This window comes from Leptinotarsa decemlineata, unplaced genomic scaffold, assembly GCF_025532065.1.
Source record: "Leptinotarsa decemlineata unplaced genomic scaffold, Ldec_3_MD MMD2_tig00026328_RagTag_RagTag, whole genome shotgun sequence".
Classification (NCBI taxonomy): domain Eukaryota; kingdom Metazoa; phylum Arthropoda; class Insecta; order Coleoptera; family Chrysomelidae; genus Leptinotarsa; species Leptinotarsa decemlineata.
In genome coordinates, this window is record NW_027412688.1 from 20,040,210 (window position 1) to 20,097,172 (window position 56,963).

General features: G+C 33.1%; 4 protein-coding genes and 2 long non-coding RNA genes across 6 annotated transcripts; 4 read left to right on the forward strand and 2 right to left on the reverse strand.

The window, feature by feature from the left end:
• Nucleotides 1–1,081: 1,081 nt before the first annotated feature.
• Nucleotides 1,082–3,266, forward strand: LOC141485427 (uncharacterized). Its single transcript, XR_012467200.1, has 2 exons — nucleotides 1,082–1,500; nucleotides 2,239–3,266. It is a non-coding gene; the product is annotated as an uncharacterized lncRNA (long non-coding RNA).
• Trs31 (trafficking protein particle complex subunit 31) lies at nucleotides 3,097–10,959 on the reverse strand. The gene is made up of 5 exons (XM_023174535.2): nucleotides 10,804–10,959; nucleotides 10,567–10,748; nucleotides 4,821–4,947; nucleotides 4,581–4,763; nucleotides 3,097–3,266 (listed from the first exon to the last, which is right to left on the reverse strand). The coding sequence occupies exons 2-5, from the start codon at nucleotides 10,719–10,721 to the stop codon at nucleotides 3,168–3,170; spliced, it is 564 nt and encodes a 187-aa protein (XP_023030303.1). The 5' UTR covers nucleotides 10,722–10,748; nucleotides 10,804–10,959; the 3' UTR covers nucleotides 3,097–3,167.
• Nucleotides 10,960–14,674: 3,715 nt separating this feature from the next.
• Nucleotides 14,675–15,335, forward strand: LOC141485563 (SOSS complex subunit C homolog B). Its single transcript, XM_074182426.1, has 2 exons — nucleotides 14,675–14,834; nucleotides 14,896–15,335. The coding sequence occupies exons 1-2, from the start codon at nucleotides 14,804–14,806 to the stop codon at nucleotides 15,162–15,164; spliced, it is 300 nt and encodes a 99-aa protein (XP_074038527.1). The 5' UTR covers nucleotides 14,675–14,803; the 3' UTR covers nucleotides 15,165–15,335.
• On the forward strand, nucleotides 15,164–24,279 carry Mettl5 (Methyltransferase like 5). The gene is made up of 4 exons (XM_023174534.2): nucleotides 15,164–15,298; nucleotides 23,148–23,359; nucleotides 23,943–24,083; nucleotides 24,135–24,279. Exons 1-4 carry the CDS (start codon nucleotides 15,164–15,166, stop codon nucleotides 24,277–24,279), a joined length of 633 nt encoding a protein of 210 aa, XP_023030302.1.
• LOC111518173 (uncharacterized) lies at nucleotides 19,038–46,911 on the reverse strand. The gene is made up of 4 exons (XR_012467286.1): nucleotides 46,616–46,911; nucleotides 35,504–45,475; nucleotides 22,172–24,725; nucleotides 19,038–20,124 (listed from the first exon to the last, which is right to left on the reverse strand). It is a non-coding gene; the product is annotated as an uncharacterized lncRNA (long non-coding RNA).
• Nucleotides 24,300–42,713, forward strand: Taf3 (TBP-associated factor 3). Its single transcript, XM_074182425.1, has 4 exons — nucleotides 24,300–24,708; nucleotides 36,660–38,341; nucleotides 38,924–39,337; nucleotides 42,048–42,713. Exons 1-4 carry the CDS (start codon nucleotides 24,300–24,302, stop codon nucleotides 42,306–42,308), a joined length of 2,766 nt encoding a protein of 921 aa, XP_074038526.1. The 3' UTR covers nucleotides 42,309–42,713.
• Nucleotides 46,912–56,963: the final 10,052 nt, after the last annotated feature.

Here is a 56,963-nt window from a genome sequence, read left to right on the forward strand (position 1 = left end):
CATGGAATAAAAGACGTAGTTAATGAAAACGTGTTAAATTTATAACGCAAACTATTAGACATTGAATCAAATGCAGCTGATATTACAAAATTATAATGGAATTTACCTGCGAGGAAATGAAAATTTTTCTCCATTCCAAATGCTAATGAAATGCGAACCAAACTGTGGGCTATTCTGAGCTCTACGCAGAGCGTAGATTACTAACTCTAATAGAAGTTGTTCAGAAAATTGGAACAATTTTTTTTATGAAAGTTGAATTTTTCACTTCCCGCTATAAAAATTAAAAAATTTCAAAAAAGGGGAAGCGATCGAAAATCGACACGTTCAATGAATAGTGTAAATTTAATTGATTTCTTCAAATAATTTTTAAAATGTTGAGCTCGAAGAAGCGAGAAGTTGTAAGGATGACCTGCAGGGTAGACCTTTATCTCGGATTTTTTTTTACTTTTACTTACTTAATTTATTTCTCATCAACTCATATGTACAAATTCGCCACTGGAATCAATGAAGTCGCCCCGGAGTGCCAATTAATTTTTATTGTTGTTTTTATTTTTATACTAATTTCATGTCATAGCTGTTAGTCTTTATTTCGCCGCTATGATAATGAATTACAAATTACACATTAAAAAAAGTATTGACACTAAAATGCTCGGTCAAATCAAAAATTGACAGCAAGTTGAAACTTGCAAAGCAAACAGGGCTTTCTGATATATCGATAACAATATCATTATGTTTGAGCAGGTATTCTTAGTAAAAATGCAAAAAAAATGGGAGGAAAAACGTGAAAGTTGCAAACCCATCAAAATTTTGATATTTTTTTATCTTTATTGTGAGGGCCTCTTTTTTCAAGTTTATCCTAAACACTACGTATTGTTTTGCTGCAGATTTTGTTGTATGTATTTTAGACCTGTTCTCCACTTCGATAACTAGAAAATCATGATCCCATTATCGACATTCAACAATACTCCTCGACACCAACTCACAACAAGCATTGTTAAAATAGAAAGATTTTTCTTTCATGTTAGTTCATGAAACAGAAGACTGTGGACGTGTTAGAGGAATCACACGTTAAAAGGTAAGACTTCGTTAGTCCTTAGCTCGCACAAGTTTCGATTGTGTCATTCGTATTGGGGGCGACATCAGCTGTTCAACGGAAAAACATATTTTTTCAACAGAATTATTCTCCTCCCTTTCAAGTTTCGAACGGGGCAAGATATCAGTCGGACAAAATTTTGACAAAAAAGCCCAGTGTTTCATCACTTGCCGTCAAGAGAGTGATTTGAACTTTTTTATGGAAACGGGGATCGTGTAAATTTTTTTTGAAAGGTATAAAAATTCCCTAATCAGTGACCTTCACTTTTTTGAATTTCGATAACCAGTTGCGAAGTTTGAATTTAGGACTAGCAAGTTCGTTACTTCGCCACCCTGTCAGATTTCTTGGAATAAATGTTCATTGGAAACAAATTCTGCGAACGAGCGCTAATCAATACACATGCCTGGGTAAGTATGTCTGATCCATTAATACCAGGTATTAATTTTTAAACGTTTTTGTTAGGTTTTGTTGTTGACTAGTTTATTTTATCGTGATAAATATGTTACGCGGTTATGTTTTTCAAAGTATATGCGCGTTGAGCAAAATCGCGGTAAAGGATGGGAAGCTGTGATAAAATCAAGCAAATTTCGTTTAAAACGGATTTTGAGTAGGTAGCTCCATTCTTACCTTTTATGGTATATGTAGAGCGCTTGCACAGTTCGATCGATTCTGAATTCCCGGTCCTTTAATCACTAAACTTAATGATAATTACTTCCTCCTTACTTTCTCGTCGGGACATAACACACCTACATCTGGGATTTTCTCTCGTTTTCAAATAGTTAAGCAAATCAAGCAAAATATTTGATCAACGGCGAGTGAAGAAAGTATTTCGTAGTTGCAACAAAGAATCAAAATAGAAGAAATCCATAAAGGCAGCATTAGTTTTTGTAATAGAAAAGTATATCTCTATACACTGGAGACTAGGATGCATTCAGAAAAAAATGGGGAACAGAGTAGCATTTGCAGAAACTTCGAATGAAGCTATTCTTGGAGGACTCCATAACTTTTGTCCACTGCCAATCAGCGGAGATATTTGATAGTTCAAGAACAATTATAAGTTTGGGAGACTGTATATTTTAATGTTTTTTTTAATATTTTGTTATCTTCATTTAACAGCAGTTGACATTATTGTTTTTTATTTTCAGTGTCAACAGAATCGAATAACGTGATGATTAGCCTCATGTTCTGAATAAGAAAGCATCAGGGCTACTTGCAGACCTGTCAGCAATGTAATGTATCACAATCAATTCAACTTCAACTATATAAATTCGTGTGTCGGGCACACTCCACTGACATAAAGTTTACTATTTTTCCAATTAAAAATTTAATCCTGTCGCATTTCAATTCACCATTGATAACAAAGTGAAGCAGTATAAATGATTTCTTGAATGTGAACATATTTTTTCTTCCCTCAATTCAAACGTGAAATAATTTTACTCAGAAACTAATTATCAATTTCTTTTGTGTTAACCTATATTAGATTTCGCTTTATTAATTTTACATTTATAATTGAGTGTTTAGCCATGTTATTTGTACATAATACTTTAAATGTGCAACAAGAATTTTGATATCAAACTTTTACAGAGAATTTGCTTGTCTTAATATTTCAAAATATTCTACAGCTAGAAAGATTGTCTCTTGAATTGGAAAATGATAATTTTCAACATTCAATGATCAATTATAATATATATTTTCTGAATTGGATAAAATGATTCACTTCAGTTTACTTCATCTCCTGAAGACTCCAACTTGGTTGGTGAAAGGTGCATAGCGAATAGTGTTGCAGTTTTGGTGTTTGAGGAAGAAAGTGCTTGTTTTGTATTCATTCTATGCCAGAGGTTTCAGTTCTACCTTTCATTTCAAACTTATTGAGTTTACGTAAATTTACAAACAAGTAAAAACATAGTGACTTTTAATGATTCAATAATAGCATTGCTTGATTGTTTTTGCTTCAAGAAATATGTAATCAGATATTTAATAAGGTAATGAGAAATAAAAAAATATTTAACTAATTTCAGTTATATATTTATTATTATTTACAATATTTTATAATTTAACATTGAATTAACTATATCTACTTCTCCTCTAAGTTCTTATCTCGCGCTAACACTGTCTCATCAAATTTGACCATGTAAGTGGTTCCTTTATGCCAGTGGGCAGTTACTTTGGCTGGCTGAAAAACAATTGATGTTAAAATCAATAAGTATATATAGGACAGATGGAACTCTAATATATTTTGGTAAATGAACAGAGATAATTGCGGGTTTCCTCAGAAAAACCAATGTGGAAGCGGCCATCAGACTACATGCCAGGTTATCTGATTTCCTTTTCAATGCCAAAGATAAAGTGGACAAGTTGGAGAAATCTGGAGTTTATAAGCTTAAGTTTCCGGAGTGTAATAGTGTTTATGTGGGACAATGTGGTCGAAATTTCTCAAAACGGTATGCTGAACATAAAAGGTCCTTCAGACAAGGTTAAAATGATTTGACGTTTTCAAAACATTTCCTGGGATGCAACCACAAGTTCCCGAATATAAATGATATGGAAATTTTGCACTATGCAAGAAAAGGTTGCAAACTCAATTATTTGGAATCCTTTGAAATTCATAAGCATAAACATTGGGGTGCAACCTGTTAAATGATCAAATCGACCTAGTTTACTCACCGGATATCAAATTAGCGTATCCATATTGTCACAGGTAAACAAAATTCAGGTACTGAATTAAGTTAGGTACCTCTGTTATTACCTACAGTGATGTTATATAAGGGCTAATATAATCAATCATTTTTAGTTTAATGATAAGTTTGAAAATGTCCTTATAGGACGAAACTGCAATAAAGTTAGTTACAAATAAAAGTGGTAAAAAACATAGAAAGTTTCATTTTTCATGATGATTTCCTACCACGTAGAAACGGCTACATCCATCAATTTATTGAAATAATTTTCCTCTTTTCCTACATTATTCATATCCATTCTTATTAATGATGATAATTACTCTCAACATTCAACTCTTATCAAAACGAATAAACTCTTTTATATATGTATTGCAATTACATGAATAAAATACATACCCAAAATATAAATAGATAAAAATCACAAACCAACATTCATTCTAAAATGTCTCAGAACAATGATATATGATTCGAACTTTAGATTATCGCCTTTTGTAAACCATTGAATTTTGTTTCTGGCTTACTATTATTCAGTCAATTACCTAATTGTATCTTGTCTAATCTCTCACATGAATACTTCATGGTTAATACTCTGTATATAAATCTCGCGACGACTCCTAAAGGCAATGACACATTAATGCTACAAATATTAAGTTATCCATTTCTAAATAAGGATATTCTCAAAATCTGATTGAAATGATAATTAATACTTATTAATTATATTATAATTTTTTTAAGGAACCCATTGAGCAGAATAACGTAATATTTTGACACAAGATAGATAAGTGATATATTAACAAACAACAAAATCTTACAAATCCAGTTCCTGTCAAAACTGCCTCAACAATTCCAGCTATGAACACAGCACAATTCAGACTACTCTTATCACGTGGTACTGAGATGAATCGATTTACCAGAGGATCTTTTTCCATCAAATAGTATGTGTTTTCATCATCATTGGAATGTTCCAATTTATCGGCTTCCTTGCCAAACAGAGCCTGAAATTAAAACTGCCAATAAGTTTTATGGATTTTGATTTCACTATATTTACTCACTTTCCATAAAGTTGACTTAACAAAAAGAAGAATATTCAACAACTTGATTTCTCTTTTACCTCCTCGTTCTCGTATAAAATAGAGATCAATAAGTTTTACGCCAACAGTTCTACCAAGATCGTGTAACCTACAATTGTTAAAAAGTAGATAAAACAATTTGTTTCAGTTCTCCCAAATTATAGGCAAGCAATCAAGAGTTGATGGTTACCTAATCACTCACAAACAGAAGTTTATTGACATACTAATATACATAACTTACTATACTTGTAACTTGTGGAAGGCCTCATTAAATCATCAGTTTATTGATTTAATTTTTTTTAGTAAATGATTTTATCCTTATAACTCCGAACAAGGATAACCGTATCCGTGACTTGTCATAAATACGCTATAGTATGTAAAATGATGAAATAATAAATAATGTACTCCAACCCTACTCTACCAGAAGAAATAAAAAAAAGGCTATTACTCAATATTAATATGATTCAACAGGAAGATTTCATTTAAATTGAAAATGGAATATTTTAAGTAGAGATTATAATTTTCTTTCTTCTTTTCTTTGGAAGTTTCCACTTTTTTCATCAATAATAGAGAAGTAATTAGTAAGAAAAAAAACAAAACTAATTTTCCCTTTTCAATTCCTATGGCTGAGATTAACTAACCATAGAACATAATTGTCTTCTTTTGTAAAGTAAAGTCGTAATGGTATAAAAGAAATGTGCTGATGAAGTGATTAAACAAATATCTTGTCTTCACGAAACTTCCACTTACATCACTGAGGATGATAGTGTTCCATTCAAGTTGCATTTTATATCAATACTCTCATACATTACATTATGTAGCGTTCATTGGAATGATATCTGTTTCAGTTTCATATCGAATGTGACTTTTTTCTTTTGTGGAAGTCAACGTTTATATGAAAGTAGTTGTTTCGATAGGATTTTGTCTTTCCAGTTTGCATCTACATATATTCATGAAAAGTTTTTATTGAAGTAATTTTCTTTCTTTTCTTTGGAAGTTTTCCACATTCTTTATTTGATGATGGAGAAGTAGAAGGCCAATGAGGTTTCATATATTCAATGATTTTTCTTGAGTTGGAAAATAGACTCAATCTTCTACAATAATACTGGCAGCATTATTAGTAGCATTTTTAATGTCCTTCTCGATGCCAGTAACAAAAAAAAATGACAGTCGCGTTTTCAAAATATTTCATAAAAAGATATTTTTTTAAATGGATGTTTATATATATCTATATATATTTATGTATATTTTATCATGCATCTTGATTCGTAATAACATTTGCAACAACAAAGCTCTTATCACCTTTCTTCCTAAAGTTGAAAATGAGCGACTTATGTAGAAATATTTCTTTCTTTCAATAGTACAAAAAAAAATTTATTGTGGTGAATAAAGAACTATAAAATATCGAGTAAATATTGAAAAACACCGCCTTCTTGTTGAACACATATTTGGGTCCTTCTCTAAGTGTTGCTTTCAACACAATTCGTCCATCAATTCTATTAATTATAGTTTCAATATCATTTTTCAATTCATCTACATTATTATGTTTTATTTTGTACACCTCATTTTTTAGAAATCTCCAAAAATAAAAATCTAGAGGTGTCATGGTGCTCCATCCTGCTGAAAATAGATCATTTGACGAGCCTCCAGATCAGAATCATTGAAAAACTCTTCCAACACTCTTGTTAATAAATTAATGTAACGGGGCCCGTTCAAAGAACCATGGTAGAGAAATGGACCGATAATTCTGCCTCTAAATATATCACACCGAACATTAATACTAAATCGTCTTTGCGGATTGTGGGGATGGACTAGAAATGGATTAGGTCTTCTCTAATAATGAAAATAATTTCTTTTATACATCCCACAATTTGAAAAATTAGCCTTATCGCTCCATATAATATTTCTATAGAAATTTGGACCTTGTCTTCATTTATTCACGAACCACCGACAAAACCCCAATCGTCTCTCACGGTCATCAGGTTCTAGTGTTTGCACTGGTCTTTACTTATAAGTACTGGAGTGCTCTTACGCTATTTTTCTTACAAACCAAGTAGGATTCTAACATATCACATTTTTCTTGATGTGAAAACAGCATTTCAAAAAATATTTGAACAGTTCAAACCACACCGCAATTTTTTCTTTTTGCTGTTAGTAACAAAATATTGTCATTCGCATAAGTATCAAAATTGGGTGTTTGGACAATCATGAGGTTTTATGTGCCAAAACAAAGAAATTTTTTGTACTAGTGAAATAAATAAATATAACCAGATATGTAGCTCATTTTCAAATTTAGAAAAAAGGTGATATGGCCTTTATTGTTGAGAATGTTTTTACGAATCGAAATACATGATGAAATATAGGGTGCTCCATTTAAAAAAAAATATTTTATGAAATATTTTGAAAACGCGACTGTCATTTTTTTTTTGTTTTCGGCATTGAGAAGGCCATTAAAAATGCTACTGGTTTTCTGTCTATTAAACTCAGTAAAAAACCCCGACCCGGAGATGTTTTATAATGTACTTTGAATGCATAGATGAAAAAGATCTTTGGTTTGCACATTCTTATGCATCGGCTCAAATTTGGGGCAGTCAAAAATATTTCGTCGAATATCACCCTTTTTTACCTCAAAGTCAATCCAAGGGTGTAACAAAGATATAATTCAGAGATTTGGTAGCAGTACGAAACTTTTAGCACTCATCTCAGAGAAACCTGATATGTTGTTGATGTTAGAAGAAATCTATTTTTTATGAGTTGAAACATCAAAAGAAGATTCCCTTCAAAGCCAATTAGAATAGATGTTCCTTTACAAAAATGGAAAAAGAACTTGATGAGGGTGGTATGCCTTAAATATGAAAGCACTGGTACCTGCAATACCTACCATGTCTCATACTGAAACTGTACAGTTTTGCCATGCAAGATTTTGTCATCAAAGCATAAGTCATACGAAAAAATTGGAGAAAGCATTGTATCGAAATAAACAATGAAGATTTTTGTGACGACTGTGTATATGATAATTACCACAACGCTAATTTCGGAACGAGAAAATCCACCAACAAAGGTAGCTGAGTTATTTCATGTCGATGTTTACGCACCAATGCGAAAGCAGTCGCTGCGTTGAACAAAGTATTTTCTGTGTTTGAAAAACGATCGTTCCAAATTATGTTGAGTGTTTTGAAAGAAAAGAGTGAAGTTCCAAACTGCATGAAAACATTTATAAATGGAGGACATACCATACTGCAGGACATACCATCAGACTGATTATGGTAAGGAATTTGACAATACAGTGGTAGGAAATATTCTCCGTTTGAAAGGTATCAATTTTTGAACGATAATACCATATTCACGGGAACAAAATGATTTCAATTCGTGCTTGGTTTGAAAGGCACACAACAACACTTTTGGTTAGAGAAATAACTGATACTGAAAGAAAGTTATTGTATATTGCTAAATGACAAGTGTGTTTTTCGTTAACCCTTTCGAGTATTTTCACCTTCGACAATCTAAAAAAAAAAACAGTGGGGAACTTCATTCCGTTGTAGGAATGGAAAGCTTCTAGTTCACCCCGAAAAGTTGCAGCGTAAATTCAATATAATTTTGGAAAAAAATAATTATATTTCGCAGTTTTCTCTCGCTTAATCGTTTTCGTTTGACACCGGCTCGACAGATGTCGAAGGATATTTAAAAAATCAAATGTGTTCTTGATAGAATTATTTTCAAAATAGCCGTTATTTGGAATAAAACATATTTTCATAAGTAAAAAATGTAATGATTATTACTATTTGATATTTTATCGTCAAAGCATCAGTGATAATGTCCTGTTTTCTTCAGTATTGGAATTCAAGTGTGGCATAGTGAACAATTTCGAACGAAACTCTAAAACTTTGAACTCACCAAAATCATTAGGAAAAGTGATGCTGAAATAATTTAATTTTATTTGCACTGAAAAACTTTGCACTTAGGGTTTGACATGGAATAGTTAATAACTAACTCTCGTGTTTTGGCATGCAGAAACTTGGTAGTAAAATTTTGAATAGAAAATATCGTATTTAGTCCAGTTACTCATTAATTGAAGGTCAAATCAAATCAAAAATGTACTTTATTGTCGAAGAAAAAAAAATCTTATTGACAAAGCATAAATAAATTAAATAAATCAGTCAATTTACGGTAAATTAATTAAAGTAAAATGAAACAATACAAAATCTAACGCTCACATGAAGACAGGACATTTACATTTACATGTAAAAATAAAATAAATCAGTCGTTTTAACCTCAAAGGTTCAGGTACTCAAAAATCTGTCTTCAAGATATTCTTCCAAGCTATAATATGCTTTCGCAAGTAAAAGTTCCTTCACAGGTTTTCAAAATGTTTTTGAGTCTGTAATACTTTTCATTTCTAATGGTATATGATTAAATATCTTCCAACTCCCAAATATTACGGAATTTTTGGGTAATGCTGAAGTAGGTTTTGGCAAAGGTATTTTGGCATTTTGTCGGGTGTTATATATTGTTTCGAAGGGAAAATTGTTTTTTCTTATCTGTAATACTTTTCATTTCAACTCCCAAATTTTATGGAATTTTTGGGTAATGTTGAAGTTGGTTTTGGCAAAGATATTTTGGCATTTTGCCGGGTGTTAGAGATGAGACTCAACTAATGGAAAATATAATGTTTTTCTGCCAATACAAAGCTGCTGACAACAAAGGGTACCTACTACATAGTGTGCGAAAAAAGCCCACAAGCAGAATCATATACACGAGTTTTAGAAACGAAAACTAGTATTCACTGCTGAATAATTCAATATTCATCTAAATCAACAGTTGATTTATATGAAAACTCTTTTAATTGTGTTGTACAAAGAAGTGATTAGAACAATGTTTACATTGGACATTGCATTGGTGTCCCAGGAACAATTTTCAAATTTTTTCTTAATTTTGCCAAACAGTTCAAAATTTCGATGCAAACTGTAAAATGTATTTCTCTTGAAACCTTGAAATATTCAGTTAAAATTTCAAGAGCACCCATTTATTCGCATTGAGTGGTTATTTTTTATTATTGTTATTAATTTATACTGATGTATTTTCTATTCACTATTTTCATAGTTATCATATAAGAAGTTATAGTAAGTTATAGTAAGTGAAACACTTGATGCGATTTTGTAAACTATCCAGTGAAAATCTCACGATAAAGTGAGAGAGAGAGTATTGTCCAATTCTATCACATATTATTTTGATGTTTTTGAATCAAAATTCTTGTGTATGCATGAAAATGAAAATTTCATATGATCAGCAGATACTTCACAATGAAGTATTGAGGAGATGAAAAGAAACACTCATGTTGAGTTGCTGTCAAATAGTTGAATGAACAATTAAAGAAAACAAAATCTGGGCTGATAGGCGTGGTCGAATGAAATCTGAAGTACTAAACGTTTAGTCAGCTACTGTGGCAGACATCATTAGTAGTAGCTGAGACTTCTGAGAGTCAGTCGTTCCAAGATATAACCTTCATCCTTGCATTCAATGCACATACCGGATTCTGTTTTCTTCAATTGTGACTCCGACCGTGAGAGTCTATGTTCTATTATAGTTGAATAAATCAGTAAAAAAACAAGTACAGTTATTTAATTTTTCCTACTTTTTAATTTTCTCTAATTGAACTAAGTGTTAGTTATTAACTAAATGTATTCAGTCGTTTGGAAAATCGCGATCATTTTTATTGAAATGGACCTACCTGTTCTGGAGTTCTGGAATAGTTTGAGATTTGTTCTGGCAATACTGAACTGCTTCAGAAAATAATAAGGCAAAGCAACTCAAGGAAACTTCTCCTTTTCCTTTGCTCAGAGGCTTGTCTAATATACTCAATCGATTTCTGCTTGTTAGACTCATATTTATCCGCTAACTTACAATGATTTCCTGAAAAAAAAAAGGTACTTAGTTTCACAATCTGTTTTGTTATGGCTTCCCTAACCTAACATAACATAAACAAACCACAAAATGAAGAAGAGTAAAACATCAGAAAATGAAGGAGTGAAAGGACGAAAGGATGAATGTGGACTTTTTTCAGGATGTTTCAATCAGCTCAGTTTGTGTCCTTTATGACGTTAGGTGTTACGCTTAGCACCGTGTTTACCTCTATACGGTGGCCTAAGCTTTAAAAGTCAAATGGAGTGTATTTGATAAAATGTAAATAATCTATGAAGAATATAGTTTTTTGGCAATAGTACGGAAAGTACCCACTGCAACAAAAGGAAAAGGAATGTTAATATAACAAACTTTTGAAACGAATTGAATCCCTAAAGCATCAGCAACTGCACACATTTTCATATAAATTTCAATATAAATAAGAATCAAAAAGTTTCTGTCCGAATTTCAATATTCATTACAAATGAATTGAAATTTTCGAAATGTTGCTCTACAAAGAAATATGATAAAGAAATGAGCCTCATTGATTTGTTATTCTATACGGCTACTGATAAAATAGTGTAGGCAACACGTCCTAAAACAGTTTCTTTGGACTCGCAGACTTCCAGGGCTTGCCTATGGCTCGTCCAAAAAACAGTATTTTTCGGACTTGTTACGTGAATTACTTTTTTTGTTATGATACAAGAGTGGTTTGTGACGATTAGGTTTATATGTAATTCCGAAAAAAGATCGTAGCTGTTTGCCACCTGTGGCAAACTCGTAATCTACATTTGTATATGCGAAAGGCACTCCGTGGGGATAAAAGTAATGAGCCAATATTAGAATTACACTTTCAACCAATATGGCCAATATGGGAGTGATGTTGGAATTATTATATTTCATTCAAATGATGTGTCCAATATTTATTCAATATGTAAATAATATCGAAATTCTCATATATATTTTAAATATTACCACCAATATTTTACCAATATTAGAATTACAATATCTGTTTCCAACTTTCAATGAGTAATGTGCCAATATTAGAATTACACTTTCAACCAATATTTATATACAATTGTCTAGCCAATATGGGAGTGATGTTGGAATTATTATATTTCACGCAAATGGTGCGTCCAATATTTATTCAAAATGTAAATAATATTGAAATTGTCATATACATTTCAAATGGTACCACCAATATTTTACCAATATTGGAATTACAATATCTGTTTCCAACTTTCAATGAGTAATGAGCCAATATTAGAATTACACTTTCAATCAATATTTATATACAATTGTCTAGCCAATATGGGAATGATGTTGGAATTATTATATTTCATTCAAACGGTGTGTCCAATATTTATTCAATATGTAAATAATATTGAAATTCTCATAAACATTTCAAATATTACCACCAATATTTTACCAATATTGGAATTACAATATCTGTTTCCAACTTTCAATGAGTAATGAGCCAATATTAGAATTACACTTTCAACCAATATTTTTCTACAATTGTCTAGCCAATATGGGAGTGATGTTGGAATTATTATATTTCATTCAAATGGTACGTCCAATATTTATCCAATATTGGAAGGATATAAAAATAACCATATAGTTTTTCGGATATATATTGATATTGGCTCAATATGTTTTTCATATTTACAATATGTCTATATTAGCCCAATACTAATTTACACTCTAGCCAATATAGTGTGCCACTTGGGGTTGCGTTTACATATGAAAATTACCTTTTCATCACTGTTTCTCCGTACCGCTATATTTTCTGAGGCTGAAATTTTTTATGTAGGTTCGTTTTATGTTATAGGTGTGCAATAAGGAATTATTTTTGAATATTCCAAATAGGAAGACCCCCATGAGTTAAAAGGGGAGCGTTAACATATGAAAATTACTTTTCCATCACTGTTTCTCCATACCGCTATATTTTCAGAAGCTGAAATTGTGTATGTAGTTTCATTCTATGTTGTAGATGTGCAATGAGAAACGATTTTTAAATATTCCAACTGGAGTGCCAGCCGCGGGGGAAAAGGGGCGTTCATAAAATAAAGGTACCTATTCATCACTGTTTCCCCGTATCGTTATAATTTTGGAAGCTGAAATTTTGTAGGTAGGTTCGTTTTTATGTTGTAGATGTGCAATGGGAAAGGATTTTTGAATACTTCAACTAGAACGTCCCCACTGGGAATGAAAGGGGCGTGTTTACATATGATAATCATCATTTCGTCACTGTTTCTCCGTACCGCTATATTTTCGGAGTATAGGTTCGTTTTATGTTGTAGGTGTGCAATAAGAAAGGATTTTTTAATATTTCAACTGTGGCGCCAGCCGCGGCGAAAATTTACCTTTTCATCACTGTTTCTCCACGTCCTTAAATTTCTGTTGGGTGAATTTATATTTAGTATCAGCATTCCACCTGTGCGGAACCGGGGTGGGTCGCTAGTATATAATATGTATATCAATATTTTCAACATTAATATGATAATCCTGAAATGAATGATACATGCTCATAAAATGTTTTCTCGCGCTGGGATTTTCACAACATTTTCGTCTGTTATTTAAATACATTCATTCTGCCGTTGAAACGTATGTGAATTTATATTCATCTGCATTGCACCCAAGCGGAACCAGGCCGGATCGCTAGTAGATAATAGGTATATCAATATTTTCCACATCAAAATTCATGTGATGAACCTGAAAGGAATAACATATGCTCATAAAATATTTTCTCGCGCTCGTATTTTCACAACGTATTCGTCTGTTATTCAAATATAGATTCATTCTGACGTTGAAACGTCAGAAATTCCAACAATCCATCCATTGGGCTTAACAAGAATTCAAATTCCTCATAAGATTGAGAATAAACCTTGCAGATCGGCAGAAATTCTTACAGGTTGGGTCTCCAAAATATGGATCTTGACCAGAGTATTCATTTCCGATAGAAAAATTTCGAATCCACATCCATTATTTTGGGAGGTGAGGAATGGAGCTATTTTCGAAAATACAAGATAATGAATTATAGCCTTTCAATGTTATTTCACAGTAACTTTGTTAGGTTATATTCACCAAATAGTATTCGACTACGTGAATAGTTACATTTCGTCCTATTGGTCGGTCGGTAGCCAAGCGGTTCGGCGTGGGTGCTTTGTTCACTCACTCGAATTGACTGCCGTGTTGGTCGGTGGTTCAAGCCCTAGTCTGAACGATCGATCTTCACTTTCTATCGTCCAACCCGTGTTAGGAATCATACGTTAAAATGTGAGACCTCGTTAATCCTTAGCTCGCACAAGTTTCGACTTCTGAGGGTTGTCGTTCGTAGGGGTGCGACAGCTGGTTAACGGAAAAACAGATTTTAAACAGAATTTATATGAGCTCTATACCATGAACAACTCAAGTCATTGAGAATAGTAAATATTCCAACTCAGCATACTTCACGTTTATATCATACCACTTCTTATATAAGCGCCATTTTGGTCGACTTTTGAACTATAATGTATCATTTACCAGTGGAAACTTTTTCAAATAAATTCTCACTTGACATGATTCTCCTCACCTCTACCCTCCATAAAATTTCTGTAGCAGTAAATAATAGTACACACCAAGCCAGTTCTTAAATTCGACAGAAAATTTTGAATGGATTGCTTCAATTAATATAAACTCGCTAATATTTCGAATGGATCAATCGGTCAATCGGTATACTCATCCACAGAATACAATTGTCAGCGAATTTGAAAACTCAACTACTGGCTGGAAAAAACAAAAATACACAAATCCCATTACACACATAGGCATTGATTTAAACGATTAAACAGTAGAATCTCGGAATAGTAATGTGGTAGAATAGTAGCTCGCGAGTCGAAAATTTAGAGCGAAAACATTAGAGCCGGCAACGCTGGAGAGAATGGCAAATGACATTTATTAATGTGGTTTCTGGTTTGAGCACAGATCAATGTTGCCAATGCTGGCAACACTGCCACAGATAATGAACAAGCTAAATTCGTACATAGTGGTGGAAGAAGTAAACATTGAAAATATTTCATTTATTGATGGCTTTTCCACAACCGAATGCTCAAAGAGGTAAATACATATATTTATAAAATAATATGTAACATTTAATTGATTTAATTTTCCTCATTAGAACTTGCTAACCGCAAAATTTTGGAAGAACTTCAATTAAAAAAGCAACTGCTTCTCAAACAAGGAGTAGCATCCACTTTGAGTTCTTCTGCCTTACCAGTGCTAGGAACGACAACAGTAACTAGTTCTGATAGTCATTCTATGAATTCCATCCAGAGAACGGCACTACAAACTGCAAACGCACAATCCACTGGATATTTTATTACACAAGAGTCTTCATTTGGTAACCTCATCTTACCTGTTTTACCACGTTTCGAGACAAAATCCTAATGTATCCGTGTTTGAAATTGAGACATTTGGAAGAAAGACTGCAGTGTATATCCGAGTTTGAGAAGCCCAAGGTGTTGCTTGAACAATATGTTACACCCCCTCATTTGGGGTCGCATATGTTGTATACCATACAGGTAATTGTGAATTAAATAAATAGGAATGAAGAATTAAGATTTAATTATAACTTGGCCTTTAGGATAAGGTCTTTCACTGTCGTGACCTATTGTATTTACATCTTTCGAGATGGCTTCTAAGACATAAATATAATTTTTTCTGCTTGCACTAATCTTTGAGAACAATTCAATTAGATTTGTGTATTTTTGTTTCCCAGTCACGAATTTGAAATCATAACTTGGCGCTCCAGTCTACTCTCAAAGATTCAACCGCTAAAAATTTGAAAGTGTTAACAAATTGACTTCTGGTGATAAAATGTGTAGAATAACTTTTCACATATATTTTACTGATATAAGCCTTTCTTCGAGTTTAAATGAAATACTACACAATCTGCAAAAATGGAATAAGTTGTGGAAAACATTATAAATAACAAAAAAAATGGCTTTCCTTATTTTTCCATAGCAATATAAATTTGACTTACTTCAAAGGGGAGTTTTTTTAATAGAGAAAAATTCATATGAGGTGGTAGTTGAAGAAAGGGGGAAGATGTAAACAAAGTTGGCATCCATAATAGTAAATATAAATATAAATCTTCATAAGATTTATATCATTGGTAGCATTGTGAAATATTCTGATATGTGCTGTAATTAATCTTACTTTTTCCAATCCCTAGAAATGCAATACTCTTCTCGATGGGCATTTCACCCACCAAGTTGCCATATACAAGAGAGAATAGTATTGCATTTCTGGTGATCGGGAAATGTGCTTGTTTTGGTTGTTAGTTTGGGTCTCCAATCAAACGGATGGCCGTTTTTCATGTATGTCAGGAAATGTATAATTTAAACTTTATGAAGTTTCAAAATTTGTAGAGCCCTGTTCAACTGTCAGGTTTTAATTCTTGTTTCAAGTTTTTGAGAAGCTGTTTGTGCTTTTTCAGTAATGTAATTGCGCTGAGACACATTGCTATCCAATTCAACATTATTATTCGATAATGCGGATAGTATTGGTCCCCTTTCTTCACCATATTCTGAAAACTAGATAAGTATAATTAACTTCAATAACCGATAAATCTCTTTCTGTATAAATAATATTGAACACTTCAACTAGGGGTCAAATTCTTCTCTTATTGTTCATATTTTTTTTTCACGACGATTCAGTATCATTGGACAATGAATTCGACCAATCACATAGCAGTGTCCTCCATATGCAGCCACAATCGAAAATGATGACATTTCATACCCCCCCCCCCTCTCCCAATATAGTAACCCTGCATCACATTAATTTTTAGTTTAATTTTGTAATACTGTCAACAGAATCAACAAAAATGTCTCTTGTAGAAGTGTGTATAGTTTCATAAACAATGGTATCCACAAGAGTTTCTAATTTATTAATGGAAGTGAGTTTTTGATATAGTTGATTTTTTTATTTTTGAGTGACATCTCTGAAATTAGACTTGAGTTACAAGTCTTGACTTCTGATTAATGCTCAGTAAACAAAAATATGTACCTGAATCTAGTAATAACATTTTTCTGAAATATTTATCTATAATGATTTTGAAAACTCGTTCATTTGGAGAACAGCCTCTTTGTGGGATTCATTTCAAAATATCCTTCTTTCAAATGAATATAAGTGTTATCTATAATCATCACTTTCATTTGAATGGAGCTCAAGGATTTTCTTCAGTGCTTGTGCTTCTCCATTAAAGAAAGGTTCTCAATAATTTCATTATACAGCTATAAGGTTATAGATATTTGCCTGTACTTGTAGGCAAGTGACTTTATTCAGTAATGTCTAATGAGGAGTCAGCACTGAATTACTCATTGTTCAGTTTCAAACATATTCAATTGCTATTAGTTGACAATAGATGCACATTAAACAATACTTAATAAAGTAATTTGGCTAAATATATTTATTTTGTGAAATGAATGTCAAATTTGAAGCAAATTTCTCTCAGTTGGAAAATGGGTGAAAATAGTTTTTAGATAAGTGTTTTGTTTTTATTGAAAGGGTTATATTATTAGGAGTGACAAATTTTTGGCAAAGTTTTTGGCTTTCTACTACTCCATCTTGATACAAAAAAAAAAATGTGGAAATCTTCCAAAGAAAGGAAGGAAGCAATCAATTTTGAAAGCAGTAACTCTGTACATGGATGTGTAGATCATGCAAAGAAGTAAGTTTCAGACACAAACTGGAGGAAAAAGCCCTCCTGAAATAGCTACTTTTTCATAAACATTGAATTACATGAAAGAAAAATTCTTTTGAAAGGAATACTTTCATATGAACACTGAATTATACAAAAAACACTTTAATCTATTCAATTTGTATTACAAACATTCATTATGAAATTAAATCAGATATCATTCACAAGATTTCTACAAACATTCATTATGGAATTAATTCATATATATTAAATATATATTGTGTAGAAATCCTGTGAATGATATCTGATTTAATTCCATAAAGAATGTTGATATCAATCACATAATTTCTGCACAATAAACTAAATGTATAGTGTAGAATCCTACACAATATACATTTAGTATAGAAATCCTGTGAATGATATCTGATTGAATTCCATAAGGAATGTTTGGAATACAAACAATATGCTAAATGTATATTATCCTAATCCAAAAGTAATTTAGTTGGGAGAGTCTATTATACCTGCGCGATCGCTCGCCATCACGTTTGGCGCTTACAGCATCTGTTTACTGCACCTTTGTTCATTTTCTGTCGTGTTGGTTATTGGTTTTTAGTTGTAAAATGAAATTTGGAAATAAAACTGTGTTGTTTGTTAACATTTCAAATTTGAAAACGGGTCCAAATCAAATTTAAAATCCGTTCATATTCTCTTTTCAAATCATTTGGATTTTCAACTGCTTAATGATTTGACTGCCACATGATATTTTTGGAAATTGCAAAAATGCCATCCTGAATAGCCAGTGATCAAGCGGCTAGATCATTTTCGTGCCAACTGAGTCACTGGGTTTCAAAAAAACAGCTAACTTTTTTGATAAATGCACAAGAACTGTTAATCGTTAAAGCATTCTGAAAAAGTTTTGGGTTAGGTTAGTTTTAAATTCCTGTATGTCACATTCTTTTCGAAATTGTCTCAGGAAGTGTATTTCACAATATCATACTCAAAGTAAATAATTTTTTATATTGAGATGTGTTGAGTTACACCGCTTTCGGTAAACCAAACAAATCAAGTCATTCAAACACATGTCATCTATAAATCTACTTTCATTATATGGACCAGGGCTGAAGCCTTCAAAAATGGTAAAAGTGAAAAAAAATAATACTAGGATGAAACCAATTAGAAAAAGAGAAAAATATTATAAAAATGAAAGGAAAAATAAATTACGGGCGATCTAAGTTCGGAAAGAGGGAGGGGGTGAGTTCTTTAGAGTAAAAAACGGTTTATCTCAATTTCCGGCAAAACTACAAGTACTATGGAAAAAAGTTAAATGGTAAAGTTGTAGGTAATACAAAGATCTACAACTTTTGTATCAACAATGTTTTTACGTAACCTCAAAATTTATGTGAAAAATTCAAATAACCAATTTTTTGGTTTTTTATTTCTCTTTAAAAAAAAGTTCTACGAAATTTGCTGAAAACTTACCTTTTTATGTCCCAAATACACTCATTTATTTGATTCAAAATATTTATTTTTTCACCTTATTTTGACTTGATATCAAACAGCACCCTAATTTTCAATCGAAAATTCTCACGTCGAAATATCAGCTTTTTTCAAAAAGTCGGTATGCTTTTTGTTTGTTGAAATGTCTACTTTATGATGGTGTAAAAAAAATACATTACTATAGTTAATGTTCTCGAATTCGAAGTTTTAAGACATCTACAATATTTTGAGATTCTTCTCTGAATATTATTTGTAGATGTCTATTGAAATAATTTATATACCTGAGTGACCTACGCAACCCACCCAAATTGCCCCCGCAACCCATAGTTTGGGAACCACTTGTTTAAAAAATTGTTAAACGAATGCGTTGTTTATACGATAACTTTTTTTCTAAACATAATCTTTGATAAATTATGATTATGATAACTGAAATTCAATTTGTTTTTATTTGAATTTTTATTGTTTATTTAATAAAAAGATATGGAAACTTATTTACAATACGACCTTGCACCTTTTCCACTGTCACTTTTTACAGAAAATGTTCTCAGGAAAAATGTAAAATCTCAACTTACCGAATTATTTGAGAGTGAATAGATCAATGCATTCTGACGTCATAGTGCATGTCGTCGACGGTGGATTTTTACTGCACAATGTAATTTATCAGAAAAATGAATCGGTGGAATAGATCATGAATAAATATTTGCGCTATGTAGAAAAACATTATGCAGCAAGCAGCTATATTGTCTTTGATGGGTACCCCGAAATTAAAAAATCAGTTACTGTCACAACAGTACCAGCAGCTACTTCAACTAAAAGAGAAGAACGTAGTGGTAGAAAAACCTCAGACAATATTCCAGAGTTTGATTATCAAAACCATACAAAAATGCCATTTTTGCAAGAAACATTTTTATCTAACGAGAAAAACAAGGACAAAATAATAAAAACTTTAATGAAAAGATTACATTCACAAGGGTCTTCCTGGGAAGAAGTGGAAGAAGATGCTGATGCTGACATAATTAGGACCTCGATAGAAATTGACAGAGATACTAATAAAACTGTCATTGTTTTGGGTCAAGATATTGATCTTTTGGTCCTTTTAAATCAATTAAATTCAAATAATCATGAAATTTTTTTTCAAAAACCAGCTTCTGGAAATGTAAAGGATCTATTTTTTCCGTTGCATCTTCCCATTCCGCTGAAGCCTTCATTCTACAAAAAAAACCATAAATATTTCAACAGAAGCGGATAGGCGGGATTCGTGCCGACCTCTTTTCACAAAACTGGAAATTATGACTGTTCCATCGGTTTACATTTATAATTTCGTATTAGAAATTCATAAAAAAGCCTATGTAAGAATGATTCATAAACCAAAAATTCAGACCATCATAATTACCCAACAAGATCTGGAAATCTTAGATGTCAACGAAATAGATTGAATAAATCTAGGAAAAATTCGCTGGACCTTGACCTTCCAGATTACTTCAAAGATCTTCCCCAGAATTTTTTCAAGAGTAGAATGAAATATTTAGTCCAAAGTCACTGTTTTTACTCCACTTCAGAGTTTCGCAGTTTCAATTTTTCCCCGCAAACCTGAATTTGTTGAATAAACCAAACTGATCTTCTACAAGTAGGTACCAGTTCATGTGATTCCCGCTAACACATCTCAGATCGGTGGCTGTATATGTGTATAATTGTATTTTATTTTATATTTTTCAAGTATGTTTGTGGATATGTGTAGGTGTCTCTTGTTCGTAAGAAATTTCAACTTGCCAATTTATAAACTCATATGAAAGTATTGATGCTGTATTACATAAAGCACCCATAAATTGTTTATCTTTATCTTACTCTAAAGAAGGTTCAATCCAGGTCTAATAAGTCATTGAAAGTTGATAAGAAGTGTCATTACTAAGTTACTGGTTCGAACTATTTTTTGAGGGTATCTAAAAATTCTCTACTTTCAATCGATATTCCAAGTTGTCAAGTTGATGAATTGTGATCTCTAATCGGGTGAACGCAGAATCCAATATATTCAAGGGTAAATATTCATATAAGTGAGCAATATTCCAGAGGTCTAACAAATTATTGAAATCTGCTCGGTAGTGCTACAGCTTTTTGGTTCTAAATAGTATTCCAAGGTTTTTATTGTTATTTTAACATGAGTATATCAAGATATAGTCAGCAGAATTGTGAACCTTGAAAAAACTTGACTTCTCCGTTTTCTTGTCTTTATATTTTACTTGATTGTTGCCATCAGAAGCTAAAATTTTATCCAGGTATTCATTAAAATGTAAAACTTATTGTCTGCGAAGTTATGCAACAGTAGCTGATGTTTGGGTATCCGAATTTAAAGACGGGAAGTAACTGTCCTGCCGTTAGTGAACCAGTTTATTGGATTTTGAGTTTTCTTCAAAAGGTATTTGATATGATTATAGAAATAGAGTTCGAGTCAATATGGAATTCTGGAAAATACCGGTGTCTATTTATTTATTTGTTTATATTTATAAACTGGTTACCCCAATACAGTTAAATTACAAAAAATATCAAAATTTCAATTTTACAACATTGCCACAAATTATAAATAAATATCAATTGAACAACAATCTAGCTACTTGGTTTTTGAAAATATTGGGATTTTCGCAAATGAAATCAATAGATATTGATACAGTATAAATTTTCCGATCTGAAAATATTTGAGATGGGTGTATAAAAACCATAGTTGGTTTAATGATGTGGCATAACTAATAAGTTTACCAAAATTGTGTATCTGGAATCAAAAATATAATTTATCTTTGAATACTTTGCTAGGAATCGCACGTTAAAAGGTAATACATCGGTAATCCTTGTCTCGCACAAATTTCGACTTTTGAAGGTTGTTCGTAGAGTTGCGACAGCTAATTATCGGAAAAACAAACTTCAACAGATACCAATATCACTGTATTTGATACTAAAATAGAACTCTTGAACTATATGAGACTATCGAAGTCACATTAGTATTATGATTGTCAGTGAACTAATGTTAGAATGTGAGTGCATCTTTACAGTGCGAAGTCCGATAAGTCCCTTTACCATGAATGATGACTTGTTGAAAATACCATTAGAACACTTCATTCTAAATAATGAGTTTACATTAAATGTATTGTAATTTTCAATTATAAAACAAATGAATTTGCATAAGCATGCCACTTATTTATTATGAAAATATCAGAGTTGCAATTGATATCTGAAATATATAGATTTTTTTTATGAAGAGGCTTACGTAAAGTTGGGTGGCATTTGTTTTACTTAATTGTCATTTATTATGAAACAAATGTTGATATGATCAGTTCAAATTTACTTCTTCTTTTGTATATTATTCATTATTTGGAACGTCACTTGGATAAAAAGTCAAATTGTCTAAAAATTTGAGCATGAGAGTGTTGCGACATTTGAACAGTTTTACGGCTTTTCAAAAAAATAAATAAAAAAGTGGAGTACCTAAATTACTGTATTGACCATTAAACTTGTGCCCAAGATTTTAAACTGATTTTTTTTTCAACTGATGTCCCAAACAACACTTCTTTCTCTTACCCAGGAAAGATTAAAGTATTGTCAAAAATAGCTAAAAAATCATTTTAGTCCTAGCTTGAAGAGATTTGATGTATGGTCAATTTTATGATTATAATTTTCTACTCTGAGCATGTCTTGAGTTTCAAATAGGGACAGTAGAAGACAGAGGTGATTACCTTGAACATTCAACCGGTTGGTATTGCTATTATGATATGCAAGTATTAATATTTGTAGTTCTGAAATTTTTTTCATAAAGTGTCCTCTACAATAAATAAACAATATCCTTGACGTGCTTAAAGTGCATAAAGATTCAACATTCTCGGAAAAAGGTGCCCTAGAGATACGAAGATTGCACTATAAGAAGGAAAAAGCTGTTTGCAATGCCCTGCTAGCTAAGGCCATAAACATTGTCAGTTTTGAAAGAATAAATAAGAAGTGTCAAACGTTCTGTCAGTAGTTAGTGGTTATGTTTTTATTTTATTTGGGGTTTGGAGATTATGTGATATTGATCCTAAATACGAATATATCTGGTTTGTAACTTATTTGTAAATATATTTTCTGAATTAATTTTTTGCGAATTTGTTAAAATATTTAGAAAATATTCCAAACATAAATACTTTTAATAGTGATGTTTTTCTGAAAATGTATCTCTTAAAGTATATCATTACATGTAAAGTTATTTTCAGTCTCAATATGGTGACATTTCTGGGAAACTAGTAGCAGATTTGGGAAGTGGATGTGGAGCATTGACAATTGGTGCTGCTGTACTGAACGCCTCTCTTGTCATTGGTTTTGAAATAGATGAGGATGCTATTGACATATCTCGGGAAAACATTGGAGAACATGAAGTAACAAATGTTGATATTATTCAGTGCGATATACTCAACATTTCACCAAGGTTAGTGGAATTCTGGAGAATTACACTGGATTTATAAACTGTAGGTTGAGAGTTCATCAGGCATAAAAACCTGAAGACCACGGCCAAAAAGCCCAGAAAATAGCTTTCACACAGTTGTTACCGACCGTGAATGCTTACATTCCTCGATTACCCTCTAAAGTTTATAACACAAAAGAAAGGTATCTGATTACTCAATTCAAATTACGAGTGGGATTTCAACAAATCAATATACCTAAGCAAAATATACTTGACAATCAGAAAACTCAACTCTTAGTATTTGAATTTAAAACAACAAAGAAAAAATATTATAAGCCGATATTGTTGAAATCGTACTATGACACAATTAAAGAAAATGCTGAGTAGTCCCATAAGTTGAATGATATAATTTAAAAAATCCTGAACCAATTGATACTTCTAACCAAAACCAACATCATAAACAAAAACTCATATTGACCAAGCCAGCTAAATTTTGCAAATGCATTTATCCATATTCAGCCGACCAATGAACCTGACAACTTGAAACTGGTCCTAGAGTTTATAAATCCAGAGTTATGTTGTAAATGTTTAATATTATACTTTTAAGGTCATATAAAGGATTTGATACCGTTTTGATGAACCCACCATTTGGCACCAAGCAAAATGCAGGAATTGATATGAAATTTTTAGAAACTGCTCTGAGAATTTCCAATAATACAGTATATTCATTGCATAAAACATCTACAAGGTAAGATCAATCCATCATTATAATTTTGTGTACTGACTAGTTTTATTTTAGGCAACACGTAATAAAAGTTGCCAAATCCTTGGGTGCAAAAGCTGAAGTTTTGGCTGAACTAAAATACGATTTACCCTCTTCGTACAAATTCCACAAGAAGAAATCTGTTGACATTGAAGTTGATTTTTTTAGATTTATTGTATAGAAGTTTCAACATTTATAAAAATGGCTGCACAATACAGCCGTGATCACTGTAAAATAGCAGTGGGAAAAATTCTCCAAACTATAGGATGGCATTCCATCAACTCTACGCCTCTTGAGGTTTTAACAGACATTTTCACATCATATATTCAACAAATCACCAAGACAACAAATGATTATGCTAATGAATTCGGTCAGACAGAAGCTAATCTAGATCATCTGGGTTTGGCTCTTCAAGAAATGGGGGTAAATTTGTCTGAATTAGAGGAGTATGTTACCTATGTTAATTTTGCCCCGGCAGCACATCCTGCTCCCAAGTTTCCTGTGTCCAAAGAAGATAACCTCAATTTTTTGAAACCTGGCAGCAAAGAAGTGGTCACCAGGCCTGTCCATATTCATGAGCACATGCCACCGATGTATCCTCTTCTGGAAGGTGAGAATCACTATTTTCTGAAAAAAAGTTTTCATTAGTTGTGCATTTTTACGTTGATTAAAACTGTCATGATGAACAATGCTGAAATCTCACTTGAAGTGAGTAAAACAAACAATTTTGGATTAATTTTTCCCAAGCTTTTTAATGAGCCACAATTGGATGTAGAATATCTATCAATATTGCAGAGAAAAGTCTATCAATTTTCACCATTTGCCATTAATTCAATGAAAGTGTATGAATTCTCATGTTTTTGAGTATTTTTTGGATTTAATAACTACATAAGTGATAAGGAAAAATAGCTTCCACGGACTCACAGACACAAATTGCAAACTCTTTGAACATAATTACTATATTTGTAAGAAATTTTGAATTAATATTTGAGTTTATATAGGATACAAGTATCGATCAGTGGTTCATACTATGATTGAGTTTATATTTTAATTTGAATAAGCAAACCTTAACTGGATGTATTTTCCTAACTTAAACCTGTATATATCTCAACAATAGAGTTTCTCAATTACTCTTCATATTTTCATCTAAAGCCTACTGTTGTATCTGTTAGTGTTTTGTTTTTTTAATGTTTGTGACCTTATATTTTGATAATTACTAAAAATTCTAAGTTTTCTGGTTAATTTGTAATAGCATACAAAAGTAGCGTAAGTAAAGACAATTGTATTGATCCATATAATAAATTTAATTGAAATAAGTTGTAGATCAAAATTTACTATCGAAAGACATAATATGACGGTTGAATAAGAGAAAACATGTTTTTGAGCATAATGAGATCTAAAATGTTCTGAGAAATTATAACATCAAATTTTGTTGACATATTCCTGTTAAGATTTATTGTGCTAGTTTTCCATATTTTGTAATAAATTTTAATTTTTTTGAACTTTGGTGGGTTGTAAATCTCACAGAAGCAGATCTGACCAAAAAATGTTGACTTTTCATTTGTGATAAGTTGACAAAAATATATTGAGTTGCACATAAAGATTTTTCGAAAATTCGAATGAATATAGATTATGCATAATTACCATAAATACAGTGTGTGCCACATTGAGCTTCTATCAGAAATTTGAGATGGGAGTGAAGTTGTCAAAATTCTTCATATGAAACTTTCAGATATCAATACATTCGGGTTTTTTAAAAAGATTTACACAGTACTCAGTAGAAATGTTGTAAACTTAGGTTTTTTAATGCATCAAGATATATTGCTTCCTATATTCAGATTACAACATAAAAGATAATTTGAAAAATACAATATTATATAGGTATATAATGTGTTTTTTCATTATCGAATAATAATTTGATCATAACCCTTTTTTTCTAATACAGGAAACTCCAAAATACTTTTTTAATTAATATATTAAATTTTTTGGTAATAAGGTACTTCAATCTGATTTATAAAAAGTACAAATAATTATATAAAATAATCATAATATATTAATAATGAATAGTAATATATACTGATGTAGAAGCCTCTCATTGATGGATCTTTAGAGAATCCTATAGCATTTTTACTGCAGAATTATATGCAAGCTCTTCTCTACATTGATTTTTCGCAAATCCAACAGTTCCTCTTTTATACTGTTTTTTTGGATTTATCACCTTCCACAATCTGAAAAAATAAAAAATAAATCAATAGAAAATCTGCTGAAGTGTAGTGAAGGGCAAACTGAAAAGTTCACCCTGAAAAATTACTGCATAATAATTTTAAAAGAAATTGGATATATCAGAGTTTAAGGCGATATTTTCATAGTGAATACAGGTTTTGAAAACGGAAAAGGATTGTTTTCCGAAACGTTAACCAATATTTAATTTTTCAATAATTTTTTCAATTTGTACCAAAATTTATGAATATGACAAGTTACTAACCAATTGGACTTTCCAGTATTTTATGTTAGCAGTAACTTTTCGGAATGAACTTTTCAGTTTTTTGCCCTTTACTACACTCCAGCAGATTCTCTATTCATTTATCTTTTATTTTTTCAGATTGTGAAAGGTTATAAATCCACAAAAATAGTATAAAATATTGAGTCCCCCACAAAAAAAAATGTCATTTAAAGAATAATAACAGATCCTTATGTGCTCGTAGTCTCTGAGTGTCATTTTTCTCTAGAAAACGTATTCATATATGAATAAAGCAGATATTTGAGCCTAATAAGCACCTACTATCTTGTAGAAAGGTAGTATACTGTCGATGAAGGGGTCTTCATCCTTTCAGATGACTTGATAAAACAAAATAACACCCCTACGTGGTAGAGTGACGAGAATAATTATGAGAGTGACGAGAATAATTATGAGAGTTATTTAAGAAGTCAAACCAAATATATCAAAATGAACTTACCCGAAATATCTTTCTAGAAAAGAATAATTAATCATGTATCGCCTCCTCATCAGATATACCTATCTTACCATTCCTATCTTCTGATAGGGGGCAATAGACCAAGATGTAATGCATGTCACTAAGGACATTAAAGACTAAGGACTATAAGGAATCAGTGAGAATTGAATAATTTGAACATCCTTGAACATAATGCAAGTTACATTCCTCGCATCCTGGAATATCTAAATAGAGTCAATATAAGAAATAAAACATTGACAACTGCTATATATTAAACCAAAAGACATACCTACTAGTTAATGTGTTGCGGACTGACTACGAATCAGTGGCTATATGACTTAGTTGGTTGATTCTATACAAAAAAATTAAATTTTATAAAATTTTCTGTCTTTATTGTAGAGATCACTTGAACCTCTAAATATATACTCACGCAGCTCCATATTTTCTGAAAGAGGTTTTTGCTGGGAAATTGAATATAAAATCAAGTATGAGGTGTTCCATTTCAATAAAATCAAGAACATTTTGTTTTATTGAATTCTGATTGAACCAGTCTCAAAAAAGTTTTTGGTCATAATAATGAAAAAATGTATGTTGAAAACATACTCATAATGAAACAAATGAGATTTCATTGAAAATGGGAACGGATGAATATAATTCCTTCCCGGCGTTAATCTTGGCATAACTCTTGAACCGCTCAGTAGATACCCAAATAATCTCATTTAGAAAAACCTAAGTTGTTAGAGAATATTCTGGAAAAGCTAAATGCATTATCTGAAACCTTCATATGAAACTTTTATTGATAAGTTCACTCCTTCATCTCAAACTTGTAATGCAAAATCGATGTGGCAAACACTGTATAAGACTTAAGTCGTGATTCCTACTGAAGCACCTAAACAAGACTGATCTGGGGATTCATATTTCAAGAAATAGGTTGCATATGGAGTGAATTATTTGTTCAGTCTCATCATGTTGTCCACAAAGGAATATGGGCTCAGAGTTGAATGTTTTATTCTTGTGCAACAAAAATTGCTCGTAAATCGAGTTTGGTTAGGTATTTATTTACTGGAATTTAAGGTAATTCTCCAATCGAGCTTGACTATTATAATCTACCAAAGAAGCACACGTCTATTTTCATGAATATTTATCTCAGCCTATTTGCAAAATTAACTCCCACTGATAATATGACTGATGTTCAGTGTTGTATCTGAATTATTTTTTGGGTGTCTTCGGCATCGACTGCATTGGTCATTAGCCTCGGGTCCTGGGTAGATGATGTTAATAACTCCCCGAGCCACCTAGAGAACATCATAGCTATTTGCAGTCCGTCAGCCATGCAATATTGTAGAATCATCCCAGCTTCAACTAGATCAAGTCTCTCAAGAAAAATATCTGGTCGAACTTGGGATCGAACTCATGACTTTCCGATTATGAGTCGGGCGCGCTACCACTGCGGCAATTCACCGCTAGCTGAATGATATTGTTTGAGGATTCACCTTACCTAAATCAACCAACCAGTTATTTCATGTAGAAACTTCTTGTGGGCATTCTTTTCAAATATTCGTTCTTCAATATTTCTTGAGTTCAGACCATGCCCAGTCGATACAATTATGTATGTTGTAACTGGCAACATTAAGAATGAGCTTCAATGTCTGTTAGTGCCATAATTATTGACTGTTTGTCGAATGGTTTTATATTATTCTGCCGGACATAACATAAAAAGTTATTGGTAGGTAGTACAATCTCTCGAACAAATATAATTTTTTAACAATGTCTATTTTTTCAGTGCAGAAGCACTGTACAAACATTTTTGAAGCGCTCTGAGAGTGGAGTCTATATATATATATATATATATATATATATATATATATATATATATATATGATGATGATGATGACAGCACTGGTAGTGCTGTCATCATCAAGGCTCTACTCAAAGGCAGTTGTTTGATTCAAACAGCGAATACAGAACAAGGATCAAACTACTCTGACAAGTAAAACAACACAACGATGGACAACATTCACATACTTAGGTCATCAAACCAAAAAAACTAACAAAGATCTTCAAACCCTTGAACATCAAAATCTCATTCAAGCCAAACACGAAAATAACACAAAAAATAAACAGCTATGAAAAAGAAGAAGACAAAAACCTAAACGGGGTGTACAGTGTACAATGCTCATACTGCAACAATTTCTATATCGGCCAAACCAACAATAAACTGATCCAAAGGTACGACGAGCACAAAAAGACATACATAAACCCAATAATATATAAATCAATTGAAGGGGTTCTATTTTTAGGAGTGATTAATTTTTGGGAAAGAAAGTTTTTGGCTTTTTACTACTCCATCTTGTTACAAAAAATAGGATGAGGGAATCTTCCAAAGGAAGGAAGGAAGTAATCAATTTGAAAATAAGTAACTCTATTAAATCTATATAAATCAAACCTCGCAACAAACGCCATACAAAACAAACATAACTTTCCCCCACCAGAGAACATAAAACTCATAAAAATAAGTCAATAAAGGAACCCGTATGGACATCTGGGAAAACTTAAACATTTATAAATTTAACAGTCATAATTCACTTATCGAGGAACAAATACAAATCAAAACACAAGACCTAACATTCAACATATTACACAAAACAATACACATTCCTAGAAACAGTGAACCTAGAGAAAATCCAACACATGTAACCCAAGTACAGCCTAACCTAAAGTATATTAATAAATACATATTATTCTTCTGCTTCTAGCCTTTCGGACGGTCCAATCCTTATTGGCCGCCGTTTTTTCGATTGAATCGACAAAAACGGCGAGCTCTTGATATACAGGGCTATTCAAATTCGTTCAGTCATTCAGAGCAATGGAAATATGAAACAATATGAAAAGGTACCTAAAAATGAAAAAAAAAATTAGTAAAAATTCTACGGTCCATAGGGGAGACGTGAAAATTGCTATTATGTTTTTATTTAACTCAGTCAACCAATTTCCAGGGTCGTAATTTAAAACGAAATAATTCACCCAATTATAATCAAATATTATCGAAACATCCCGAAATATAAAAAATTTAATTTAATTTCTCAGTATGAAGTGAACGTCAACAACAAAAAATACAAGTACGTATTTAAAAATGAGAGGCGGCCCAAGTCAGATGACATCCTATATAAAAAATTCATGGACATATTCTGATAGTCCACATCAAGTGCCACTAGCAAAATGTTGACAGATCTTCAATATGTCTGCGAATAAAGAAGATACAGGCAAAAAAATAATTTGGGATTTTTTTGTTTTTTTTTGTATATCTCCGGAATCAAAAGAGCTATATTCGATTTTTTTTACATCATTGAATAGGTCTCTAAAATACGCAACTTTGCCACAATTTAAACGACACTCTATCTCTTATCGTTTACGAGATCCCCATGTACAGAAACGAATTTGAATAGCCCTGTATATGGTTTACATGTGTACAGAGCGTTTCGCCACAACTGCCTCCAAAGTTCATCAATCAACTAGCTAAGATGAGGAAGGAGATCTTACAAATGACCTCAGATGAGTAGCTTGAAAATTATCACGATCCTTACCCAAATCAACATACTCTAAGGCGTACACATATGCCAATAGTTTAATCCGGAATGGGCCTTCTAACAAAAGCATACTTTTTTTTTGTTTGTGCAAGAATAATTGTTTCCTGACGGTTATCCTTTAAAAAATAACTTTTATGAGCCAAAAATAGCTTGACATGGGCGTCATATTGAGCCCCGTCATTAGGGGATACAAACTCCGATGGGAGGACGGGATCTGCTACCCAACCACGCTGTAGTTCCTTGGGCGTGGTGCCCGTCTTTTCATGAACTAATCAAGAAATGTGACAGCTTGGATAGTTCACAGGTCCATCTGGTATGCTTTTCACTGCAGAAACCCATATTCAACCTATATTGTACAACGCAAAGCTTCACTAAGTTTGGTAGAAAAATTATGCTCAGCTTAAATGTTGATGTTATGCACCATAATTCCTTAAGCCAAACTTTTAAAAGCCCAAAATTCTTCATTTTTACCAAGCATAGTAAACATTGAAAAGAATTTTATGTCAAACTTGAATAGAACTGTTCAAAATTGTGCAATTCAGGTAAAAGCGATCACTTATACATATTTTGGATATTTATTTCTGGCACAATTCTGAACATATTTTCATCATGAAAAAATACAAAATAGAAAAACAATTACTGGATGTCAAGATGGATTTTCATTTACAGTATGAACACATATTTAACAAAGCGATGAAAATGTTAGGATTCATATGCAGATCAACTAAATATTTTACCAACTTTTTTTTTAAATTAAAATAGTATACTTTGCATTGGTAAGATCAGTGATTGAGTATTGCACTTGTATCTGGTCTCCAACTTTCTTCAACTACAGTTCTGATATTGAGAAAGTTCAGAACAAATTTCGTAGATATGTTGCCTTCAAAATGAATATGCCGTCTAGAATTCATTAGCTCTCTGAAATTCGTTCCACTATTGGCTTGCTCAATCTCGGTACAAGGCGGGCACCTGCAGATCTAATATTTGTCCAAATAGTCTGGGTCACAAGATCCTTTTTTTTGAACTTCAGTCCAAGGGCACCGAAAATTATGATCCAGGCCTCATACGATTCGGAATGACCTCTAGCAGCTTTTTGAAAAATTTCAAGAGGGCTCGAAAAAAATTGCAAAAGTTATAAACAAGCAAATATCCAGGAAAATATTAGAGATATCCGAAATTTGAAAAAAAAAATCCATAAGGAGGGGAAAATTTCCTAAAAAAAAGTCCCACCTTCCGAAACTTATATCACCAATATTTATAATTTTAATTTAGAGGCAAAAGTAGCGCTAAAAGCGAACGATGCGCGTCCGCACTGGCTGACCGATACGGTCAGCGATTTTGTTTTAAAAAATCATAGTATTCATCACTGATGAAAATCCCCCCAAAAAATTTCAAATATATTATATACAATACAATTGTTTACAACAATTTTTTGAACAAGTAGAGCTAAAAATTATGAAACATCATTTTTATGTAACTTTAAATAATAAGAATACGAATAAATTGAATATTGATAAAACTTTGATTGAACTTTTCACTTTTTAACGTTTTCGATTATTAATAACAAAGTGGAAAATAAAAATGGGAATAACTTGTATTGCTCAAAGGTCCGTATCGGTCAGCGCGTGCGGGACGCGCATTGCCCGCTTTTAGCGCTATTTTCGCCTCTAAATTAAAATTATAAATATTGGTGATAGAGTTTCGGGTGGAGGGATTTTTCTTTAGAAAATTTCTTCCTCTTTAAGGATCTTGTTTAAAATTTTGGATATCTTTAATATTTTCCGAGGTATTTGCAAAAAAGCAAACCCCCTTTTTTTAGTAAATTGTTTATAACTTTTGCAAATTTTTTTCAAAAAGTTGCTAACAATTGTCGGTGCCCTTGGACAGAAGTTCCAAAAAAGGATATTGTGACCCAAACTAAAATTGTTGAACAAGGTAATTAATTGCCCAACTCTTCTCCGTCAAGTCAATCAGCATGTTTCTCTGAGTAGAACACGTAACAACCAAACTTTCAGTCTCCATTTTCATAGGTTTCATTGTGGAAAACATTCTTCTTTTTCGAGAATTCCATCAAATGCTAATGAGATCAAAATTGATTTTTTTCACATCCCTCAGAGCACTCTTAGATATACTCTACGTGGTATAGATTTATATATTTATACTATTTTTGATCTCACTTCATTTTCATTTTCTCTATATATGTTGATTCATTAGCTATATAGATATTAGAGTTGTTAACTTTCTGAGGTAAATATATTGTATAAAAATTGGGGGCTACCCGTTGAATAAATAAATAAATAAACTTAAGACTAACTCCTGTCATAACCACAAATCCCTATAAAAACGTTGCTTAACACTTTGGGGGAGTAGAACATTTTTAATTGGCCTGAACTCGTTCTGCATCACTTCGAATTCCACTGAAAAAGAGGACATAAACAACAAATTTCGTCTTTCGTTGAAAAAATCTACATTTTTTCAAACGAACAGTAAATCCAGACTGGCCCAATCTAGACAATACTCTGTCCAAATTCTCGAAAAGGTGTAGGTAGATGCTCCTTCTGTACCTCCCCGTCTTTCTATTCGATACAGTTCCCGTTGTATTGCCGTCCGATGAGACACAAATATAGGGTAAGGCTTGACCTGGAACAGAATCCAATCTGTTTGCTGAAAATCATGATATTATCTAGCGTATATGAAAACGTTTCTCAGTGCGTTCGCGGTAATGAAAGAACTTATTCCTCTGATTTCAAGTCGCAAACACTATCGACTCTCTTTATTGAGAGGTGATTGATTGGTTCATATACAAAAGACGGAGACGGAGACTTAAAATCTTTTTTTTCTGATTGATTCGGCCGTTACTTGATGAAGATCCATAGTAATTTCAAAAACTAGCGAAACATGTTGTGATACATTTTTCGAATAAAGTTTGTGGAGATCAAGTCGTGAGGTGTAGTTTTTGAAAAAACTTATAAATCATGATACAATGTTATTTCGGGTACACTTGGGTAGACCGATGAGCCCTAGATATAGTTTTCTTTTATGGAGGTCCAATTTTGCATGAACAAACCTCAACCAATCTGAGCCTATTGTGACAGGACACATTAAGTCTGAGATAACCAGGAACTCATGCTGAAATTGATGATCCGACAAAAAGAATTCAAGAGATAATTGGTAACTAACAACCCGTTGTTTAAGAAATTCCCCCGATACTCGTATTGCGGAAACTGGAAAATAGGCAAATCCGGGTATAAGTGATGAACTTGGTTCCATACTGAACCCGATATACAACAAATATTGCTTCCCGTATCCAGTATGGAAGGGAACTGAAAATTCTGGATCTAAACGGATATCAAAGAGAATCGCTTATCGATGAAATGATTTAAATCGCAAGAGAAATCACACAACTCCTCAGTGGGAGTTAATCAGCTTTCGTCCCCATACGAACGACAACTCTCAGAAGTTGAGAAGCTTGTGCGAGCTGAGGACTAACGAGGTCTTACCTTTTAACGTGTGATAGCTGCACCTAAAACGGATTGCAGGCGTGGCGACGGGTCGCCATGTGCAAGCGACTGTGCGATTCTCTTCCCACTGGTTCGGCGATACGGTATCTCTCTCACCACACTTATCTCGGATACTCATAGTGTATACAGTTGTGTTTACTACAGTATATCTAACCTGTGTTTTACTAAAACACGGATGTTTTTCTTATTTGTTATTTTCCAATGATGGTGGTAACTTTCTAATGATGGTGGAATTTATATTGAAATATTTTTTATTGATTTTTAAGATCTTTAGTAATGTATTGCAATAACTAGCTAAGATTTTTGCGTTTACTAGTATATTAAAGCAACATTAATTTTTTTTCATTTATATTTCAATTACGTGTTTTTATAATAGTTCAGTACTCAACAATCATCACATTTGAATTTGTTTTAGAAATTGAGCCACCTTGTCTAAAAAAAGTTATGTCAACCCTGTAGTTGCTACACTCTGTATGTTTTGATCCCAAAATGAATTAATACTGGAAGATTTTGTCTTCTATGAGCTATTAGTTCCTCATATTTTTAGAAGTATCTTTTGTGTAATAGAAAAAAATTTCAAAATAATGACGTTTTCAAAAATTTAGGCAAACTGAATCATGATAGCTGTAAAGGTTTTCCCTTACTTCATTTCGAAGAGCCTGAGCAAAATTAGAAACCCGTCATTCATTAAAATACATCTTCTTTGAGTTTACTTACAACACTTATCATCTAAGTTATTCCTAAACTATATAAAATTAAGTGATGACCGAAGATTTTTATCAGACACAATGTGTGTCACATCAATTTTTTTTATAATTTTAAGTTGGAGGAGTGAAATTATCTTGAAATATCGTATATATAAATGCATTAGACTTTTTTTACGTACAATAAAAACATGTATTTTAAAAGCACTTTCACGATATATTTCGAATATGGAAAGCAATATATGACATTCCATTTGAAAAACTTTAACTTTGATAGCCTGCATGTTAGTGAATAATTTTAAAACCTATATATTGATATCCAAAACTTTTATAACATTTTGATATGGTTTCAGCAGTTACACGAGTTGATACTTCATTTACAGTGTGTATATTGAAACCAACAAGAATATTTTTCAAATGATTAAAAACGTGGCGAATAGCTATACTTGTTAAAATAGAATTCTCCACTATTTTGACAGATAGAGCATCACAAATACTTAAACGTGTCTAACAATATGCATAATAACTACTCGTCAGAGTGTAACCACTTTAATGATTGATAATGATTGAAGTGTCAATCGCTCAAGTTTCTCTACTCAACCATTTAGCACTCTCATAACCAATAGAATATACACTAACTTTCAATGACCAGTACAGCCCTGGATGTTTTGAGGTCAACTATTCTTGACAAATATCATCTGTTAAATCTGCCCAAGTCAAATTCTGATGCATTTCGAATACATGCAGCTTTGTGAATTTCCAAAGCCAGGAACTTTTTTGCCATGTAGTTTAATTGAATCATTGTTTCCAATAACAATCTTTCTCTTCTTTCATTTACAACTGTTTTTCATTTTTCTTTCCCTCATTCAATAAGAAAAGGCTACAAGTTTGGTAGGTAAGCTTATTTTGATACATGAACATCTACAGATGAAACTATAAGCTTCAAACTTCCTTCCTGAATGATAGACAGCAAACTTCAAACATCTTCTGTCGAATTACAAGAAAATAACAGACACAGTGAAAGGTCACTGACTGGTTCATCTGTAACAGATTATGATGAATGACTCGAAAACCGATTATGTAGTTTTTTTTTGAGAGGTTTTGAAATTGCAATTAATTTGGATATAAAATTTCTTGGACTAGTTCTTTATTCTATCTTAACTTGGAAATCTCATGTAGATTACCTATCACGAAAACTATGTAGAGTAACATATCTCTCAAAAAACTCGAAAAAGAATGTTAGTGTTGAGGTATTATTATAAATATCTCAAAGGAGTAAAGATGAATCCAAGCACCTATGATACGATTTCCATTAATTAATTACATAATACTCGCTATAAAGATAATCTTGTGAGATATAGTCAGTTGAATAAAAATCATAAATAAACATTTTAATGGTCCAATATTCTTCACTGTGATCCCTCCATCTGTCAAGACGCAGCCTCTCAAAGAGGTCCCTAGGGATAATGAAACAATTTCTTGTCCAAAAAGCATACTATAGTATTGAATATTTTAGATGAAACTGTCTCTTCTATACCACTGATCCATCGGATACTAACTTCAGTGCAATTTTTTTAATTCTAATTATTTTCTGGTTCAAACATTATTTATATACACTTTTCAATAATTCAAACTATATATTTGTTCAAATTCAAATTGGTTTTGTTTTCTATTCCATTTTCAAACAAATTCTGTTGTTTGAAATTGCATTTAGTATTTTGAATCAGACCTACATTTACTTTTCACTTTCAATTTGCTATCGTACAAATAAACTCATTAGAAGTTCACTTGGTAGGACCAGATTCAAAAGAAGAGGAAATCAGACCTGTTAAAGAAGAGTGCCCAGACGAAACTTCAACGCCATTCAAAAAACCCTCTGATATATTGTCTCCCGAATTTCGCAAACCAAAAAGAGAAGATGAAGGCAGCAGACCCACCCGTGAAATTAGCAGTGTTATGATGACTACTTCAGGATTTCTCTCACCTGCAAGGGAAGGTAAACTTCCTGAAGCCAAAGCTCCTATTCCTCCTCCTGTCATAGAACCTCCCGTCCCGTCACTCGTTCCCACCGTACAGAATGGTGGTGATCCAAATCCTAAAAAGAAAGCCGAGAAACGGAAAGAAAAATTCAACAAAGAGCTGTTTAAGTCTATACCTGAAGAAAGAGTATCTAAGAAGAATCCTACGATGAAGGATGTGGTGAAAATGAAGCAGAAAAATGCGGCAGCGGCTGCTGCTGCTGCCGCCGCCGCTTCTAATACGCCTCTTTCTGTTACCTCCCCCAATCAGCCGCTGCCATTACCATCTCGACTGAATGATCTGAAAATGAGTTCAATTTCTCCACAAAAAATGATGAGAGACAACTTAGATAAAGCTCTTGCGGCAGCAAAAGCTAAAACCGAAAAACTCAATACAACTATTACTCCAATCCCTGTTAAAGCTCATTCCCAAGCTCCTCAGATGACTATTCAACAAGTGCAGCAAGTGGAGAAGCTTTTCAATGAGCCAGACAGGAAAAAAATCAATATATTGAGAAAGATATCGAATGTAAAAGAAGGTAAAACAAAAAAAGATTCAAGAGCTAGTACTCCCAATTTAATAATTGACGAACCCTCCGATATTGTAAATAAAATAAGTCTTTCAAATGATATAACTATTGAACCTATACCAAGGACTAGGACTCCAGAAAACCACTACTTTGACAATGGTTCTCCTCCTGGCACTCCTCCCACTCCTAGAACACCGGAAATTTTAACACATAACACACCGGTTACAGCGTCAAAGGAAAAACGTAAGAGAAAGGATAATCGCAACAAGACGGGTCGAGTGAAGAAACTTCCTAGAAAAAATCCTCACATACCATTTTTCACGGAATCGGAATTGGTTGATATGATTATGGAACGTCCAAAAACTCCTGACGTTCATCATTTGAGTCATCTCAGGCAGCAACTTCCTGCTCATATGAACTTGCCTTCGATGCATAACCCCCATCTACCTTTTCCGTTTTTGGCAAATTTTGGTGGGCCAGGTTTGATACCTCCTCCACTAACTACACCGATGTTTCCCTTTGCACATCTAGGCAACATACCCAATTTTGGAAAAAATCCTTATTTTCCCTCAGTTGTTCCTAATTTACCACCCCAGATTGATCCCATGCCTCTTGTATCTCCAAAGGTGAAAGAACCTCCACCGCAGACCCCACCTCCTCCTGTGGAAATCAAACCTGTGGAAATACTTCCCCAGCGAGTTCAGCCACCTCCTCCACTGCAACCCATTCAAGTTCCTGAGACCAGTTCGAGTACAGCTCCGATTCCTAAAAGCACGTTGGCACAAGATTTGTGCTTGAGTCCAAGTCCTAAGAAGGTTAAGGAGCACAAGAAAGAAAAGAAGGATAAGATTAAGAAGAAAAACAAGAAAGATAAGGTCAAAGAAAAGTCTGAGAAGAAAAAAATTAAGGAATTGAAGAAGGATTCTAAGGTGAGTAAGAATATTATAACTCTGTTAGTAAATAACAATTATCACTTGAATTTCATTTCTATACAAAATGTTATTCTCAAAACCGATATGAACAAATATTTGGCTCTCATGACATGTCAACATGTGGCTTCAGATAGAATGGTTTTTAAAAACATTTGAGTATTTAGAGAAACTACAGTATTTCACTTAGTGACACATCTGATCATGATTCATATATAGGAATTTTAAAATTTCGCTAGTATTGATTCTTCTGGCTTTCTACGAGAATACAAGTCCAATAATAACAGGGAAATTGATGAATCCATCAACAATATTTTGTACTTCAGGACTATAGGAGTGATCTCACCCACAATGTCTATTTCACTGCCTCCACATTTTAGAGTCTTACATAGAGAAACTAAGACCATCTTAACTCAAAATTGCCTAGAGAGCTTTGATGAATATAGTGAACTTGCAAAATAGAGGTATTTTGAGTGACCAACAAAAAACTGCTCTGTCATTTCAGAAATACTTTGAAATTGAGTGAATTACATAAGATTGAAAAATTTCAACTATCTATTTTTTTTTAATTTAATTTCCTAGGTAAAACGAGAAAAGAAGATTAAGAAGAAGGAAAAAGATATTAAAGAACCTACCTCAGTTCCAGCAGATAATCCCACTAATCCTGTTATTCCCAAAATGCTGCTCAAGGTCAACTCGCCTTCGCCTCGTCCGGAAACTCCAGAGGCTACCCGCAAACTCAACATCAAACCAATCGTCAAAAAGGATGAAGAGCATGTAGTAGAGGACAAAAGAAGAGATCCATCTCCTGGTGGCTTGGCTAGAATTTCAGCCCTGGTTACTGGTCCTCCTAAGCCCAAATCGACTTCATCACCTTTACCTCCTCCTATAGAAAAACCTGTTCCCGAAGAAATTGCGGCTGTGGTACCTCCTAAACCCATTAGTCGGCCTCGTTCAACCCCTTCGAAGCCTAAACCTCCTCCCAAGCCTAAGAAGGTTTGTATTTCTTTCTACTGTTCAATATTCTCAATTATCTTTGGCACATAATAAAAGCCATAAAGATTTTTTTAAGTCATGTCACTAAACATAGTTGATTTATTAATTTTTGGTTCGTTTCTTGATCAGTTTTTCAAACATCCTGTGAAACATAATCTTACTTTCATAAACTACACCTTTACTTTACTTTTACTACACCAAACTTTATTTTCACAAATATACACCGTATATCATGACATGTTTCGCTATCACAGTAGCTTTTTCATAGTGAATCACATACCGAAAGTTAATTCTAATATATACTCGTAATTTTTATATATCCTACGTAATCAAGATAGATAGATAGATAGATAATTTTTATTCATCCATGAAGCTTTACACAGTGCAGTACAGTATTAAAACTTATCAGACTAGTCAATTACATATAACATGAACAAACACATAACGTAAATGAATTTACATATCAGAATTATCGATAGGAAAATTTAAAAACTCATCTACAGAATAAAACGAATGATTAATTAAAAAGTCGTGGAATGTTGCTTTGAAAACTCCAAAATTTTTTATTTCACCAATTAATTTTACACACTTGATACCCAGATATGTGAAAGAGTTTTGTGCTAGGCCTAGACGGGAAAACGGTGGATGTATTTCACTTGCTTTGCGAGTGGTATACTCATGTAGCGTATTTCCTTTCACATGACTATGTTTCTCTTTTTTGATGTTGGTGGTTATTAAATATATATACATACAAGGCAAGGTCAAAATGGACATTCTTTTAAATATTGATCTGCAGTTCGCCTGATAATGAGCTTTGACCATACATCTTATAATTTTTTTCTGTATAATGAATACTTTATGTACGTGAGCAGAGTTACCCCAGAATATCAGGCTATAGCTTAATAAGGAATTAGCAAGTCCAAGTGTGAGATACCTACTCAGCTACTTCTTTGATCATAATTACTTATGACAACAATTATATACCTAAGGTACATCCTCAAATTATGTTTACCAAGAGCTTATTATTTTAATTTTACATCAATAATACAATGTGGGTTTCTTAGAAAACAAGTTCAGTACTGGTGATCTATTTAAATCCAATTGGTCATTCAGTAAAATGTTTGGATTTTTCAGTTATTTAATTTCCATTGCTTCCAAATAATATGGCTTTAAACTTTTATTTTCTATGTGTAAAATTTATACATCTCTGTAAATTTTCTTCTAAAATATGATTTGAGTATGTTGAACTTGTTTTTTCATTAACATAGCTCATATGATACCTAGATGTGATTCCTAAATGTTCTGTTAATTTTAATATAGTATAATGGTACCTTGGTTCAAACGGAATAACACAAAATTTCCCTAATTACAGTAATATTTCCCTGGAAAAAAATTGAGATTCTTGTCGATCATTATTTATTAAGTATAAAATTCTGACAGTAGTAGCATTATTCATCATATTGGAAAATGCATGCCTGATAAGAAAAGAATGTGTTTTCTTATCAGGCTTTGAAACCATCCAATCGAATTATATTACTCGACATGTAGAAAATATTAGATTACCTATTCCAACCTCAAATCTTGTCAAAGACTCCTGCAGACAACGATTGTAAAATATATTACAATCAACCACTGGAGATAAGGAAATTTAAAAGCTCAACAATCTTTGAATAAGCATGGAAAATTTTACTCAGTGAGTAACCATAATAATAATAATGTTTATTCACCATTTTTGATACACTTGGGTATATAAGGTAAATCAGTTATAGTCATACTACTGCTATGCTGACTTTTTTAATGAAATATTTTGAAGCGGATTCAATTCCAATACTAAAGTCATCTTGTATTAGTGTAATTACCCTGGTCTGATGTAGCTTTCGATATGTCATTCATTATTTTATGACTACTTCATGTATTACTTGTGATGCACTGTTTGGAACCTTTGGTGTAGTATTAAATATTACTGGAGTTTTTTCCCAACACCAAACCGTTATTTTTAACATCTCGACACGTGTTTCGATCACCAAGTGATCATCTTCCTCTTGAAGAGCAATATTCTTTACTTCATGTTTTGTTTTATGTTTCGTTTTAAATTATTTAAGTTTATCTTCTGACTGATATGCACTTTGTTATGTGTCTATATTAACATAAGATACACTTTGCCAATAAGAATTTTGGTTCATCATACAATAAAAGAATATTTCTCTCTCTCTCTCTCTCTCTCTCTCTCTCTCTATTCATTCGATTTGAGTGCATTCCTGTGAATAATATCTGTTTCAATTCTATAACGAATACAGACAAAAACTTTGAATAGATTTTATTACAAATTTTTGATTATTCGAATGGTTTTCAATTTTTTCATATGTAACACTTTAATGTATTGATATCATAATTTTCCCAATTAACATTGGAATGAAACTAGTCCATTGTGAAGGATAACAAAGAACCTCTCCAAATTGGTTTACTAGGTTGCGAAAATTTAAAAATCTTCCTCCAAAATTAAATTGACCCCTAATTTTTTTAAGATGCTCAATTTACAGAGAGAAATTTTATATCGGTACTCTTTTATTACATTTTCTTTATTTATGGAATTTTCTATTCTTCGTATATTTACAGAGAAGAAAACTGAAAAACTTTTCATAAAATGATTTTGTCATATAAAATTTTATATGTTTGAATTTTTTTTAAATCTTTTACATTCCCAACACAGATTGAACAACCTTTCAAAAAAATGGATGAGCACGGAAATGAAGTATGGATATGTCCAGCTTGTGGACATCAGGATGATGGCCGACCAATGATTGGTTGTGACGGGTGCGATGCTTGGTACCACTGGGTATGTGTCGGCATTCAAGTACCACCAGATGAGAACGAAAATTGGTATTGCAAACCTTGCTTATGCAGAAAGAACGAGGATCTTCAGTCGGACAAAAAGAAAAAAAGAAAAAAGAAGGAGAAAAAGGATCACTAGGTTCATACATACCATGTAGTTCAAAATTTGTAAATATAAATACTATTAGTGTTATTATATAAGAAGACTAATTGAGTGGAAATTAATTGAACACAGTTATGTAGATTATGAGTGAGTAAATCACAAGTGCATATGCTCTTTGGGTTTGACAATATGTGTACTGTGGTTTCCACATTTATTTTTGAATTAGTGTGATATAATTTTATGAAACTGAACCATATTATTTGTTAAAAGGTGTATTATATTCATAAATAATTGAAACATTACCGAGATCTTAAATATGAGTATATAAGGTTTCGGATCTTTTTTGTATTATCTCTATAAAGTAATTTTTTCTTTATACTATTATTGGTCTATAATTATTGTTAAAATTGTATATTTGAAATAATATATATTTTTAATTTATTCTATTTTTATTCGCCTACAGGTGTTCAGTGCGGATGTAAAAAGTACTTATCATATCTTAACTTTTCACGGGACCAAATGACAAGGATATAATTTTTTTTAGTACTTTTTTAGTAGTTTTACATCACTTATCGAAGAGAGGGCGCTAACAATTTTTTTTTTAATGAAAAAGGGGGTTTTGTGATACTTTGTTTGGCAGTTATTTCAATCCTCTATCCAACTCTGCTTTACTTTTGGGAATCGTATCTGTTTCTGAGCAATTATCAATCTAATATCCGTTTTTTGAATCTACAAACTATTAATATATTCTCAAGAAAAAATGTATTCAAAATCCATCCCAGTTTGAAGTTTCAAATTTTCATGGCCAGAAGTGAAATTCGAACTTAGGTTTTTCGGGCTTGCTTACCGTGGTCCATTGGAAAGATTAACTCCGAACGTTTCGTCCATGAGTATGATGAGCATCTTCAGCGGTGGTTGGCAACAATGCGTTGCTACCTCCTCATTTGTAGACACATTGATGAGACCCTATCGTCAATCATCTTCATATTAGGTTGGATTCTGGCTTCCTTACCCTTTCAACTTATATTAGACCTTATTTAGTGTGTCATTGGTATTCATAGAGAGTGGTGAAGAGGACCCTTGATTGGCTGGAGCATTGTTACGTTTGATCGGCATTGGATACCATGTTTTGTTGATCTTCGTTATTGAAGTTGTTTCTGTGAATACCTATTTAACGAGGTTTCACCCCACTTTCCATTAAATACAACTTGGTAGCACTTTCTACATGACGAATAATGCAATACTATTGTTTTTTTTATGAAGAAGTAATAAAAATAATACCTTTTTAAAACTTGAGAGGACTTATAAAACAGGTGTTGCTACATGTTTTATGATTATTGCTATATGTTGAAAGTAATGAATTTTGTGCAGCATACGTGGCCCAAGCCAATAACTTTTAGCATAATGCAATACTTGGTGAAGACTATTTATTGTCTTTCATATAGATAAGTACTGAAAATAATGCCTTTTTACTACATTTTGTCTGACTTCAATAAATTGTCCCGTTGAGTTGAAAGAAGGGTGACTTAATGCAATATTCGGCGATAGTGATGCCATACTGTTGTCTTTCTAATAAACAAAAACCAAAAATATTGCCTTGTACTAAATTTTGTCTGAATTTTATATATTGATGAGAGGGCAGTAACTTATCCGCACTGTAAAACAGATATTACTGCATGTTTTTTGATTACTGTTATAAATTTAAAGTACTGATGCGCACATCCAGCACAGGGCCGTCTTCAACCTATTGGAGGCCCTGGGCATTATAGGATAATGGGGCCCCTGTGACTTTGACAGAACACTATTTTTCAGAATAGACGAAGTGGATAAACAAGGTTAAATATTTATTTGTATTAACAATCACAGGAAACGAATAGATAAATGTAATATAGTCCACAAAAGTAACTTTTTTAGCATTTACAGGTTAGTGCTTAAAAATCTATGTTATTTGAAGAGAAACCCTTCTAGATTTCAGATGGGCAAAATCGTTAATCACTTCTTCAAAATCTATGTTTTTTAGCACATCAGATTCTATCGACATCAGCGACAAACTGGTTAATCTATCTCGAAGCATTGTACTTCTTAATTCATTTTTAATTCTTTTTAATTTGGATAAAGGAGCGTTCCCACTGCAGTTAGTTACCATCATGCTTGAAAAGATTCTCAATGCGACTTCTACATTTGGAAATGTCTTCAATTTTATTTTCTTTCAAAAGTTGATATATTTTTAATATACAATCCTCATTTTCACTGTCAACAATTTTCAAGTATTCTGTTAAATGCAAACATTCTATTTCTAACTCTTTCTCATTAACATCTTCATAATAAAATTCCGCAAATTCGTTGCAACTCTGTCTCAACTCTTCAGAATTCAGAGTTTTCATGCGAAAAAATAAATCAAAACGTTTACTGATATTCTTATATGAACTTAATCGCTGTTTTAAATGAACGCTGAGGGTATCAATTATGGGAAGAAAGGTTTCTATTTTAAATTTCTCTTTCATTCAGTTGAACTGACGGCACAGAGCCATCAAAAAAACTCTGACGAGAACTTCTGCGTTTTGTTCTTTGAGATAGATCTTTGTAGTCAGATTCCTGGTTTCTTTCTTTGGCAGACGATGCGAAGTAATCAAATTTATCCCTGAGGTTAATAATAAAATCATCAACTGAAGTAAACATATTAGTTGCAACGTCTAGTGTTATTGTTTCTTTTTGAAGATGATTACTTATTTTGCCTATTATTTCCAATATATATAGTATAATATATTCGAGTTTTTTTATTTTTCCGGACAGACTAAGGGCTTTGTCTCTAGTTTCTCGTGCCTGTTCTGTATCTTTTGCCATGGATATCAAAGCTTCTATAACTTGTTCATGACCTTCATGCAAGGTGCTTACTGCATATGCTCGGGCTGGCCATCTGGTTTGTGAAAGACTTTTAACAACTTTTTTTGAACCTAAACGTTCTGTCAATATATTTCATCGACGAGTAGAGCCCAAAAAAAAGTTGTACACTTTCTGAACCATTTTAAATAACTTTGTTGCCTCCGATACACACCCAGCAGCATGTACATGTACACCTACTAAGTTTAATGAATGGTGACAAATTCACATTTCTCCCTGATTCTTGCTTGTGGACCAGTATACTTCCCCAACATATTTGAAGCTTTGTCTTCTGCAATCTTTTATGGGAATATCATGGTTATCTAAAAAATTCAAAATGGTTACCGCTAAATACCCAGATTTATGCTCTATAATAGTTATAAATTTCAGAAACCTGAAAACAGGAACACTATCATGTATCGAATTATGAAAGTTAGCTGGTCAACATGAGACAGATCGGGCCTACTATCAACGCTAATGGAAAAATATTTTGCTAATTTAACCTCATTTTAATTTTTTTTTTAAACCTGTTTTCCCATTACGTCAATAAACTCGTTACAAATATTCGCTGATGAATAAGAAATGTTACCTATTCCAGGATTCCCAATTTTTTTTAAGTGATCTGTTATGAATGGATCGAATTCTCTCAATAATTCCACACATTTCAAATAATTTCCATTATTAAGAGATCCTAGGATTTCATTGCCACCACAAAACGGAAACCCTCTTGATGCTAAAAATTTTACAACAGCTACAATCCGTTTAAATACATTTCCCCAATAATCTACTTCTTTTTGATGTTGAGATAATAAGTCAATATCTACTCTACGAACTGCTTTACTTCGTGCTAGATAAGTCGTCATAGATTGCCTATGTGCTGGGCTATTTTCATGTGCTATAATTATGTGATTAATGTGCTTCCAATCATTACATCCACTTGAAGAGCATAGATTTACATCAGAAGGATTAAACAAAGAGCATGAAAAACAAAATAGAGACTTTTTGGATGGCGAGTACAACTATTTTTTTGATGCTTTCATTGTTCTTCAATTTGTGAATAAATAATGCTTTATTGAAATACCTAGTTACTGATTTATTACCATCTTTGTAGGTTCTGGATGTATCTGAAAAGGCAGAATCTTCATTTTGAAAATGGTCAGATCCTTTACGAATCAATATTTCGCGATTTTCTTCTGTAAAATTTTCATGAAAATAATCGGCGAGATCGTGTGATATTTCTTCCGGGGTTGGAAAACTGTTGTTCGACTGACACAGTTGTCGCTATTTGTGAAATCACCGAATCTGTTGCTCTTTCGTCATAGGGGCGGTCGCTTTCTGATTCAATGTCTTTTCCAAAGTTGGTGGAAATAATTGTTGAAGAACATGAGGATTCAGAAATTAACGCAATTTATGAACGACACGACCCATAATGTGAAAGATTTTTTTGGTTGGTTGCTACTTACAGAAGTTTCTCCAGTAGTAGTAGTAAAATATGATGTTAATTTTGCCAACTTTTCAATTACTTCCTTCTGATGTACAGCTTTTTTCCTTTTTTCAGATCCACTAGGATATGACCGTTTCGACATTATATTATAATGGGGAATATTCCTCCTGACGAAAATCAAGTAGTTTTCATTTCATTTCATTTTTTATCATTTCAACCTTTTTCTTTAAAAAATTATTTAAATACTTAAAAAAGAGGAATGAAACAATGCATTCAACATTTAAAGGGATTCGTTTCTATTTCACCATTTGGCAACATCGGTTACAGCCAATATAGGACAATGAATCTGTTACCTGTATGGACAAACAAAGATGACTTATTTCAGAGGCGTGCTATTCTGTTTACTTATGTTCCGAGTTCCGATACATTCTGTGACATGACATTTTGTGCACCTATCCCATCTTCCTCTATATAAATAAATAAAACAACTGTTGTTTATGTGGCTTGTGGAGGTGGTATTGAACTATAATTTATATTTTGCCCTAATTGTTTTACAAAGATAATTTTCCTTTTTCAAAGTAGAATATCTAGGTACGTATAAATTATTTCAAATTGATATAGGCGCTGTTGCCAATGTGTGAATTAGAAACAAATCCCTTTAAAAATTAAAACCCAACATTTGAAACATCAATTTAAATAATTTTCGAAGAGAATTTGAAAAACTCCTGAATTAAACTCAACTTTATTTTGTTCAAAATTGCATTTGCTGTAATAACCCAAATTGAGGAACATTCCCCATTCAGCAGGTATTTATTTTTTCACCGGAAATAGTCGCTAACACAAAAAGAAACAAGCAAACGATGATTTAATTAAAGAATACCTCAAAACACAATCACTAACAACTACAAACAAAACAAACGTCACAACACCACATACAAATACAAGGGAATTCCCGACCGCCGGGTCAGTTTATTTAAGTCGTTCGGTCATGTTCAGTTTTACGTCAAGCTTGTTCTGGTTCTCTGCCCGGACTGTTCGTAATAGTCAGAAAACAGTCACCCAACTGGAATACTGAACATTTCGTCGCGATAACCTTTTCAGTCCATAATTAACTCAGCGATTTTGGATTCGAAACAGTACTAACTGAGAACCAGAACAAACCTGTCGTAGGGATCCTGCGAGTACTCGAGTAGATCTCAGCAGTGTCAAAAAATTACTTTAAGAAATATTTTATTAAATTTTATTTATAAAACAAATACAATTAAGTAAGAATTAAATATTGTTGCATTAGAGTCCCTAGTGGGCCGGTCGGGTCCCCATTTTGTTGCAGGTAGCGTGGTTGTAGTGGACGGCTGGGAGGGCTGTTGGACGAGAATATAAGAAGTGGAGGGCTCGTAGATTTTAGTCAGCATGTTGGAGAGTTGGTTTGGAGAGTTTGGTTTGGATTTTGTTTCAATTTCCTATGTAATTTCTCAATTAAATTAATTGGTTAATTCAAACTTGGAGCTTCATATTTTGCTTCGTTTGCTCAATTTAAATGGAGCGAGTCACACTGATAAGTGTACTACTGATAATTTTTCTATAAAATGTGTATGTGCTTAGTATACCATTATATATTTTAATTTATCTAAGCATGCTGAAGTCGGAAAGCCTAATTTTTGGCAGGTGAAAGTAGAATAGCTTCGCGAATGTAAAAGCTAGTAAGTTGGTATTTTATTCAGTAATTTAGGTTCGACTTCTTCGAATTATATAATTTTTTTGGTAATAAATATTGGTTATCGATTGGTGATCTGAGAGGAACTAGGGATTTTGTATTTGATCTGAGGAAGGCCCCTATCGATTGCGGGGCACTGAGCACTTACCCAATGTTCCCACTGGGAAAGAGGTGTCTAATCCAGCATATGTGGCCCAAGCCAATAACTTTCAGCATGATGCAATACTTGTCGACGAGAGATGCAATACTATTGTTGATAGCGCAAGTCATAGGCACCTGCGAACCAATCGTCAGGATCGAGAAATAAGTCCCTATATACAGCTTGCTCAACAACTCGCAAAGGAACTCATCGACTCTTTTAGGAAGACGTGTGGAGCCATCTGTCTGAAGAAGATCTATGCAAAGCCACTTGATTCGAAAAGGAAAAGAACGATATGTTTGTGAAGGGCAGAATCATTGATCAAACGGATTCAGTTCAACATTAAATCGATACTAGCGATGCCAAGCCCATACGCCAACCACCGAGACGACTTCCCTTCGCAAAGCAGGACGAAGCTTCATCCGTTAAGGAAATGTTGGAGGAAGGAGTAATAGAGGAATCAAATAGCCCTTTGTCGTCAACTGTTGTGTTGGTGACTAAGAAAGACGGATCGACTAGATTCTGCGTAGACTACAGGACACTTAATGATGTCAACAGAAAGGACAGGTACCCTCTTCCCAGAACAGATGAAACCTTGAACGTCTTGGATGAATGCAGATGGTTCTCAACATTAGATTTAAAAAGCAGATATTGTCAGGTAGCCGTTCGCCCCGAGAATAAAGGGAATACTGACTTTTCCATCGGCAATGGATTATACCAGTTTAAGTTTATGCCGTTCGGATCATGCAATGCACCCGCAACATTTGAACGCTTGATGGAATTGGTATTGAGAGGACTCACCTGGAAAACATACCAGATCTATATGGATGACGTAATCACCGGAAAAAGTGTTGGCAAACATCTGTCAAACTTGAGGAGCGTTTTCACGAGGCTGCGGAATGCTTATTTGCAGATCAATCCCAAGAAGTGCTGCCTCTTTCAGAAAAAGTTTGATTTCTTGGGACGTGGTGTGTCCTCAAAGGGAGTTGAATAAGATACAGAGAAAGTCAAGGCAGTGCAAGAATGGCCAACACCTAAGAGCAAGCAAGACGTAAGAAGCATGGACTCTGTAACCGGCGTTTCGTGAAGGACTTTGGTAAAATTGCCAGACTGCTGCATAGCTTTACTGAAAGGAGAACCCCTTTTGTTCGGTCCCCAGAATGCCAGCAATCATTTGCTGCCCTGAAAAAACGTTTGGCCAGCGCATCGATCCTGGCATACCCAAAGGGCTTATTTATACTCGACAAGAATTCAGCCCAACATGGAATAGGAGCAGTATTTTCTCAGGTACAAGAAGGAGAGGAAGTCGTCATTAGCTACTTCAGTAAGTCGCTGGGAACATCCAAAGAAATTACTGCCTCACTAGAAAAGAACTCCTCGCAGTGGTCAAAGCGTTGGATCACTATCACTCCTTTTTATATGGCCGTAAATTTTTGATCAGGTCAAACCACTCAGCACTTCGGTGGCTCTTCAACTTTAAAATACTAGAAGGACAAATAACCAGATGGCTCGAAAAGTTGAAAACTCATGATTTTGAAATTCAACATCGGAAAGGAAAGTGTCACGGAAACGCAGATAGCCTCTCAAGAAGACCGTGCCTGACATCCCGATGTAAATTTTGCCAACGCCAGGATCACAAGGAAAGGAAAGAGTCATGAAAACGCAGATAGCCTCTCAAGAAAACCGTGCCTGACACCCGGATGTAAATTTTGCCAACATCAGGAGGACAAGGAAAGGAAAGAGTCACGGAAACACAGATAGCCTCTCAAGAAGACCATGCCTGATATCCGGATGTAAATTTTGCCAACGCCTGGAGGACAAGGATACCCAGCTACCAGAAGAACTTCCCACTAGACGTGATAATGTAGCGGACAGACTCCTTTATGGGCAGCTCCTCTACCTCCCGCCGCTTCGAGTTCCTTCTGACCTGGAGGGTAGCAACCTGCAAGGGTCTTTTGTCCAGAGATACGGTAAAAAATCTGAGGAATCACCTGACCATGGTGTAATTTGGTCGTTAACAGCCTCTCTGAAGCAAGCCTAAAGTTGTCCACATAGAGAGGCTGAGTCCTTACATGGGTCATGATCTCCCCTCTTGGAATGTTGTTTAGGGCAAACAGCCTCAGGGAAAGGGGTAGTGTTGTGAATCATCACATAAAAAAAAAGATAACGCGGCCGTCGTGGCCAAGATTGCGACTCAGCCGGCGTTTGGATGGACTTCCGACGAATATTTCACCGGCTTCAATGGATTTCTGAGGAATTCTCCACCAGTTTTGGGATAGTTCATTTGCCGCATATAAACGCTATCTACAAGCATGTTGATATAGTCTAGTTTCGCGGACAGTGTGGTGCAGAGCGATCTAATAAGGCGACAGGCATTTGAATAATAGTTGAAGTTTTAGTTGGAGTGTTTTATTGTGAAATAAATTTAAGTTTGATTATTATATAATTAGATGTGAACATCATTAAAATACAAATATTCTCTAATTTTGTACAAATATGAAAACATACAAATCTAAAAATTGTTAATACTAGAAGATTTAAAATCCAAACCAAAGACTAAACAATTTAAAGTGGAATAAGATTATAAAAGTTTGAGTCATGTCACATTTCTAAAATATTGAATTTCATATCAGATTAAAGAAACATTTTTGGCACTAATATCACATTACAATAAGTACATCAGAATAATTACATCTGCAGATTATATTATGAGCAACACCTCATGCAAGTCTATAACATACTCTGCTTGTAGCTATAAAGCTTTCTAGTGTTTCTGGTGGAAAAGGGAACAGCCAAGACCTGACCCTTTTCTTGAACATTTCGTATGAGTTGATTGTTTTGAGTTCGAGCGGTAGCTCATTAAGAAGTTTTGGTCCCATACAAGTATAACATTTCTGCTCTTTCGTTTTTTTAGTTCTGGGTATCACAGCGTTAGTTTTATGCCTTGTGTTGTAATGGTGCTGAAGAGGTACCAACGACGATTTATGTCTATACCAAGGACCGTTATATAACATAGGATAGCTGGATGACTACAGATTTTCGCCAGTCGAGTAGCGCTCGGTGACGTCACCGCGGACCGATCTCAAAGCGTTCTCCATTACACATACGGAGCGAATATTACATTTTATATTTTTTGTTTTACTTTTGGGACATTTTCCGTTCATTTAATCAATACAAATTGAGAAATTGATGTAGTAAAGTTTTTGAAAGAAAGTACAAACTTTATTCACGAAAATAGAACAAAAACTACATTAGGAAAGAACAATTAAATAAAATTCTTAATGGGTGCTCACTTTAACATACGTTCTTTGTTATTGAAAAATAAATTGTAATAAAGAAGTTAACTACATTTACATACCTATTACTATGTAATGATTAATTTTAAACATTAAAAATATAAATAATAATTTTAAGAATTATTACATATTTTTTTTCATTTTTTTAGCTAATTTCCGTTTCACGTCAGAATTTGGGGTACTGCAAATCTTGCGTTTACCTGCCCTTTTTAACTGACTGTATAAAAACTGTTTTGTGTTTGAATAATTTATACGAATAACAGTCCTCAGTTTACAGAAGAGTTTGATTATATCAAAAGGCAAACTTTCTCTTTTTTTAATTTTTAAAGATAATTTTTTGACAACCATTGGCTCTCTCCTTAGTTTGTTGTCGCCATGGTAAATTTCAAAGTGCTTGTTCCACTGTTTAATTTTATTTAAAAATTCACTTGAGGGTTTAATAAGACCCCCAAATGAAAGCTGCTGTACCCATGATGGTATATAGGGAGAAAAATCAGATTTAATCTTATAAGTAAAATCACCTAGTTGTGGACGAGTCGTTTTAAATTTCTTTGCTATAAAACCAGCAATATACTCAAAAGCATCATCTGTAGTTTCTGGTGATTTTGTATTGGAAGTTCCTGAAATGTCAAATGTTGAAAACGAACTTCCACTGCTACTACTTTGAGTTACTGTGCCATTAGAGGTGCTATTACATGCGTCTTCTTGAGGTAACTCGACAAAAACCTTAGCTTGTTCCAAAACTCTAGCGACCATATACTCCTCAGGAACCGTTTCTTGTGTGTTTACCTTGAAAACAAAAGTTAACATGCACATTGAAGCAATAAAAAATAAAATGTTTTTTATTACCCGAGCCTCTAAAATACTAGGATTTTTCCCTAAGATAATCATCCTTATTCTTTTCATGGCTTCTAATGGTGACGGGTGTTCATTTGGGCCTCGGCACCGTAGTTGGGAAAAAAATTTTCAAGGCAATCCTGATTGAGTTTGTGAGTACAGATGTAATGTACATCTTTACATTCGGCTGTGATATCCCGGTACAGTAACTTTAAAGATTCAATGGACATTATCATCCCTTTCTGAAATGTTTGTAAACATTGTTTTCCTTCGGCTCTCATGTCAAGTAGCATAGTTTTAACTTTATCTAAATGGTGTTCTTGTTCATTTAAATAAATTCCATAAGGAGCTTTCAAACGATTGGGATCAGGTGGTGTTTTTACATGACTGTTGAAAATATCAAACCAAGAATTAACATCGTTTATAAACATGCCAAGGTCTTCAGCAAGTTTTTTGTCAGGGCCAGGTTTGTATCGTAACAGAGCTTGTGCTGTATTGCGGGACAATAATTCGGCTGCTAGTCTTACGTTTTGTCGTTTACTTTTTTCAACAGTAATATGTTTTTGCGAAATTTTGTAACAGGAATTTACCTCTGTATCAGTTAACTCTATTAAATTTTCCAACGGTTGTTTACATATTTTAATATTTCCGTCACTGTCTAGAACAAATCCTCTGTCCAAAAGCCAATTACGGATGAGTTTAAGCAAATGTGGAGCATCCGCAAAAACATATATATTTTTTTCCGTCTGTGGATAGTTGAAATAGGTCTTATTTATATCAACAGATAAATCTTTCCACAAGCCAACATTACTGCTTCCACAGTCGCTGATAATTGCCACACACTGGTATGATATTTTATGCAATTATGTAATAATGTTCATTAATATATCCTTCGTCATTTTTTGGTCGAAGCCTATATAAATAGGCTGCTTCCAAGTGGAAAAAAGGCTCTGAGCCATACACACTTGCATTAAACTGTAATTGCCTAGAACTTGATCTTCGCCAACATCATATTCTAAAGTAGATTCAACCTTTACTTCGTCGAAGGAAATTACTACATATTGTTCCATGATCGACATATTTTCTCCAGCTTCTTTCAAAAAAGTTAGCACATCTTTCAATAAGCCTGGCTTTATAGTAATTTTTGATGCCCAACTTCTTAAAGTGGACAATTCTGGTAAAGGAAAATTTTGTTTAGTTCGCAAAAATACATAACATTTTCTGCTAAGATAACGAAGAGTAAAAGCAACAGCAATCTCTTCTGTAGTCCAATTCACGCGTTTCTTTTTGTTTAGAAGAATGGCAATTTGATTATCTATCAAAAGTTTTTTCAATGCATTTAGGGCCTCTTCTTTCTGAGAAGATTTTTTTTGCATAATTTAGAGTAATTTTCGCGGAGCTTTTCATAATGAATGGATATATTATTTTCTGATGCAATTAAAGCGTTGCTGATGATGTGAGATGAACCTGCTAATGAGGATGGTTCACTTGAAATGGTAAGGTTCAAGTCGACTGAAGTAGCTTCTGGCTCCTTTTCGAAAATCTTATCCATTTCTTCTTTGTGACGTGTCACTTTTTCCTTTTTTAAATACCTTGCCTCTCGCGATGAATTTTTTGGTACATATTTATGTTGTACAGGTTTGGGGCAGATTTAAACTAGGTACAGCACTTTTTTTAAGCAGTTTCCTCACAGGCAATCCTAATAATTCGTTTCTCAGGTCTCTTTCGTAATCATTGCTAGTAAAATGAACGGAACAAATTTGACTGGTATCAGGATTCCATTTATCTGCTCTTTTGCAGCGTCTTATCCATTCTTTTCGTACAGTACCCGATACGAAATCATTTGCTTTAGGAAAGTTGTGGTAAACAATGTCTTTTCCGGTAAGTTTTGTGGACACACGGCAGTTGTTATAACCAAAAACAGCGCAACGACGTCCTGGCATATTTATTGTAAAAAAAATCTTTCATTTACTAGATGCACGAAGAAGTATAAACACAAAAACCGTCACTTAACAACGTGTTTCATCGCGTTCACAGTCACACACCGCGATATTCCAACGGCTACGGGTCCGCGGTGATGTCATAAAGTAGTGGGGACTCGGTTCACGCATGACAACGTTGCTGGTCTAGGGATCTGGCTATCCTATGTTATATAACGGTCCTTGTGTCTATACTGCCTCAAGAGGATCGCAAAAACAAATATCTGACTTATATTCATTATCGTCGTTTCTCTATATAGGCTACATGACGGATATTCTCGCGGTTTCTTATATATCATTTTAGGAATGCAGTTTTGAATTTTTTGTAAATTATTGATAAGTGTTTTTGAGGCTCCTCCCTATGCAATGATTCCATAGGAAAGATGGCTTTCGACCAAAGCATGGTACAGTATTTTTAGATATTTTATATTAATGATGTTAGATATGTTTTTGAATTTATAGACCAAGAATCGCAACTTTTCAATTACATAATTAATTTGATATTCCCAATTCAAATGAGAATCTATATATAAATATTAAATAAAATAAATATCAAAAGTAATGATGCTCATGTTCAGATTATGTGGAGACGATAACTTTCAGCAAAATGCGATACATGGCGATTAGTGATGCATTACTATTATCAATCTTATAAATGAAAAAGTACAAAAAATAATGCCGATTTTGATATCTTCTTCCGTTTACTGTTAAGAGGGGAGTGACTTATCCTCACTATAATACAGGGGTTGCTGCATGTTTTATGATTATTGTTATATATTGAAAGTGATGATGCTCATGTCATATGTGGCATAGGCTGATAATTCAGCATAATGCGAAATCCATGAAGCCATATAACAAAGACATATATGAATCGAAACCAACACGTAGGTTTGAGGTCGGATATGTCAATGGCTCTGGTTTCAAAGTCTTGAGAAGGTTTGCAAGGATTGGAGAGAGTGAGGAACCCATCGGTGCCCCTGTTATTTGTTTATAACATTGAAAAATGAAAAAAGATGTCGAGAATGGAAGACGGAGAGGAGAACATGTTATAATAAGATATTGATTGAAGTACCTCAAGTCTCTAAAGCAGCTGCAAAAAAGTAAAACCCAGTGTATTTTCAAAATGTCAGCGATATAAGAACAAACCTTTGAAAGAGACCAAATACATAGTGATAAAAAAGGGAGAAGGAATACTAATAGCCACTAAGGACCCCTCAATAACAGAGTTGATCAAAATCTCTCCAAGCTATGTGAAACTTCTGTATGTTGAGTTATTAATAGGGGCTTCAACAATTGTTATCGGAGGTGTATATATTCCACCTTCTTCAGTAAGGCAGTTGATAAATGTAGTTACAGCTTTGATGTTGAAGAAATTTTGAACTGGTTATGTCATTACCCTGGAAGTTGACAACAGGTCCCGATTGAATCCTGCTATTCCTAATCAAAAACTTTTTTTACCCTGTCCAATCCCATCCACATGATATTCAACGTTTCTTCGTAATCTTCCATACGTCCAGAATATTGAAAAAGCAGTTTTTTGAAACCTAAGTATTTATAAAAGTTGTATCACATAACGACATATCATCGAGCAGTTTGTAATCAATCTGAATTAGGTATCCAAATTGTTAGATAATCCAATGAGAAAAAAACTATGAATTAAGGGATTGTAGACATATAATCATGAATCAGCAACATGAATTCAGTCGTGGTAGAACTACTAGTACAAATCTGCTCATTTATCAACACTTTATACTAGATGCCTTTGGAAATAGACACCAGGCTGATTCTATTTATACATATTTTTTAAAGACATTCGACTGAGTAAATCACAATTTGTTGTTATATAAACTAAAAGCTTTAGGTATTCAGAAAAATGTTTTGAAATGGATTAAAAACTATTTTGCCTGCAGTTCAATTTGTAAAATATTGTAAGTCAATCGCAGTTCCATCTGGTGTACCGCAGGGATCTCATTTTAGTAGGGAAAGATTTTTATTGATCTTTTCTTTCACAAATTACCAGTAAGTAACCCAAACATTTTTGTTTTTTCTCTACAGAGTCATTTTATCAACAAATTGAAGACAGAACTGATAAAATGATGAATAAATTAATATAACAAATTTTTAACCTATTTTCAAATGACTTGAATGATTTTATTCTCTAAAGTAAATTCATTATGTTTGCTGATGATCTGAAGTTGTTCAGAGTTATTCATGACTCGTCTGAATTATTACACTATGATTTATCTAACTTTGTACGCTGGTGTTAGATAAACTAATTGCAATTGAATATAGACAAATGTCATAAATTTACGTTTTCCGAAACAAAAATTTCATAAATAGTCTATATGAAATCAAGCAACGAGAACTGAAAACAACAAATACAATCAAAGATTTAGGAATCA

Excerpts from the sequence above, each read along its gene's own strand:
- Trs31 (XM_023174535.2), bottom strand. The coding sequence starts at position 10,721 with ATGAGTCTAACAAGCAGAAATCGATTGAGTATATTAGACAAGCCTCTG. Across the intron at positions 4,948-10,566 it reads ATTCCAGAACTCCAGAACAG|GTTACACGATCTTGGTAGAA; the intron begins GTAGGTCCATTT and ends TAACAATTGTAG. Across the intron at positions 4,764-4,820 it reads TTAAGTCAACTTTATGGAAA|GCTCTGTTTGGCAAGGAAGC; the intron begins GTGAGTAAATAT and ends TTTTAATTTCAG.
- LOC141485563 (XM_074182426.1), top strand. The coding sequence starts at position 14,804 with ATGGCTTTTCCACAACCGAATGCTCAAAGAG. Across the intron at positions 14,835-14,895 it reads ACAACCGAATGCTCAAAGAG|AACTTGCTAACCGCAAAATT; the intron begins GTAAATACATAT and ends TTTCCTCATTAG.
- Taf3 (XM_074182425.1), top strand. The coding sequence starts at position 24,300 with ATGGCTGCACAATACAGCCGTGATCACTGTAAAATAGCAGTGGGAAAA. Across the intron at positions 38,342-38,923 it reads AATTGAAGAAGGATTCTAAG|GTAAAACGAGAAAAGAAGAT; the intron begins GTGAGTAAGAAT and ends TTAATTTCCTAG. Across the intron at positions 39,338-42,047 it reads CTCCTCCCAAGCCTAAGAAG|ATTGAACAACCTTTCAAAAA; the intron begins GTTTGTATTTCT and ends TTCCCAACACAG.
- Mettl5 (XM_023174534.2), top strand. The coding sequence starts at position 15,164 with ATGTATCCGTGTTTGAAATTGAGACATTTGGAAGAAAGACTGCAGTGT. Across the intron at positions 15,299-23,147 it reads ATATGTTGTATACCATACAG|TCTCAATATGGTGACATTTC; the intron begins GTAATTGTGAAT and ends AGTTATTTTCAG. Across the intron at positions 23,360-23,942 it reads ATACTCAACATTTCACCAAG|GTCATATAAAGGATTTGATA; the intron begins GTTAGTGGAATT and ends TATACTTTTAAG.